The following is a 72,089-nucleotide window of genomic DNA, read 5'->3' as shown; positions in this document are numbered from 1 at the left end:
TTAATTTTTAATTTTTTTTTTATTATTATTTTTTTTACCTTTGAGCTACAGTGCACATCTAAAGATAGATGTGCACTGTAGCTAAGAATCTAAATTTTTTAGTTTTAGCTCTACTAATGCAACCCTTTTTTCTGTGTTTTGATGTAACTAAAATAGCTATTTAGCTATTTAGCTACACTATTGTGAGTGCTCTAATGCAATTATCATTTCTGTGTTCTAAAAATTAATTATATTTATATATATGATTTTTAATGTTACACGTACAAGAATGACCCAGTCCAGTCCAGTGCCAGCTTTACCTCGACCTAGCCATCATATACGGTGCATCACATATCATTCCAGGTCTCCTAGACCAGATGTGCGTTTAGTTCTAACTCTCAATGAGTTAATCTTGCAAATAATCACTAAACAGCTAGTTAATTAGCTAGCTTATGGGCAATTATTACATTTTAATATATAAGACTTGTACCCTTGGCTATAAGCGGTCTTTGTGGCTTTTTAATGATGTGATTACTATATTAATATCATTTTTTTGGACACTAGTCTTTAATTTAGATTCAAAGTCAATAGAATATTGCCTTCTAATCATCATGAATTCGAGTTAAATCAATCATCAAATTATTCTTCCTTGCTAATTTAATACGTAGTATATATTTTAACATTAAGTACAGTACGAGAATATTTAATTGGGACACGTCTTTTTTTAATTCATTAACGTGATTCCCGGTCAAACAAGGTTCTACATCTTCATATATAGATGACCAATTAATGGGATTCAATGCATGCCACATGCTTCTCTGCAACCCTTGTATGCGCTCCAATGGACCATTCTCAGTTGGCCAGTTGCTTAATTGCTAGTTTAGTAAGATGATAATCTGAATTTTTATAAATTAGCTAAAACCTCTTGATTTAACAAATGCTTTTACAGAATACTATTATTATTATTATTATACGAGGGATTCTATTTTTGTCATTAAAAAACTTTTTAAAATGTTTGAACTGATGCAAACATTACTTTAAAAGGATTTAATCTGAATAGAGAGTTTCAACCTAAGACATTTGCTCTTGATGATAGCTATTTATCATTAGACCAAGACACCAATCAGTTTTTTATATAGGCAAGGATTAAACCCTAGATCTTTTATACAACTATTATAAATTTTATCAATTGAACTAACTAGAACCCACAAAAAGAAATGAGTGCAACACGAGGACTTCCTGAGAAGTCACCCATCTTAGTACTACTCTCGCCCAAAAAGGATTATAAACCGAATAATATCCATTAAGCTTACGAGTTAATAATTATGTATTAAAAAACATTAACTTTCTAAATAAAATAATATATATATATATATATATATAGCAAAAACCACCGTTAACTACTTGTATCATACAGATTAATCTCTATGAATTTGGTGCACAGTTAACATCACAATTAAAAATCATGTCAATTTGCAATCAAATTTTTTGTAAAGAAATCTTTAATAGAAAATTGTGGTCTTATATAAAATTGACTCAACTAGTAAAAATTGTTGTTCTTAAAAAAGGATTTTGACTCTTAAGCAGGAGAGGAGAGGAGGATATTATAAAAAGGAATATTACTCAGTATTTTGGTTCTTTATCACCGTAATTTTTAAAGGTTCATATTTATAGGTCTAATTAAGTATCATATCAAGTACAAAATATCCCCTGCAAGCAATTAGCTTCTTAATTACTTGTCTTCCAAAGTATGATTTGCTTTACATAGGTTATACATGAGGCTGATATGAGTTGCTCAACATGTCACATGCATAGTATAAAATATGCACATTATATATGATGGGTTATAAATTGACTCTGGTCAATTAATTCAATTACCTAAGTTGATTAATTAGGTCAAATTATATGCAAATCGTGGAGGCACCAGCAAATCATCAAATAAACTAAGTGTAGCAGAAAATAAATAAATACGGTGATTTGTTGACGAATGAAGAAAACCTCTCACGAGGTAAAAACCCTATCGGGTGAATTTTAGATCACCAATCCCAAGAATCCACTAATCAAGAACAAGCGGTTACAAGTATAAGGAATCTTACCACTACCTTAAACTATCCCAAAATACCAACCTACAATTAAACCTTTACTCCAATCCCCAATTGGACTTGATCTTATAAAAAACTTCTTCCTTTGCGTGGATCCCAGTACATAACTAACTCCAAGCAATTGATTGATTGTTGTTGGTTACAAAGTTTTTCACTTCAAAGCACGCTAAAGATCTAGAAGCACTTGGTTACAAAACCTTAAGGCACACAATATGCAATAGCCTCTTACAAAGTGTATGAGTTCTCTAATTGAGTATTTGTGTCTTTGATGACTTTAAAATAAGCCTTTTATATAATGAAACCCTAGCAATCCAAGTCATCATGGGCCAAAATTTGGATCTGAGAATTCTAAAATTGCAGATCTCGATAAATCGAGCTTGTGCCGAGCTTCACCATTAAATCTTGATAAATGCTAGTGACAAGAACTACTGAAACTGTTTTTCTTCACTTGTTTCTTAAATCAATCTTCAATGATATCACTTAGGATGTAAATTTTACATACTTCTTGATACATTGAACCCAACTTAGACCTACCCAATTACAAGTCCGTTTTGTCAAAGGTTACGCCAATACTTAGAAAATATGACCCTAACATTGTGTGTGTGTGTGTGTGTGTGTTGGGGGGGGGGGGGGGGGGGGGGGTTGTAGTTTTTAAGAATACTAGTTTATATACAGCCTTGAAGGTGGTTGGAATGATTTGATGGTACATGAAGGCCACAGCACCATGTCTTTCGAAAGCTGCATTAGTTCTATTGAGGCTTTAGCAGTTAGCACATTCACCTATCCCATTCCCTTAACAAATGTCTCACTATAAAATGACTCTATATATGGGATTAATTATTCTGGTCCCTAGCTCTTGTGGCATAAAAGACAATCAGAAAACAATTCATACTCCTAGCAAGTTTTGATTGAATAAGGACTTCAAATTTATTTGGTTGTGACCATCCTAGAGGAAGACCTTAATAAAATGAACCACCCGTCGCTACAAAGTTTTAAATTTCTTTTCTCTCTCCCTCTCTCTCTCTCTCTCTCTCTCTCTCTCTCTCTCTTCGTAGAAAATTTGTTCGTCATTTTTTATGGGTGCAATTGCTTTCACCTTTATATCCAAAAGTTTTTATCAAGTAATGGCTTGTCATAATCGCATTACACGCTAGCTGAATAATTTAGCAGGGCTGAATATGCATATATAGGAGTGTAGTAGAGAAGGAATTTAAAGTTTACTTCTAACTGCCAAAAAATAATGTTGGAAGTTTTTTTTTTTTTTTTTTTTGAGGAAAAAAAAAAAAAAAAAAAAACTTTTGAGTGATTCGACTAGTTAAGTGATTAGGTTACTCGCTACAATATGTTACAGAGACTATAGTAACTTGTCAAAATGTTATTTAACCTGAAACAAATTAGCTTAATTTGTGAGTTAAAATAGAACAAAAAATTATTTTGGTAAAATAGGAGTCCATAAAATTCTTTTCGTTTTTACCTTTTTTTTAATTTAAAAATTCCCGATTTTTAATAATTAAATATACGAAGTTAGAATTGATATCAACAATTAACTTACATAAATTATACTGTTTTTGATTATTATGTTTTGTTGTATTTAAAATTCCTGTACAATGCATATGTTGGAGTTGATTCTTATTTGCTATTATTGAGCCACTAAGTTGGGAGCCTTATCGGTGTAGCAAAGTGAAATATTGGAGAAAAACTTAGTGGAACGGAGCGTTGTTGTAACCCTATTTTCTTATAGGTTGGGGATGCAAAGGCTAGGGATGGCAATTTTTGCCCGACCCGCGAGTACCCAGTTCGGTCCGACCCTAATGGGCCGGGTTTTACCCGTCCGATTAGGAACAGGTATGGGGTTTTTAAAAAAAACTCGAAGCGGATCCAGATTGGGTCCTGGTTTTATCAAAAAACCCGAGACCCAACCCGAAACCCGGCCCGAATAAAAACCCGGTACCTAAAATTACAAAAATACCCTATATATATATATATATATATATATATAATCTAACCCTAATCCCTCATTTCCCTTCCACAGCAACTGAACTCAGCAGCCTCCCTGCCTCAGTCCGGCGCTCCCTCTCCCTTATTTCAGCTCAGCCCCCATCAAGGCATCAACTGAAATTTACAGTAAGTTTGAAGCCAAATAGGCAGAAAAAAAAAACCCAGTCAAAGCAACACCAAAAAAACCCACAAACTTCTGAAATATCAAATACCCATACCCAAATCTAACCCAAAACAGATACCCACTGCCATGGGCATTTTCTTTCAAATCAACTTTCTTCCACTCCAATCTCTCAACAAAATCCCCAAAACCTAGCTTCTCAAATATCAAAACCTAACAAAATTTTCAGCTTCTGCGTTTTTTAGCTTCTCAAATATCAAAACCCAACTTCTGCCATTCTAGCAAACCCAAAAGCCAACAATTTTCCAACAAATCTTTACCCAAAAACATGTGATTTGAGACTACACCATGAGAAAGAGGGAAATCGGTGAGAGAGAGAGAGACTGAGATCGCGAGAAGAAAAAATCACAGCTGCGATGGTGGTGGCGAGTGAACCTAAAGGCTGGTCTCGCATACACTCTCCACCTAAAAAATCAAGCTCTCTCTCTCTGATCTCCAACTCAGGGCCAAGACTCTCTTCTCTCTCCATTTCTATTTTTATCTTCTTCTTTATATTTATTTTTTGTTTGATCCAAAATCTCCTCCGTTGGTTTGATTATTTCTAGGTTTGAGGATTGAAAATGGGATTTTTATTATTATTATTAATATTTGGGTGTTGCTATGGATGAAAGTTCAAAAACGTGTACAAAACACCTTTGAACGTTTAGACCCCCAAATACAAAATAACCAATTCAAGCTTTATGACAAACAACAAGTGTGCGGAAAATGAACATAAGCTATAAACAGAATTGGAAATCAATCTAAGCCAATTATAAATCACATCCACAGCAAAAAATAAAAGGCAAAGATAAAGGGAAGAGAGATGCAAACACAAGGACAACACACGATGTGTTATCAAAGAGGAAACCGAAGCCCTCGGGGTAAAACCTCTTCGCCGCCCTCCAAGCGGTCAATAATCCACTAGAAAATGTAGTTGGGATACATGAACAGCAATAGACCCTCCAAGCCTAATCTACCCGATGTACCTAAGCCCTCCAAGCTTCTTGCTTCAATGAGGTTGCGCCGAACCTTTTTCTTTTCTAGCTTCCCGGATTCCGCTACTTGACCATAGCATCAACCAATGTAGATTGGTTCCTTCCTAACTGCTTTCCAAAGCACCAAATAAACCTTCTCACAGATATGGGTATGGTGAGAAAAGGATTTGGCCAAGAACCTCTCAAGGATGTATCAATGGAGAGGAAGAGAGTAGAGGAATTTGAAGAGTCTCTTAGGTGAAGATTGTGGATGAATCAATCTTGTTTTTCTCTAGGGTTTCTCTCTCAAAATTCTCTCTGGAGGCTCTCTTTCAATCGTGGGTAAAAGGAGTATTTATACTGGAGTGGGAGAGGAATGTGAAACGTCAGGTTTTACAAAACAGGGGTGGCTCGCGGCTTGACCTCGCGGCTTGACTAAGTCGCGAGATCCAGTCGCGAGTTAACCGTATGGCCAGTTGTCCTGTTTTGTCCTGTAGTGCTCTAGCTAGCATGACTGTTCATCTTCCAGCATGCTTGGCACGTGTGCTGCTTCTAGCGGCTTGCAGCCGCGAGTCACTCGCGAGTCCCAGCCGCGAGTCTCTGTTTTCTTGCACACTCTTGAGCAATCTTCACTCTATCTCACTCACTACCCTTACAACAAACCCACCTAAATACAGGGTTACTAAATGCTGAATTACAAGCAAATTTGGCACGGAATAAAGCCAATTAGATGGTTGAATAAATTCAACCTTACAATGGAGATTTGAAAAGAAGGGATTTTTGGGATTGGTTGTTTGGCCGTGGGTTTGATGTTGAGTTTAGGGTTTGTTTCAAAAAAAGCTTCCTTTCTGGTTGGGCTTAACAGGGCCCGCAGGGCCTGCAAAGCTCGACGGGGGTAGGTCCGGGTCCCGTAAAAAAAATCCATTTAGTAAACGGATCGGATCTGGGCCGCGGGTCTTGGCCCGCGGGTCGGGTCCGGGTATGCAAAAACCCGACCCGAACCCGACCCGTTGCCATTCCTAGCAAAGGCCGATGCTCCCCATGGTATAGTACAGGGGTATTTTAGGAAATTTGTATCAGGTAGTGTTATAATTAGGAGAAAATTACATTTTACCTCCTAAATTTTACCTCATTTTACACTTATCCTCTTAAACTATCAAAATGCATACTTAAACCCTCCCTAAACTATTACTCGTATAACACGTGCACCCCAAAATTATGAGAATGTACACTTACCCTTTCAAACTATTACCCATGTAACATTTTGCACCCCATCCCTTGGATAATTGTTTAGAGAAGTCATATAAGTGTGTATTCTCATAGTTTAGCAAGGTAAGTGTAAAAAGTGTATGGTTTAAAGGGTAAGTGTAAAAGAGTATATAGTTTAGGGGGTAATTGTAAAAAAAGATATAGTTTAGTGGGGGTAAGTGTGCATTTAGATAGTTTCGGGAGTAAGTGGAAAATGATGTATAGTTTAGAGGGGGTAAAGTAGGAGAAAATTGGTCTTTGTCCTTTTCGCGCAAAAAATCCAGCATTTTGCTCCCTTTCCCAAACTAATTAGGGAAATGCCCCTATTTTGAAATTCGATTTTCTCAAAATCGAGTTTCGATGTAAAACTTGATTTGTAGAAAATCGAGTATGGAGCGATTAAACTTAGGAAAAAAAAAAAAAAAAAACTTGCATGGAACTCGAGTTCCATTTAAAATGTAACTATAGGGCTCCTTGAACGCACCTATAGGTATGGGGCGATCAAACTAAAAAAACACTTGCATGGAACTCAAGTTCATGGAGCTCGAGTTCTATTTAAAATGCCACTATAGGGCTCCCTAAACGCAACTATAGGTATGGGGCGATCAAACTAAAAAAAAAAAAAACTTGCATGGAACTTGAGTTCATGGAGCTCGAGTTCCATTTAAAATGCCATTATAGGACTCACTGAACGTAGCTATAGGTATGGGGCGATCTCCCTAAAAATTATATAAAAAAAAAAAAAAAAAAAAAAATTGCATGGAACTCGAGTTCCATTTAAAACACTACTATAGGGCTCCCTGAACACAGCTATATGTATGGGGCGATCAAACTTACAAAAAAAAAAATATATATATATATATATATACATATATATTGCATGGAACTCGAGTTCCATGCAATATATATATATTTTTTTTTGCTTTTTTGTTTTTGTTTTTTTTGTTTTGTTTTTTTTGTTTTTTTTTTTTTTTTTTTAATTTTCAGTTTGTTATAAATCGATTGTCCAAAAATCTAGTTTTAAATTGAAACTCGATTTTTAGAAAATCGAGTTTCAAAACAGGGGCATTTCCCTAATTAATTTGGGAAATGGGCAAAATGCTGGATTTTTTTTTTTTAAAAGGGCAAAAGCCCATTTTCTCCAGGTAAAGTATAATTGTCCTTATTATATATAAACATTGTTGTAATCCTATTTTCTTTTATATAGTGGATTATTAGTCACTCACTCCCATAGATGTAGATACGCTAGCTATCAAATCATGTAATTTTTCTGTGTTAATTTATCTCCTCTTTTCTTTAATCTTTGCATAAACAGATTATTCACAACATAATACAAACACTCTTTCAATCAAAAAAAAAAAAAGTAATGCTAGAGAATTATATTATATATATATTAACATGATATTTCATTATTTGAATAACACCATTTTTATCATATACCCGTAACAACATACTTTATCGATTGTAGTTGTGTGGCGTGCCTAGACTTATTGACAAAGAAAGAAATGCCATGCCTAACACTTAATCCTTCTCCATTCTTTGTGTCTAAATGGATGAATCATCCAATTCTTTCAGCTTGTCGATTCTTCGGCCATAAAAACCAATGTGCCTAGTTGGATTGTGATTTGTAAATTGTCCAGGACAATGTTTGTTACGTGTTACTCACCGAAGATGTCTTGTTAGCAATCATCAAATTAATGCGATATAATAATTGGGGCTTCTCAACGCCCTCCTTTAAAGTTTTTTTTTCAGCAGTTCATATGTCATTTATCGATCAGCCCTTAAGCTTCAATGAATTTAATTCCTAGCTAGTAGAGAAATAAGGCCCTCAATCCCCATGCTTCAGTTTCCATGTGGTCCATAAGAGAGATATATTCATGCGCTGGTTCAATTCAAGTTTCATTTCATCAAGGACTTCAATTTTCAAGGTTCTTGTCTCATTAATTTCGGCACTACTAGTACTAGTCCTTTTCAGTACGTAGATTCAAAGGTTCATTTAGGAAGAAGTTCAAGTTCGAATTAATGGGTTCTATTATATACCCAGTAAGCCTGAGCACGTGTAAGAAGTGCATTTGCTCAATGCATGAATATTCTTAGAGAAGATGGAATAGAGCTTGAAACTTGAAAGTTGAGACCCTTTTTGGCTTAATTAGTGGGTAAATGTTAACAAGGTTTGTTAGGTTCTAAAGTTTAGGACTTTATGTATTTAGAACTCTAATTTGTATTGTTTGCAAACCATGATCAAAACAATGTATTTAGAAGTGTTTAAAGCTAGCTCAAAGTTGTATGTCAATGTAAAGTTGGAATCGAGTTTAATGCAGGAAGCACTGTGGCTTTCGGCTTGGCTCGATCGATCGAAGCTTAGGCTCGACCGATCGAAGCTTAGGCTCGACCGATCGAAGCTCGGGCAGATCGTTTTCTGCAGAATTTTCCAACTCAGCCCTAGTTGTTTTAAAACGTTTTTAGGGTTTCTTATTTGTCCTAAGTATAAAAGGCAAACACTAGCCACGTTTTAGTGTTGCTCATATTGCGATTTGTGTAAATCTCTTGTGAGATCTAGAGGAGCTTTCCTTTACACAAACTTAGGGCTTTCAAGGAGGAGATATTTTCTACACCTTGATGATCAATTCAGTTGCTACCATTAAAGCTTAAAGAATACACAAGTGGGGGTGCTTGTAGCTGGTGGGAATCCAAGAAAGAAGGAGTCCGTGGATTTGGAGCTTGCACGTGGTCGTGTCAGTAAGTTCTACTGGTTGGTAGCATTAGGAAGTCAAGCGGGGGTGCTTGTAAGTCCTTTTGTATGAACTTCGATTCTTTCAAGATAGTGGATTCAAGTTTACCTTGAGGATAGCTAGGTCAAATCCTACCCAGGTTTTTACCGGTTTGGTTTCCTGGGTGATCATATCGTGTGTTATTTATTTTCCGCTGTTTTGCATGATTTGATCTTTATTATTGTGATAACCTAGACTTGTTTAATTAGACTAAGTAACAACTTGACTAATTACCTAGGTTTAATCAATTGTTTAAGGGGTCTAAAAACTGTCAAGGTTGTTGTAAGTGCGGAAGTTTTGACACCAATTTGTTGAGAATAGTGGAAGCGTAAATATCTATTTGTTGTATGTGAATTCAAATAACAATGAATTTATGCAAAATAGAAATAGAAAGACAAGAAATAATCACACAAGGAACACAAAGCTTTACGTAGTTTGGCCTAAGCTTACATCCACGGGTGGTGTCAAGGAGAAAATTCACTAACAAAGGAGGGAGATTACAATAGTAGCACTCTCACCAAATCCAAAACCCAAATACACCCAAAAAGCTATCTCACCCAAAGAATAGAGAACTATTCTGGAAGGCGCTCTCAAAGTTGCGGCACTTACACTCTGTATCTTTTAGTTGCCCCTGACAATAGTATATATATGAACCAAATAATGATTAGCTAGGGCTGTAGGTGAAATTCCCCATCCGAATAGGAATAGATGTTAGCAAGTAATGGGAATTAATCCCATGTGATGCACTCACACAATACTAAAATACATATCAAGCCACCAAGTCTACTTCTTATGAAGAGACTCAATCTCCTCACTCATAGCAATACTCCACTGAGCCAAATGCTCTCTAGAGACAACTTCACGATAATTAGAAGGTTCATGATACTCAATAGTCTCAGCCACAGACAAAAGCATAAGCAACCAAATTTGCATCAGCAAACCTCTGTGGTGGTCTAATCTGTCTCCTCTCTCTACCATTGGCTATATTGTACTGTTGTTGCTCTTGTGATACATTTACTTCGTCAGTAGAATCATGCACCTCATCTTGAATAGGCTGAACTGAAGTGCTATCATTCACTTTATCCAAAGCTTTAATCTCAAGCTCCACCTGCTTATTGACACTGCGGTCGTTTACTGCCCCAATAATTTCTTTTGTCTGGTCAAGGATAGCAAACTCATCAAATTTCACATCTCTACTGACAACCTGAGGGATTTTGAATCTCTACACCACAATCTATTACCTTTGGTCCCTGATGCATAGCCTAAGAATATGCATTTCTTTGCCCTTGGTTCAAGTTTACCATCATTCATATGAGCATAAGCAAGGCAACCAAATACTCTTAAATTAGAGTAATCAGTAGGTGTACTAGACCATACCTCAAAATGAGTCTTACATTCAATTGCAGTTGATGGAGACCTATTGACTAAATAGCAGGCTATATTAATTGCCTCAGCCCAAAAGTCCTTAGACAAACCAGAATTTGAGAGCATACAATGAGCCTTCTCCAAAAGAGTTCTGTACATATGTTTTGCAACCCCATTTTGTTATGGTGTTCCTCTAACAATGCAGTGTCCCACTATGCCTTCATTCTTGCAGAACTCATTAAATTCACCTGAGCAATACTCCAAACCTTTATCTATCCTAAAACGCTTAATCTTTTTACTAGCTTCTTGTAAGGTTGAATTTAATCAACCATTTTGTAGGCTTTATTCCATGCCAATTTGCTTGTAATTCAACACTTAGAAACCCAATATTTAGGTGGGAATCATGTAAGGGTAGTGTGTGAGAGAGTGTGAAGAAATGCTTAAGAATGTGCACTGAAGCAAGGACTCGCAACTGGATCTCGCAGGTGGCTCGCGATTGGCAAGCGGCCAGATAATGCACACGAGTGAAGCATGCAGAGAAGTTGAACTGTCATGCCAACTGTAGCACTACAGGACAAAAAGTCCAGACTGGCTATTCAATTAGCTCACGGCTTAGACTCGCGACTCAGTCAAGTCACAAGGCCAAGTCGCCAGTCCACTCTGTTTTGGAAAAATTGACTCTTTGCATTCCTTTCTCACTCCAATATAAATACCCCTTATACTCATGAAATATAGAGAGCTTCCAGAGAGAATTTTGAAAGAGAAACCATAGAGAAAAACAAGATTGACTTATCCATAATCTTTACATAGTGACTCTTTAAATTCCTCAACTCTCACCCTCTCCATTGTTACATCCTTAAGAGGTTCATTAGCCAAATCCTTTTCTTACCATACCCATATCTGTGAGAAGGCTTTTTGGTGCATAGGAAGCAGTTAGAAAGGGACCAATTGATATTGGTTGATGCTATGGGCAATAGCGGAATCCGGAAAGCTAGAGAAGACAAAGGTTCGACGTAACCTCGTTAGAGTAGGAGCTTGAAGGGCTTAGGTACACTGGGTAGATTAGGCTTGGAGGGTCTTCTGCTGTTCATGTATCCTAACTTGATTCTCTAGTGGATTATTTACCGCTTGGAGGGCGGCGAAGAGGTTTTACGCCGAGGACTTCGGTTTCCTCTTCGATAACACATTGCTGTGTTGTCTTTGTATTTGCATCTCTCTTCCCTTAATCTTTGCCATTTAATTTCTGTTGTGGTTGTGATTTTATTTGGTTTAGATTATGTTATCAATTCCATTTTAGCTTATTTACATTTTCTGCACGTACATTGTTTGTTGATAAGCTTGAATTGGTAATTTGTAATTTGGGGGTCTAAACGTTCAAGAGTGTTTTACACACATTTTGAACATTCACTTTTCAATAAGCATCTTCCATTGCTTGAAGGTGACAAAAACAACACTCTTATTTTTCAAAAAATACACCCAAACTTTCCTTAAATAGTCATGAATGAAAGTCAACAAATATCGATAACCACCCTTGGAACAGACAAGAGAAGGACCCCAAAGATCAGAATGGATATAATTCACTGTGCCCTTAGTCCTATGATTAGCTATATTGAACTTGACCTTGCACTACTTTCCAAAGATGCAATGTTCATAAAAGTCTAGCTTTCAAATTTTATGACCATTCAACAAACCTTTTCTGCCTAATATTGATATGTCTGCCTCACACATAAGCAAAAATTGCATATGCCATAAATAAGTATTATCTGAGTCTGAATCTGAGGATGAAGATATTGCTATAAAACCTACAATTGTGCTTCCTTGTAGCATATAGAGACCATTCACCATTTTTCCTTAAATGAAAACTAGAGCACCTTTACTGATTCTCAAAACTCCACCTTTATTGGCGTATTTATACCCTTGAGAATTAAATATACCCAAAGACAAAATATTTTTCTTCAGATCTGGCACATGACGAACATCAGACAAAGTCCTAACAATACCATCATACATTTTAATTCTCACAATTTCTATTCTCACTTTAGACACCGCATTTTATACCCCTTATGACTCGAGCCCCCATTCCCCAATGATGTTGGAATTCTGAAGCTCAGGGTTGGTTTAGGGCCCGATCAGGTTGAAATTGACTTGAGGAAAGTGTTTTCAGAAAAATATAACTTTTTTATGAATTAAATAAGCTATTTTTGGAAAAGAAAGGCCACGGAAACCTTAGGGCATGTGTACACATACACGCATATGCACACACATGCTCCAAATCTGCATGTGCATGCTTCATGCATGCATACGCATACACGGGCATGCGTATGCATGCTAGGGTTCTAGAAACTATGAAAGGCAAGTTTTTTTGCATTAAAGCTTGGTTTTGGAACAAATCTTGCATCGTCTGGGAGTCGTTCCAAACCCCTATTTTCTAACTATAAAAAGCCATACATGGTACCTTTTCAAAACACACAGAAAATCATAAGGGAAAACAAAAAATTCACTAGAAATTGTGAATCAAAGAAGGAGTTTGTCACAAAACATCCTCAAGTCAATATTTTTCTAATTGAGGCCTTTTTTGGCCATGATCTTCGAGTTCCAAGTTTACCAATCACTTCTTTATTTGATTGTGAATAGATTGATTGAGGGGAACGGTCAAAATCAAGTTAAGAAGCTTTGTGTTTTGAGGTATAATGTTCTAGCCCTTTTCTTTTTCTTTTCTCTTTTACATTCCAGTTTTCCTTCATTTTTTTTTAATGCTCTAATATGCTTGTTTAGTTTAGGTTTACCTTGCTTTTTTGTTTTATGCATGTTAGGTTGTTAGATTTAAGTTTTTTGTTCTTTTATGTGCTTGTGTTTCTGGCTTAGGGCTTTACGACATGTATGCGTACGCATGCAAGCCCTATGTGTGTGCACTGTGGGCACAATGAGGGGAGTACACCTGGGCCGAATGGACCGAGGTGGAGAAGGAAAATAGTGTCATCACCTAGATTAGGTCTAGGAATCATAAATATAGCACCTTTTGTGGAATGATTGATCTATTACCAGGGCATGTGTCCAAAACCCTAACATACATCTATCATGCATCTCATTATACCCAAGGCAGCAAACAAACAAGCATATATCACATCCAAGATAGAAACATAGACATATTAGGATCAAACAACATGTCATGGGCATCTAGACATCAAGAACTCATCATTTAACCAAGCATGTTCACATTTATCATCAAAAGCATATTCCAAACCGATGCATGTTCATATGAATGCGTGACTTACCTCACTTACCTTACTGCACCATAACACCTATGGGATTTATAAAAGAGAGCTCACCAGTGGGCTGAATTTGAAAAGAAGACAGTGTTAAGGAAGGTTTTGAGAGATGCAAGAAAAGAAAAGACAAGACAGGGATGAAAGATAGCTCACTGCTCATGTACCCTCTAGAAAGGGATAACCCATGATGTACGTTTTTAGACCCCTTAAAACACAATTAGATTAACCTAGTGAATTAGCCAAGTGATTACTTAGTCCAAATTTCAAATCTAAGCTAACACAATCATATAATCATATCAATGTAAAGTGTGGAATATAAAGAACACAAAGATATGATGACCCAAGAAACCACATCGGTAAAAACCTTGAGAGGATTTAACCTAACTATCCTTAAGGTAAACTTGAATCCACTATGAAATAATTGAAGTTTTATAATAGCGACTTAGACCACTAACATCCTATTGCTACCCACCAGTAGGAAACTTACTGACACGACCACGTGACAACTCCAAGACCACGGACTCCTTCTTTCTTGGATTCTCCAGCAAGTACAAGCACTCCTGCTTGTGTATCTTTAAGCTTTTATTGCAGCAGCTGAATGATCATCAAGCTCTCAATGAAATCTCCTTCTTGATAATCCTAAGCATGTGTGAAGGCAACCACCTCTCAGATCTCACAAGAGATTCACACACATACAGCAAATAGAGCAACCACAAAAAACGTGGCTAGGGTTTCTCTTTTATACCTAGGGTAAAACATAAAACCCTACATGTCATATGAGCTTAGGACTGAGTTGGCAATTCTGCAGAAAAAACATTCTACCTGACTTTCGATCGATCGAGCCTAATTCTTAATCGATCGAGCCAGACCGAATTGCACAATGAATTCTGCAGCAGCTTGATTCCAACTTTACATAAAACACATACTTTGAGCAAGTCTAAAACAAGACTAACAACTTGTTTTGATCATGGTTTCCCAACAATACAAATTAGAGTTCTAATACATTAGTTCCTAAGTACTTAGAACCTAACACATGACATTCGAGTTACATCCCACAAGATACTCCCGAGTAAAGTCATTGGGGCCATAAGCATAGACCGACCAATGTAGACGAGGAGGGGCAACAGGACCACCACTAATAGGACCAATCGCACCCTGACATAATCATCACAATTGAGTATCACCATGTGCAAGAAAATGCAAAAAAGATAAAGGAAAGTGAAAAAGAAAGAATACATACTTCCATAGAGAATGAGGGCAAGAGACAAGTCTGGTTGAACTCAGCATAGTCCAAATCATCCACGAGGTGCTAGGCATAGGGAATGCCATTCCTCCATAACTGGTACTTGACATCGGTCATAGAAAGTGGGGCAAGCATGAACTGTGGAGGATCCATCAGAACCAATGGTGCATCTACACCCACCAGCTAGCAGCTAACCCTCTCAGCTAAGTAAAGGACCCTCAGACCAACACCCTTTAAGGGCTGAGTGATCCCAGAAGTAACGAGGGTAGCCGCTTCCAAAGCAAGGTCCACAACAGGAGGAACACCGGCCCAAGGACTCCATATGACTTGTAACAACCCATAGGGTTAAAAGGAGGACCCTAGGAAACATGCAAAAGAAAGTAATAAGAGAAAGTAGGATCTTTACTAACCATATCAGAAGAAAGCCCATCGAAGTGAGCCCTAATCAAATAAGTGCTCCTTAAGTCGACCTCTACTTCACAAGCAATAAGTATTATTTCACGGCCCAAAGCTAAAAAGAGAAGGAACAATTTACAAGATGACAGGTTGCAGAATGACAGTTCACAAGATGACAATTTGCAAGATGATAGTTTGCAAGATGAAAGTTTGCGATATTACCGTTTGCAAGATGACAGTTAGCATGGAAATAGATGACAGTTGCAAGATGATAGTTTGCAAGATAAAGACATGAGCACAATTTGCAAAAGCATGAGGTGCAGCTTTGTAAACCTAGATAACATTGCAAAGGCACAAAGTACATGTTAGTAAGAAGCTAGAAAAGAAAAGGAAGAAAGAACTGACCTCAAGGAGCTTCCAAGGCTCCACTAGTTGACGTAGAGTCCCTTGGCTGAGTGTGTCCAAGGATGAGTATAGGTAGGCATGGCAAGCTTGGCCCCAGTTAGCCTCTCGAGCTCCTCCAAAGTCGCCGAAGAGAGCCAACCACCTCAAGGACACCGTCTACCCACCGTTGGTGAAGAGGAATGCCCCTAGTATGTATAGTAAGAACGCCCTAGCCATACAAGCACAATCCTTAGGCGTCTCCCGTGGAAGAGGTTTATGGTCCGTCTCAAGGTCAAAGTAACGAATTGTCTCTATCGTGTGCCTTCCCCCAGCAGATCTATACCCAACAATATACCTGACTCACCCTCTAGATTAATGAGCAATCCATCACATCGAAGGCTGGTTATCCGATGGAAATCATGGGGAGTCATTGTCATCTTCATCTCAGCAATATGGAAGGTGTGGATAGTGTCCCACCACCTCTCGGCCAATGATTGGATCAAGATGGCACTATAATGACTCTCTAGAAGCAATCGAAGGATGGGCTCAAAGTTGACTGCGCACACAAAGGCCTTTGTGTCGTAGGCCAAGGCCCTATACCATGAAGAAATATGGCTAGTACAACCCCTTCCCAAAAAAGGAGGCAAGACCTGCAAAAAAAAACATGAAAGGAGAACATGAGAATTGCCATTGGATAAGGAAATAGGAGAAAATGAGTCAAAATAATGAAAATTGTGGTTTCTGAGTGCCACCATGCGCACACAGGCTTGCGCATGCATGTGCAAGGTCTTTGCATGCATACGCATGTTGGAACACCGTTCGTATGAATTGATGAGCACAAACGTGTAAGTATGAATGGAACATGCGAAGGCATGAACACAAACAAATAGGTCTCTTTGACATTTTCTACCTACCATTGATCAAAACTCATCCTAAGGATGTTCCTACCCTTCCTAAGGCATCCGGTTTTCATCTAAACCCAAACATTTAAAAGTCTAAAAATAGATTAAAATGGAAGATCAGAGCAAAATTTGAAAATGAGAAAATTTTGAAAAACTTACCAGTTCGGCCCTTGCACCCTCTAAGAGATGATTTTATGGCCTGTATATCGGTAGAGGAGACTTATTTATCCTTGTAGCCCTATTCCAACTTATAAGATTGAAGACATCACTGGAAATCAGGTAGGAGGTTTTCTTTGTTTTGGACTTGGGTGCCATTGGAGAGGATGAGAGAGTTTGGGAGAGAAAGAGATGATCAGATTGTGAGGAATGAAGAAATGAGAGAGACAGAAGCTTTAGGAGAGAGAAAATGGAAGTTGAAGAGTAGAGAGAAAAATGAAGGGTTGAGGAAGATGAAAAAGAATAGGAAGAAAAAGAAACAATCGGTAACCATTAGAGAAAAATGAAGAGGCGGGAAGGTCTAATGACTAAACTACATGTAGTTTAGACCTCCCACTAAACTACATGTAGTTTAGCAAAAAAAAAAAAAAAACTTTCAAGATATCCCCAATGGATTACCAAAAGGTAGGAACTATAAAAAAAAAAAATTCAAGAAGGCATCCAAAAATGACAGAAATACCCTCAATAAGATAGAACACACAAGAACCCTCAAAGCATCTCCAATGGATTGAAAGGATCAAGAACGCCCCTCAACAGATTGGAAATCACTAATGAAACTCCCTCATGAGTTAAGACCATTAACCAAATCCCTGATAAGTTAAAAAATACACAATTTCTCCCAAGTATCATGGAGGACTCCCTCGAGGGTTCAAAACTCTCTCGTGAGTAGAATCAACACTAGTTCCCCAGTGAGTCATGAAGGAGAAGAAGAAAATTCTCCCCAATGGACTACACACCATCAAAGACTTTCTCGTAGGTCAAAATTACCAAGAAGGCCCCCCCGTGGGCCACTAACACATTCCTCGACAAGTCATTCTCTCCAGTGAATCATATACCAAGGACTTCCTCATAAGTCAGAACTATTATGGCCACTTGTTCACATTTCCCGCAAGAATTGAATATGCAGGCACACATCCTATACACATTAGAAGAAAAGAATACAGAACTTGTGCACATATCCCACAGGAATTGAATATGTAGGCACGATCCTATACAAAGCTAGAAGAAAAGAATACAAAACTTGTGCACGTATCCTACAGGAATTGAATATGCAGGCAGAGTAGAAGCTAAAGAGATAGAGATAGAGACAATAGTCACCCAGAGGCAAGAGCCTCACCAGAATAGAAGAGATAGGGATGGAGACAGAAGACCATTATTACCTAAAGGCACAAGCCACCCAGAGAAGATTGAGGCAAGAGCCCCAAATGGACACCACACACACACACTCACACACAAATATATATATATATATATATATATATTCTCCTAAGCCTGTAAGAGCACCTTACTTGTTTGGTTGATGGTTGCAGCTGTTGGCCATGTTTGTTTTTCTTTTTTTGGTGACTCACCTTTTGCTTGCAATTAGCAAAACAAGTTCTGGATAGTGAACTTGTTGTTACTCGTTTCCCGAGTAACAAAGGTGGGACTTTGAACATATGAATCCTACGCAACTTTGCGGAGTTGCACCCCGCCCCATGTATACGTGTTTTTTACCGTGTGCGTGGGTTGGGCTTAAGCCATACATCAAAAAAAAAAATTTATGTCTCTTATTCTTTTGATTCCGTTAGTGGAGCTCACGAATCAAAAAAGGGGCATTTGTAGACACCGCATTTTGTACCTATAAACACCTTATTTTATACCCAGTTAATAAACTTTAGTCCTCAATCCCAATGATGAGCTTGACATGTCTACAAAAGATAATTGAAGTTATTTTGATAGTTTAGAAGTAATCATAACTCAAAAGTGCTCAAATCACTTTGAAAACGATGCTAAAATTTGCTCACATTTTTTACCATAACTTTTTCTCCACAAAGAATATTTGAGTGAAATTTATTGTATTGGAAAGTAGACATCCTGGGTTTCAATTTTAACACAAATTTTGCCTACTTTGGATTTATATTGAGTGAGTTATGACCATTCGAAGCTAGGCCAACCTAGTAGTCAAAATTAGGGTTTTTTTTAGGATGCATGCACGCACGTGCATATGCACACTGCATTCCAAAACTTTATAACATCAGTTTTTAGGGCCCAAAGCCCATCTCATTTTTTTTTTCTTAGTTTTTATCACATGTTTAGGTCTTATTGAGTCTAGTTTTCACACGTTTAGCATTAGGGTTAGTAGAATAACATGTTTCACATGCTTTAATTGTTGATTTGATAATTAGGGTTTATGCTTTGATGAACCACATGAACATTCATGAGAACTTGAACATGCATTGATGCATAAGTGTTGTGGTGCAACGAGGTAAGTGAAGGTAAGTCCTGCATATGAATATGAACATGCATCTTTGAATATGATGATTGGTTTCCTTGATTGATGAATACCATGATGCTAGGTTTGAATGATTGAATATACTTGATTAAATGCCTTGTTGATGCTACTGTTTTGTGATGTACTTGCTACCCTTGGATATATATTTTGCTAGATAAATGGTAGGGTTTTATGCTATGGATGGGTATGGGACATATGCCATGTTTTGAATGTTAGATGCATGTTAGTGTGTGTAAGTTTAGAATAACATATTAGAGGACCCCGTGATGAGATTAGGATTTGGAAAACAATGAGTGGAGGCTGACCTATGGGTCGGGTTGGGTTTGGTGCCTAACACCTTCCCATCCCTATACCTAAACTCCAGACACGTGCTCTGTTTAAGATCACTCCTTTCACATAGGCGATATATTTATGGTGCCTAGACCTAATCTAGGTGGTGACTCCATTTTCATTTCTCCACCACGGCCCACTCGGCCAAGGCGTACTCCCCTTGTTGCACCCATAGTACCCCTTACGACTTAAGCCCCTATTCCCCAATGATGTTGGAATTCTAAAACCCAAGGTTGGTTTAGGGCCTGATCAGATTGAAATTGACTTAAGAAAAGTGTTTTTCAAAAAATATAACTATTTTATGAATTAAATAAGCTACTTTTGGAAAAGAAAGGCCACAGAAACCCTAGGGCATGCGTACGCATACATGCGAATGTGCACGCATTCTAAGGTTCCAGAAACTATAAAAGACAAGTTTTTCTACATTAATGGTTTTGGAATGAATCTCACATTGTCTAGGAGTTGTTCTAAACCCCCATTTTCTAACTATAAAAGGCCATACGTGGTAACTTTTCAAAACATATAGAAAATCCTAAGGGAAAACACAAAATTCATTATAAATAGTGAATCAAAGAGGGTTTCACGAACCATCCTCAAGTCAATATTTTTCTGATTAAAGCCTTTTCTAGTCTTGATCTTCGAGTTTCACGTTTACTAATCACATCTTTATTTGATTGTGAATAGATTGACTGGGGGGAATGATCCAAATCAAGCCAAGGAGCTTTGTGTTTTGAGGTATAATGTTCTAGCCCTTTTCTTTTTCTTTTCTCTTTTTGATTCCTATTTTCCTTTTTATTTTATTTATTTTTAAATTATGCTCTAATATTTTTGTTTAGTTTAGGTTTACCTTGCTTTTCCATTTTATGAATGTTAGGTTGTTAGATTTAAGTTTTCTGTTCTTCTGTGTACTTGTGTTTCTGGGTTAGGGCTTTAGGGTGTGTATTCGTATGCATACTTTCTGCATATGCACACATACTCAAAGTATGTGTACGCATACACTAATGACATAGTTAAGACATAGCTTATACTGTTACTATAAACTTACTAAAGTAACAACATAGACTAATGACATAGTTATTTTATATTATATTATTTTTTTGGGGCTAACCAGATACTTATTAGACTATATAATATAATAGTCTTTCTAGCAGTTTACAGTCCACTATTAAAGCCTTATATAAAAATCAGTAAATCACACCCTTAATCAAATAGCCAACCTTAATATTATATATGTAAGCATCCGTGTATAATATATAATATTATATATGTATATGTAAGCAACTACAAACACTCAAATAGCCAACCTTACATTGTGTATTATATATAATATATAATATAATATTATATTACTTGGAGTTGGACATGTTTACACTGTGTATCTAGTTTCGTGTATGATACAGTGGAAGTGTAAGCAGCTCACATTAGTCCAACTTGGGCCCCCCACAAAATAGAAAAACACAACATAGACATATTCACACTCACACAAGCTTTGCTTTGAGAGACACAGTCACATAGTCACACAGCAATGGCAATAAAATCATTCTTGCTTTCAGCTTTCCCAAACAAATGAAAATGAAAAAACAGTAAAACACGAAGACAAACAAAACTGAAAACACGAAGAAGCTTATGGCTTACCATTGTTCTGCATCAGGCGAGACTCGAGTAGGGAGGCGAAAGCGAGAGAGAGAGTTAAAAGATACTGAGAGAAACATACGAACTTATATACCCCTGAGAATTTGAAAACCTAGCATAAAACGCACCGTTTTGCTTTTTTTTTTTTTTTAATAACACCCATACATACGACGTCGTTTATCAGCTTCATTAAAAATTTATATTAAAAAAAAAAAAAAAACAGAATGACAGAACAAATCCTGTATCGGTTCAGTTCAGCCACAACTCGGTATCGGATTTCTCAATCCGGTGATTTCACCGCATTGGCATCAGAATGGAGGGCGAAGTCCAAACGTCGGCCTCGGCTCATTCGGTCAGCGTAATAGTCGGGACGGTGTGGTCGGCGCCGGTCAGTTGGGTCGGTTCCGGTGAAGTTTTGCACACCCCTATTTTGATATGCCATGAACATGCATATGATATGACCATGCATTGATGCATAGGTGTTATGGTGCCAAAAGGCAAGTGAGGTGAGTCATGCATTCACATGGACATGCACATGGTTTTACTTTGAGGATGAGTGTGAACATGCTTGGTTGAACGATGTGTTCTTGAAGTCTGGATGCCTATAACATGGTGTTTGATCTTAATATGTCTATATTATGTCTTGGATGTGATATATTCTTATTTGTTTGCTACCTTCAGTATGATGAGATGCATGATAGATGTTAGGGTTTGGGATGAAAAATGCCATGTTGATTGCTAGATGTATGCTAGTGTGTGTGAGTCTAGAATGATTAGTGTTGAATGTACCTTTAATGAGATTAAAATGTAAGATACAATGAGTGGAAGCCGACCCATGGGTTGGGTGGGGTTGGGGACACATGCTCTGGTAGTAGATCAGTCCCTCCATGAAGGACGCTATATTTATGGTTCCAAGACTTGATCTAGGTGGTGACTCCATTTTCCTTCTTCGCTCTAGTCCACTCGACCGAGGTGTACTCCCCCTCTCGTTGCTCCCACACCCACAACCTTACTAGTTACATTATTTCCCATCAGAACTTCACCACCACTAATTGACTAAGAGGTAGCAAACCAATCTCTTTTGGGAGTCATATGATAGGAGCAAGCTGAATCAAGAACTTAAGTGTCACCAGAGCGACTAGTAGATATTGATAGAACTACATCTTCACCTTCACAATTAACTTCTACAACACTAGTTGTATCATTAGTATTAGTGGTAGGGAATATGCGAGACATGAATGCGAGAAAGTTAGCCCCGACCTAGGAAGGACCTTATAGAGTTATCACCATTACCAGCGCAGAAGCGTACTATTTGGAAGACTTAGATGAAAGACCACTTCCTCGGCGATGGAATGCTCACAATTTGAAGAAATTTTAACACTGATCATCGGTATGTAGGGGTATGGATCGAGTGTAATGCTATATGTACATAATATTAATTAATGTAAAGGTGATGTTTATCCATGCTGGTGTATTTATCATTATCAATTTGTTGACCCTGGTTAGCGAACGTGAAGAAAGTTAAATCAAATTATTCTAAGGACTGAAGCTTGCTCTTGGTTCGATCCTAATTATTGAGCAGGTGGAAACCTTACCTCAAATTATTCAAAGGACTGAAGCCAGTCCCCATTCGATCCTAATAACCAAGCAGGTGGAAACCTTACCTCAAATTATTCAAAGGACTAAAGCCTGCTCTCGGTTCAATCCTAATCACTGAGCAGGTGGAAACCTTACCTTAAACTATTCTAAGGATTGAATCTTGCTCTCGGTTCAATCTTAATCACTGAACAGGTGGAAACCTTACCTCAAATTATTATGATTGAAGCTTGCTCTCAGTTCGATCCTAAGCACCTAGCAGGTGGAAACCTTACCTCAAATTATCCAAAGGGCTAAAGCCTACTCTCGATTCGATCCTAATCACTGAATAGGTGGAAACCTTATTTGAAAACTATTCTAAGGCCTAAGACCTACTCTCGGTTCAACCTTAATCACCAAGCAGATTGAAGCCTTACGTTAAAATTACTCTAACGGCTAAGACCTACTCTCGGTTCGATCCTAATCACCGAGCAGGTTGATACTAATTTTTCCTAGATGTAGTTAACCTCCTTTAGTCTAGCCTTGGGCACTGGACAGATAAAGATCTAACCTACCTTTTTGAGGACAAGTGAGGGAGTAGTCTTTATTACCAGACAAAGACAAGTCTAGGTTAGGCTACCTGGTCATTAGGAAAGAAAAGGTAAAGCATGGCAAAATAATAATAAAATGAAATAAAATAAAATAGAGTAGAATAGTAACGTAGATAAAAACAACAAGTAACAATATGATAAATGTAGCTAAAGCAAATGTTCGGTCACCGCATTCGGGTGACTAATTAAATAAAGTAAACAGAAATAAAAGTCTAACTATTGTTCCATCACCACAACCCGGTGACTGTAGGCAGAAGAATTCAACAAACAAAGGGGAAAAATTAAACACAAGGACAAAAGCAAGCTAAAATTTATGCATCAAATAGGAGGATCGGTGGGCAGTAATTGGGAGGTGTCCTCAACCGGACGTTTTGGTTCATCCTCGGTTGGTGGATCAATAGGAGGGGTCTGAACTTGTATGTGCTCAGTAGCATTGAGATTGCTGGTGACCTTGAAATCGACCATCTACACATGGGTGTCAATCGCGCACACTAACTCCCTCATGCTGGGGTTGTCCTCTTCATTAGTGACATCAGCTTGACTCTGGACCCAAGGGGGGGGGGGAGCTGGGTAGGGAATTTGCTCAAGGTACCTTAGCGGGGAATCCTCTGCTACTCCCATTGCCTACAAGGCTACCAGCCACCCCTCCCCGAACCCATGATGCCGGGCTTGATGCACAATGGGCTTCACAAAGTTTTCAGCATCTGTGAAACCTTCATTGTACCATTTTTCCTCACAGGCATCAAGGGTCGCTTTAAGGTCAGTGACCTCATCAACTTGAGCCAAGTTTAGGCTTTCTGCCTCCACCAATTTTAGCCCCGCACTCCCTAGCTTGACCTCCACCTTGATCAGCTTCTTCTCTGCCACTAACTGAGCTTTCTCGGTAGACTGTGCCTTCTTCTCGGCAGTCTCAGCATCCTTGCCCTTTTCCTTCGCCATGGCAGCCGCCACGTCCTTAAGGGCCTTCTCCCGTTCAACATCCTCGGCAAGCTCCTTCAGCCTCTTGTCAAGAATGTGGGTTAGTTGCACGGCCTGATAATGTAGTAATGATTAGTATGAAGGCAAAGGGAATACACATGCACCAAAATAAATGGGAAAGTGAGAGATAGAAAGTTACCACTATTGTGTGCCACTGTAACCGCCTAGCCAGTGATTCCTTGGTCCCGTCCAAGAAAAATTGAACATCCTCGAGTAGTAGGAGGCCGTGCACCAAGCTCTAGGCCATCCGCCACCCTTAGCCCTAGGCCTAGGCCGTTATGCTAGTGGACGCTGGCAGAGGCCTATCGCCAAATTTGAAAATGGGTTGCCAACTCACCTCGGGCCGAGACAAAGATGCCATGTCGATGGTGACCTGGGCAGTTGGCTGGGAATCACCTGTCAGCTCCTAAATCGTAATCCTACCCGATACCTAGGGAAGGGTTTTCGAAGGAGCGTCACTTGGAACCTTGGGCGGTTGATCGGCTATGTGCTGCTTCTTTTTGGCATGGCTGGCTGGGGGAGGAGGAGGAGTCTGGTCCTTGCCTTGAGACTGTTGAGGTTGAACCATAGGACGAGTGCCGAGGAAGAACCGGTCAACAGTCATTTTTCGCTTGGTCACCATCTCTACGTCTTGGTCGGCCTCAGCTGCTTCTGGCTCGGCTGTTCGAGCTTAAGCTTCAGGCTCTTCAACAGGTACGTGGACTTTACAGTTTTGAGAAACAAGATCAGCCGAGTTGTCCCTTATTAGTGCAAGATCGTCCACGGTAATGTATCAGGGGCCAAGGTCTCCAGCTTCACCTACCATTAGAGGGGGGAGCAAGTTAGCGTGCCGTATGTTTATGTACGACAATAGGGGCTATCCACTAATAGATAAAATAAGCAAAGGAGAAATGCTAGACCTAATGCAAATAAAAATGGGCAAGGGAGCTCATTGGCAAGTTAATTGTCGCTCACCTAAACAAATTCTCCCGCTGAATTTCTATTGGAGTCGGGAAGACATGATATGAGCCGTACCCGTACATCCCTAGCTTTAAAATAGTAATCAGACCTAATGTTACCACATAAACTATACATGAAGTTTATGTCATGATGGACTAATTGCAGCCCGTATAGTTGGTTCAATCTACTAACACAACTTACGATTCGAAAGAAACTGGGGGGAAACTGGTCAGGACACAAGCCGTAAAACCTAAGGGTGTCGAGTATGAGAAGGTCAACGGGAAATCTAACCCCACCCTCTAAAATGGTCATGAAAGGGAAAAATACCACGTTTGGGTTAGAGCACCTTTGGAGAGCAATATCACCCTCATGATAGTAAGCAATATCAACATCTCAAGGGACGCCATTGGGCGCTCTGAAGTTAGCCAAGGCGACCTTAGATGCAAGAAGGTGAAAGTATCCCATACCTAAAACCTAGAGTGAAGATAAATTGAAAGAAGAAGAAAGAGTAAAGAAAACCTACTTTGAGCTCTAAGAAATGATGATCTGGAGTGGAGTGTTTACACATAGGAAAAGTATGCTTGGCAAAGAGGAAGTTGAAGGAGAGAGGATGTAAAGAGTGAAATGAAAAACTTGGAGGAACTATTTATAGAGCCAGAACATTTAATGAACCAGAAGGCGGGAAAGTCCCTTAGGCTTCACTTCACAACCCTCCACACGCGTGGGCACGAATCATGAATCGTTAGGTTATGATGATGGTTAAATGTGACTACCTAGCATAATGCTTTTTTTGAGAAAGTATTGATGGCTATCTCGTCCACTCAATAGCCGATGGTTGGGCTTCCTGAGGAACCACTAACGCCACTCATTGTCCTTGATTCGCTCCTGTAGCTGGGCATGAATCAAGGGGGGGACATTGTACGAGCCTGGGGACCTGGCCTAACAGCCCAGTATGCCACCCCATCCCTTTTTCGGACCTATAACCTCAATCCAGACACCTTAGGGCCCAATCCGGGCCAATAGCTGAAATGAGATTGCGTTGTCTCGGGTACCTTAAGCAAGCCCCTCCCAAACGTCTTTAACCTGGTCGGGGGGATTATAGCTTGGAGACTCCCTGAACTCAGCTGCTTGGAAGTGCCTTAGGGAATATTGCTGTCGAGCAGTCTTTTGAAGGTGGGAATCAATTCCAATGCAATTATCACCTTTCCTGATGGGACATACACTTTGAAATGATAAGATTAGACCCCCCTTCCGCATGAGTGAAGAAGTAATCATGACACCTCCACTTGCCTTAAGCTATAAATAGGAGAATGGATTGAGAAGAGGCGGTTGGCAACTCCAGAGAAAAATACAGAGAATAAGAGTGACTATATCAGGAGAAAAAGAGAGTTTACAAAAACAAGTGCGCAACTGGGTCTCCAAGCAAAGGATTACCCATGATAGAAAACACGAAGCCCATGATATAAATAGATTGTGAGCCCAAATATAGGTTGAGCCCGTTAGCCATACCTTGGGTGCACACAAGTTATTTGCTGTGGTTATGTTAAAGTTTAGTTTGGGTTGTAATATGCATGTGTATTACTGTGGGATTGTTTTGAGATTTTATTTTGGCTGTGTTTGTTTTGGGTGAAAATCACTTCCGAAAATGCTTTTCCGTAAATGCGGGTGTTTGGTTGCACATGGAAAATAAATTTTTCAGAAATGCTTTTCAGTTGACCGTGTGTTGGGGTGTAAAATGATTTCCGTTTTTATTTTACCTTCAAATATCATTTTCCAGAAAACAGAAAGAGAGCTAAGTGAAAGTGAGATCACGCCCGCACGCAGAGAGAGAGAGAGAGGAAAGAGAGACCGAACCCAGAAACTGACTCCAACGAACCCAGAAAACCCAAGACTAAGCTCGTTCGTCGAGCAATGCCAAAACCCATTCGTCAAACCCAGAAAACCCATTCAATCGCACCATCTCAAACCCTCATTGCGCCGATCGCACCACCGGCGAGATCGATCGTACCAACTATACCCTCATTGTGCCAATCATACCACCGGCGAGATCATCGCACCCCAGCACCAATCCACCCAAAACCGATCGTTCTCGTCGCACCCCAAAACCGATCGTGCTCGTGCTATTTTTGTTGGGTATTGAGAATTTGGGTTTTGTTTCTTTTGGGTTTTGATGAATTTGGGTTTTGTCCTCAACCCAGCTTCGTCATCCTTGACCCAGATTCGTCGTCCCCGACCCAGCTTCGTCGTCCCCATTCATCGAACCTAGTCGCCTCTCTCTCTCTCTCTTTCTCTCAATTTGACCGGATTTGATGAATTTTTTTTGTTGGGATTTGTTTCTTTTGTGTTTATTTATTGAGAAATGATATTAATATTTGTTTGGAAGCTGAGAAAATTTGAGAAACATGATAAAAATGGGTTTTCTAGAGCATTTTCAAGAATACAACCAAACACTAGAAAATATTTTCCAAAATAATTTTTTGGAATGCAACCAAACACTTGAAAATATTTTCCTTTCCCGAAAATAGCATTTCTGGAAAATATTTTACGGGAACAAAACACAGCCTTTGTTTTGATTTTGGTTAAAGTTGTGTTTTTGTAGCTATTGTGTCAACTGTTGAAAGAACATGGTGCAAATGTGCGATTTTTTTTTTTTTTTTTGGGTGTAATGAGAGGTTTTTAGCAATGTTTTTAAAACATAGAAAGCCGCTCTAGGTCAAACATCATTATTTTATTTACATGATATTTGTTTATTAAAAAAAATTCATAAGGTTTAATGAGTGTAATTTTATAATAATGCAAATGATGTTTTATGTTTATTGCTGAAGCTATTGCACTAGTGTACTTATAAAGTTGTTGTGATAATATTAAATTAGCTTTTGTAGGGGAAACATTATTGCATGTGATAATTTTGAATTTCTATGAATATGTCAGATCATATATTGGGCATAGTAAGTACTTTCTACTCAATGGAATAGTTTTTTAGACTAAGCAAAAAGATGTTAAATTTGTGCTTTGTGGTGGGTTGTAGACTTGGTGTAAACGGGTGGCTTGCATGGTGATGTAAGCTAGTTTTCATTGGATATTAGGAGTGCTAGTTGTGTATTGTGTATACCTACATTGAATTAGTAATATATGTTACATTAATTTAACTTAGTGGCAATTTCTTACTTTTTGTATGTAATAGATTTAAAATAAATAAAAACTTGGTGGTTCTATTGTGTTTATTAGAGAGCTTAAGTGGGGTATTTGTATTGTGCGTTATTGGGACATAATTTGGTATTCGTTTGTGGGATAATTTGTTACCCACTGTGTGTTTTGTGCAGCTATGATAAGTTTGGCTTTCTTCTATATACAATGATATGTTCAATTTCTGCATTGTCGTGGGTTGTTGACTTGGTGCAAGCAGGTGGCTTGCGTGGTGATATAAGGTGGTTTTCATTGTATATTGGGAGAGTTGATTACGAATTGTGTATATCTAGATGGTTATTATCCATGATGTTGTCAATGTCATTATTAGTTGATTCTTGAGCATTATAGAATGACATATTTTAGTTTTTTCTGAAATTTGTAAAGTTGTTCATTTTTGTTTAATATTTTGTTTATTTGTTGTTATTTGGTGCAATCTTGTTGTAGTTTGGGCCATTTTTGTTGTTATTTGAACTTTTATAATTTTTGTTTAAGGGGTAAAAGATTATGTTTTGGATTAATGTGGCAGGTGGTCTAGTGGCCAGGCCTTATCAAACCTTAGGCCAACAAAACTTCGGTCTTGGGTTCAAGTTTCCCTAATCCCCACCACCACTACAAGAAATATGGGTTTTGGCAGCATTTGTTTTAGCAAAGTTTTTAAATTTGCCACTACAAGTGGTATACTGTGAAGTTTTTGAAAAACGTCGCTAAAGAGTGAGCCTTTCGCGACTTTTTTACAATAGCAGCGTTTCTTAAAATGCCACAACAAGTATAGTTTTAGCAGTTTTTTTTTCTAGTTTATAAAATGTCGCTGTAGTTATTAAAGAAAACTTCCCCAACATAGTGCAAAAAAAAAAAAAAAAAAAAAAATTTATAGCGATGTTTTGAAAATGTCGCTATATGTTCCCTCATCTTTAATTTCCCGCACAAACTTTCGCCAACATTTCATTTCTCACATTTTTTTCCCTCTGTTTTTTTCTTCCTTTTCTTTTGTTCACTTCGTGTCCCAAACTCCCACTTCTCTAGTCTTCTCTAATTCTCTTCTGCCACTTCTCTAGTCCAGGCCACCACACCTCTTCTCCCTCATGCCACTACACCTCCTCTCCCCTCATGCCACCACCCCTCATGCCACCGCCCACGCCACCACCATAGCAACCCCAAGCCACCACCGACCCACCAAGGTCATCTACTCCATAGCCACCACCCATTACCATCGCCATAGCCACCATGGCCATCGTCGACCTCCAATATCATTGTAAGTTTATGTACAAGTTTGTAAATATTTTTTTTCCTAGTTTATTTTTCTATAGTTTGTAGATTTTAAATTTTTTTGTTATTGGTTTTGTGGTTTAGCTAGCTTGAGATTAATTTTTTTAAAAGAGCCCACTGCCCACTAATGTCAACAAGGAGATTCTTCCACTTGATGAGGATTTCTGCTTAAAAATTATATCCTCAATGTGTTATCATTATTCAACATATATATATGTGTGTGTGTGTGTGTGTGTGTGTGTGTGTGTGTGTGTGTGTGTGTGTGTGTGTGTGTGCTTGCTTTAGTTTTGATTTTTTAATTGAATGCAGTAAAAGGCTGTTTGTGATTGAATATGGAGTTAATGAAATGCTTGAGCTTTATTGGGTTTAGGTAAAGTTGGAATTTGGCAGGCACAAGGGGTATGAGTTTAACTAGAATAAGAAATATAGAATGACAAAGGAATCGTAGAACTAAAAAATGATAGAGTGAGAGAATCAAAAAATTATGTGTGTGTGAGTGTAAGAGAAAAAGATAGAGGGAGGTGGTACTTTGAGGGAGAATGTGTAAACTTGTGCATATATTGGATGGCCTGCAAAACCACTTCGGTAAATAGAAATGGATGCAAAAAAATGTTAGTTACTATTCCCCAAATGTGTCAATCTTTCCGTTAAAAATGAAAGTATTTTTTTTTTCTTCTTCTTCTTATAGGATTTGGCCTAAGCCTTGCATACACGCTAGATTGAAGTTTCTTCTGTTAAAGAAATCAGATCATATGGAGCATTTATTTCAGTTGAGACATTTAGGTATAATGGGTAAGTTTCCTTATGTGTACCATATGACAAAGTTTGGATACAATTAGAATTCAAATATTATTTGCAAAGTGGTCCTTAATTTTTCTGTCTAATTGTACCAAGTCCCAACTCATTAAATTTTTTTGCAATGGCACCCTTATTTGCCTTCCACATCATTTAAGTGTCCTTTTTTATTTTGAAGGTTAACCACTCATTTATTGTGATAACTTTGGATTTTTTTTGGAAAGGTGCGTGCTTGACTTGAGCATAGTAAGTAATTTTTGCTTAAAACTTTATACTTGAGATGTTGATAATTATGTTAGGGTGGATTGTTAAGTTGGACCAAGCGGGTGGCTTGCATGGTGCTATTAAGCGGTTTACATTCATATTGTGAGTGTTTATTATTTTATGAAAATTTGGATGGATATTGTTGAGTTATATTTGTTGATTACTTTTTGTACTTCAATACTTGTAAGTACTCTATATTTGTGATTATGATAATTGTATTGGGTGGATTGTTGTGTAGCAAGCGGTGGCTTGTATGGTGTTATAAGGTCATTGCAATTGATACTGTGAGTGTTTATTAAATTTGGAAATTTGGATGGATATGGTTGAGTTATATTTGTTGATTATTTTTTGGACTTCAATACTTGTAAGCATTCTATATTTGTGATTATGATAATTGTATTGGGTTGATTGCTGTATTGGAGCAAGTGGGTGGCTTGCATGATGTTATAAGGTCGTTGGATTTCAATACTTATAAGCATTCTATATTTATGATTATGATAATTGTGTTGGGGTGGGGTGGATTGTTGAGTTCAAGCAAGCGGGTGGCTTGCATGGTGTTATAAGGCGGTTTACATTCATATTGGAAGTTTTTATTATTTTTTGAAAATTTGGATGGATATTTTTGAGTTATATTTGTTGATTATTTTTTGGACTTCAATACTTGTAAGCATTCTATATTTGTGATTAAGATAATTATATTGGGAGGATTGTTGTGTTGGAGCAAGCGGGTGGCTTGCATGGTGTTATAAGGCGGTTTACATTTATATTGGGAATGTTTATTATTTTTTGAAAATTTGGATTTAGTTGAGTTATGTTTGTTGATTACCTTTTGGACTTCGATACTTGTAAGCATTCTATATTGATAATTGTTTTGTGGTGGATTGTTGAGTTGGAGCAAGCGGGTGGTTTGTATTAATAATTGTTTTGCAATGGATTGTTGCTTGATTATTTCTTTTCTTTCACATGTTGAACATGCAAACTAAATGACAATTATCAAGAGATATTGATTAATTACCAAATGTATTAATAAATTACTTATGAATTTAGACTCCTTACGCCTACGCTTAGGACCTTGGTATGACTTGCAAGTCATTTTCTCAAATTTGGAAATTTTACCTTGTTTTCTCAGAAGCATAGGTTTGTTTTGTTAGAGTAATTGAAATATGGACTAATTGTTGGTTTATGCTTTCATGAAACTATGTGGTTTTGAATATGTTGTGCACTATATTTAAGGCTGTGTTTGTTTTGACTTCAAACTAATTTCAGAAATGCTTTTCCGTAAAATAGGCTGCTTGGTTGGTCTGGAAAATTGGGTCAAACTAAAAATGTTTTCAGTGTTGACCGTAAAACAAGAGTAATGGGGCGGAAAATATTTTTTGTCATTATTTTCACTTCAAACCATTTCTAGAGACGCACAAAGAAAGAAGGGACTCATAAATGCACAGATGCGCAAACACAGAGAGAGAGAGAGCTCGAGCACGAGCACACCCACAAAACCCAGATCATGCCTCACCTTAGCTAAGCTCCGGCCAGCCCAGCCAAGCTCTGATCATGCCAGCCCACTGCCCAGATCTCGTGCCGGCCAAACACCCAAGACCCACAAACACCGGTCCACCCAAATCTCAGCGCACCCCTCCCTCATCACCGATCCACCTCTCTGATCGCCAGCCATGCACCGACAAGCTCCGATCTTGACAATCAACTGCAGGCCATGCTCAGGCTTTCCAACGCACTGGCCGCCACCACCAATCGCCGATCTGGCTGCCACTGACTACCAGCCCACTCCACTCCACCCCCAAACCCACCTGATCTGACCGCCGCCGCCTCCATCCACTCCGATTCTCTCTTTCCCTCAATCTCTCACTCTTTCTTCCCCCTCTCACTGAGTTTGTGAATAAAGGATGTTTTTGTTTTGATTTTTGTTTCTTGTGTTGTTTATATATTTTGATTCTATGTAATAATATTTGTTTGGATCTTAAGAAAATGTGAGAAACATGATAAAAATGGGTTTTCTAGGGCATTTTCAGCAAAACAACCAAACACTTGAAAATATTTTCCTCTCCCGAAAATAGCATTTCCAGAAAATATTTATTTTCCGGAAAATATTTTACATGAACCAAACACAGCCTAAGTGTGTGTGTAATTCTGCTTCCATGATTTTTTGCTCAAGTTTGTAAAGCTTTAAGACATAGTCCATTTGTGTGAATGAGGATATAGATAGACTTGATATGGTTTGTTTATTATATTTAAGATTATGTGTAATCATATTTGCATGTTTATGAAACTATGTGGCTTTGAATATGTTGTGCATTATATTTAGGTGTATGTGTAATTTTACTTCCATAGTTTTTGCTTAAGTTTTTAACTTTAAGACTTGGTCCATTTGTGTAAATGAGGATATTGATAGATTTGATATGGATTGTTTAGTATATTTAAGATTATGTGTAATCCTATTTGCATTTTTATGAAACTATATGGTTTTGATTATGTTGTACACTATATTTAAGTGTATGTGTTATTCTACTTCCATGGTTTTTGCTTAAGTTTGTAGAGCTTTAAGACTTAGTACATTTGTGTGAATGACGATATTGATAGACTTGATATGGTTTGTTTAGTATATTTAAGATTATGAGTAATCCTATTTGCATGTTTATGAAACTTTGTGGTTTTGAATATGTTGTGCACAATATTTAATTGTATGTGTAATTCTACTTCCATGATTTTTGCTTAAATTTGTAGAGCTTTAAGACTTAGTCCATTTGTGTGAATGAGGATATTGATAGACATGATATGGTTTGTTTGATATACTTAAGATGATGTGTAATCCTATTTGCATGTTTATGAAACTATGTTGCTTTGAATATGTTGTTCATTATATTTAAGTATATGTTTAATTCTACTTCCATGGTTTTTGCTTAAGTTTGTAAAGATTCAAGACTTAGTCCATTTGTGTCAATGAGGATATTTTTTTTGAGAATCGTGTGAATGAGGATATAGATAGACTTGATATGGTTTGTTTATTATATTTAAAATAATGTGTAATCTTATTTGCATGTTTATGAAACTAAGTGGTTTTGAATTTGTTGTGTGAATGAAGATATGGATATAAATGGATATAAATCTTCTTTATTTATTTTAGTTCTTGAAGGTATAAATGAAAATGAGAGGTTTAGTTATATGTGACGTTTTGGTAAGGTCGTCACAAAAAGCCTCTAATGAAGATGTGGATCATGATTCACAACAAGAAGTTGTCCAATCATCCATAGTTAATCCATCAAATGCACCAAATGCAGGTATTTGATATAATTAAAGATCATGTATGTGATTATGGTTAATATTGCTTGACAAATATCCCATATTGCATGACAATGGCTTTGATTGTTTTATTCTCATTACAGTTGAAGAATCAAGTGGCTCTTTTGAAGAAGAAAGTGAATCGTTATGATAACTTGGAGGAGCGAGTGACCCAATTGATGCAACTAATACAAAATTAGTAAAATCATTCTTTAGAAGCTAGTCGGGTATTAAATTTTAATGTTTTAAAAATGTATTTGGTGTTTAAATTTTTAAGTATAGCTACTATTATTTTGTTACTCAAAATGATTTCTTTATGAACTTATTAGATTCTCTTAATTTGTATTTAGGGTGGTTTCGGTTTAGATCATCAATCTCCAACTCCTCATAGATCGCAAGCTTCATCCCATCAAGAAACTAGCATATAGCAGTAAATGAATGTTTCAAGGACTCCATGGGCTATTATATAGTTGTTTTGAACAACCACATTTATTTTGGAAGTATTGTACTTTGTTAATAATATTGTCATAGTTTAGGTGGCTGGTTTTTTTTTTTTTTTTTTTTTTTTTTTTTTTTTTTTTTTTTTTTTTTTTTTTTTTGTAGGTAGACAAGTGTTTTGTTCAATTCAAGATGATACATGTACTGGTATTAAACATATATATATGTATTGGACATTTGTTGTTGTGGATTATTGATGATTAATAGGTATATTTGATCTATTACAAGTTTATGTTAGTTACTGTTGAATTTTGAGTAGGTTTATATAGCAGTTTTAATATTTAAAAATAAATAAATGAGCAAGTTTTGGCAATGTTTTAAAAACGTCGCTAAAAAGCAAGAGGACAAATTCTTTTACGATGGGTCAATAGGTTCGATTATTTGTAGTGTTTTAAAAACTTCACTAAATGTATTTTCCTACCTTATATACAAAAATGTTATATTATTTAGTGATGTTTTAGAAACGTCACAATAGATCAATAGCAACCGCCCAAAAACGTCGCAAAAAAAGAAAGTCGTTGTAGACCATTTGTGTCTATAGCAACTTTTTGGGTTTTTAGTGATGTTTTACAAACATCGCCTAAACCCAAATTTCTTGTAGTGCTAATGAGTTTGTTGGTACTTATCTCCTGTTGTGCTGTCCTAGGCGTGTGTAAGGTTTTGCCATCCTCCCCCTCTAATGCATTTTTTCTCCCAAAAAAAATAAATTAAAATAAAGATTATGTTTAAGGGGTCAATAAATTTTTTTTTTCATTAAACCTAAATTATTGTGATTCTCAAATTAATCAAGGTATTCAATATATATATATATATATATATATAATATTTAATTAAACACAATAATTATGGGTTCCAGTTAGCTCAACTAGTAAAATCTCTGATGGTTGAATAAGAGATCTAGGGTTCAATTATCGCCTACACCAAAAACTAAATGGTGTCTTGGTCTAATGATAAAGAACTATCATCAGGAGCGGCTGCCATAAGTTGAAACTCTCTCAAAAAAAAAAAAATAAACACAATAATTAATTACGTATAAAATCTTTTTCTTCAAGTCAATATAATGTGTGGGTTTGGATAGTAATTAATCTGGCGTCTGCGTTTTCAAAGCGCGTTTTCTCTTTTTTTTTTTTTTTTTTTTTTTTTTTTTTTTTTTCATTTGTTGACTTTGAGAGACAACATTTACTGTTATAAACAGTGTATGCACTGTTTACGTACTGTGCATACACTGTTCACACATTAAAAAATATTAAAAATGAGTTCCACGACACTATTCATACATTTAAAAATTATTTTGCTACACAGTGTTTTCAGTTTCAGCAAAAATAAGCTCAATCCAAACAGACCCAAAGTAACATCTTGACTAATATCATATAAACCCGACCCTGCCACGACGTAATTGAAGGGAATAGTCAATAACAAAAATAAGTTTCTGAAAGTGTGTTTGGTTTGTATGCAGCTCTCTCATATATATTAAAAAAAAAAAAAATTGTGGAAAAAAAAGGGGAAAAGTACAACTCTTTTATTTAGTTGAGTTGGTCAGTTACTATTTGATTTTCAAGAAATATATTGTTCTTGTTTAGAAGTAGAGTTTATTTTTATATTAAACTAAAAATAAAATAAAGTGAGCAAAAGTACAGTACATTTGTTTCTATATATATATATATATATATATATATATTTAAAAGAAAAAATTTCTCTCTAAACTAGTTTGGTGAGAAACTCCTCATACTCCTCCTATATCTTTTAATTGAATGTAAATTTTGAAAATCTAAGAGTTGGATTACATGTTCTTATTATATCCTCTATACTTGCAAAATTTCAAGATGATCAATAATCAACAACTATATCATTAATGGCATGTTTAAATTTCAATTATTTTTATTAAAAAATTATGCATAAAAAATAAGTTTATTGATCAAATAGTAAATAACCCTTGATATGAACAAAATTTGACTTGTATGTTAAGAACGTAAAGAACATTCAACCAAATTGTTAGATTTTCAAATTTCAAATTTAATAAAAATATATAGGAGTTTGGAGAGTTTCCATATTTAAATATTTGCACACGAACCAGATAAATAAATAAACTGAAAATAAGTAGTTTCAAACAAGCCTTGGAGACTCGTATGTCTTTTCCTGACATATAAAACAAGAACAAGCTTTTTCCCATAATAACACAATGCAAAAGGAAAATATATTTCTGAAGTTTTAAATTTTAACATGAATTTCCCAACATTTGAAAGCACATCTACATAGAAGAAAATCGGCATGTAGATGTTTTGGCTAGTCATACAACCTCGATTCTATCGAAGTGTGATGCAAACAAAGACTACAACTCAACTCAGTACTGTATGCCCTTGTATATTATAGCTTTCCCTTCTTGATAAGATAGAATAGAATTTCATCAAAGTGAAAGGTGAAAAAGAAAAATATATTGGTTAAAAGAACGTAAAAATGGGAAAATAAAACCATGGTTTCTGAATTCGGACTCTTTCATATCTTCCGATATAGGAGAGAATAGAATAGAATACAAGACCTATATATTTTTATGTATATTATAGAGTCTGTGGCCCACCTCAAGACAAAAACAGTGAAACCTTGTTCCAGAACGGATACAGTATATTTCTCTTTTCCTAATTCTAATCATGCCATTTTGTTTTAAACAATTTCAGCATGCCAACCAATTAAAATATATTATATAATATAATATAAAATAAAAAAGTAATATATATATATATATTGGCACAAATGTTGCATGTTGTTAAAATTATTGCATTTTTCTAACTTTAAGTGAGTCGTTTGAGTGTTAACAAAAATTTAGAATCCATACATGTATTTAAACATATATTTTTAATTTTTAAATAACATTACACAAATTTCTAAAAATTATTATTTAAACACACATTATTTAACCCTTAATAACTTAATTCCTTTTAGAGCTCCAGTCGTTTTGCGTGCCAACTTCATTCAGGAAGAAATTAGTTTAGATTTGACTCGTGTACGTCACTCTTCTTTATTACACTTTAATCTAACTCTCACTTTGATTTGTTGGTAGCCTTTGTTGTCTTGCTAGTGAGTAGTAGTGGCCCAGTGTGAGTGAGTGTCTACTTAACATTAATTATCATTGCTATCTAGAGTTTTTTTGGCTGTCTCCCTTTACTATTAAACCCTACTTTTTCGACCATTAAATCAAACTTTCTGGATAATATCTCGCACAGCCAGCCTTTTTTTTTTTTTTTAAAGCCAAATTGTGTGACTACTTTATTGACGATGTTGTAAAGTAACTAAAAAGAAATTAAGTAGGACATTTAACAAGGGAACAATTGTTCTTTTTTTTCCTTTTTTTTTTTGGTAGTTGAAAAAATCTGAGAGAAATCTAAATAGAATAGAGAGAATTTCATTGATCAAAATGTAATACACGAAGTTAATGAATAAAATACACTATGCTCTGTTTATATACACAGTGAGCATAACTAACTATCAAATGTGGCGCCAAAATCAGTTAGTTAAACTTCTAGAATCATACACGTGTCAATTGTGACTAACTACTTCCTAGAATCACGGGAATCAAATCCTCAGCGCTCTTGAATGAAGAACTCGTGATGTGGGACTGCTTCAATTGCTTCCCAGACTTCAGTGCCACTCTGGTCAGACATTGATGCATCCTGTGTGGCTTGGTCCCTGCACTGCCTATCAGCTAGTGCTGCACTCCCTATGACCCCCGTGGCTTGGTTAATGCTCTTCACCTCAGCAACAACTGCACTAGCCATCACACTTGTATCTTGTCTCATGCTACTCTTCATGCTACTCTGCCCTGCACTATGCCCTGCAGTATGCCCTGCAATTTTAACACTCCCCCTCAAGAGCACAGCTCTTGCCTTCTGACTTGACTTAGGTGGGGAAGGATACTCCACTACATGAGCAAAGATATTGATTACACCCAATCTCGTGATCAATCTCAAATAGTTTTCAACTCCTAAGGCTTTTGTAAAAACATCCGCCAACTGATTTTTGGTTGAGACATAGAAGGTCTTAAGAGTACCATCAAGAATCCTATTTCGCACAACATGACAATCAGCTTCAATGTGCTTGGACCTTTCATGAAACACTGGGTTTGCTGCTATGTGAAGTGCTGCCTGGTTATCACAGTACAACAAAACAGGTCTATCATGTTTAACATGCAAATCCTCTAATAAATGTAATATCCAAGTCAACTCACATGTGGTTGTGGCCATTGCCCTGTATTCTGCTTCAGCACTTGATCTAGACACTATACTTTGTTTCTTAGATCTCCAAGACACCAAGGCATCACCCAAAAACACACAATAGCCTGTCAAGGACTTCCTTGTGTCAGGGCATCCAGCCCAATCTGCATCACAGTATGCTTTTAAATGCAAATCAGAATCTGAGGGGAAGAAAACACCTTGTCCAGGTGTGCCTTTAATGTATTGAAGTATTCTGGTAGCAGCCTTCATATGTGGTACTCTAGGTTGTGCCAAGAACTGACTAAGCCTATGTACTGCATATGTGATATCTGGTCTGCTCAAAGTCAGGTACATTAGCTTCCCAATAAGCCTCCTATACTGGCCAGGATTAGAAATCAAGTCCCCACCACCTTTGGATAACTTCAATTGCTGCTCCATTGGTGTTTGAGTTGGTTTGCAACCTGTCATTCCAGTTTCTTCAAGCACTTCAAGAGCATATTTCCTTTGTGTTAAGCTGATGCCAGTCTTGTTCCTTGCAATTTCCAAGCCTAAGAAAAACTTGAGTGATCCCAAGTCCTTGATCCCAAACTTCTGATCTAGGACTGACTTCAGAGAAGTAACACAATCAAGATCATTACCTGTAATGATCATATCATCTACATAGACCAGTATTGCAGTGAACAAAGATCCTTTGCTATGGACAAACAGGGAATGGTCTGCTTGGGACTGGACAAAACCAAGCTGTGTAATTGTTGCTGACAACTTTGTGTACCATTGCCGAGAAGCTTGTCTCAAGCCATAAAGGGATTTCACCAGCTTACACACTTTAGGAGCAGATGCTGCCTTAGGAACTGAAGAAGAAGAAGAAACTGAACACTCCCCCTTACTGTGAAAACCAGGAGGCAAGGCCATGTAAACCTCCTCATCCAAATCCCCATGAAGAAAGGCATTATTAATGTCTAATTGATGTAAAGGCCAAGACTTAGCAGCAGCCAAAGCAATCAAGACCCTTACTGAAACAGTCTTGGCAACTGGAGAGAAAGTCTCTAGAAAATCAAGGCCTTCTCTTTGGGTATAACCTTTAGCTACCAATCTTGCTTTATACCTTTCAACACTTCCATCAGGATTGAGCTTGACTTTATAAACCCATTTGCAGCCAATGGGAAGTTTACCAGGAGGTAAAGTAGTCACATCCCAAGTGTGATTGTTCTCAAGAGCTTGAACTTCCTTGTCCATGGCAGCTCTCCAAAGAGGATCTTGAACTGCCTGAGAGAAGCTTTGAGGTTCTTGAGGACTAGAACCAACTGTCATGAGGTAAGTTTGGTAACCAGGTTCCAAGTGAGAGTAAGTGATGCACTCAGCCAGATCATAAGCAGCACCAGGAGCAAATGCAGTACAAGCATAATCCTGCAAGTATGCAGGAGGTCTAGTGTCTCTAGTTGATTTCCTGATAGGCACTGGAGAGGCTGGTACACCTGGTGGAGAAGAAGGTGCAGCTGGAAAAGGAACCTGACTAGAACTAGGTGAAACATCAGTAGACATTATGGAAGAAGTAATGTCATTGTGTATAACAGGATCAGTAGAAACAGAAGAAGGGAATAAGGCATTGTCAATATCATTTGGAACAAAATCAGGAACACTAATGGGAGTGACAAAGGAATCATTACCTGCTGAAGAAGAGGGAGCAACAACATCATCACAAGAAGGAATGGAATCTGAAACACTAACAGAAACAGAAGCAAAGGGAAAGGAATGTTCATGAAAAACAACATCCCTAGAGAGAAACACACTTTGAGTGGCCAAGTCAAGAACCTTATAACCTTTTACCCCAAAAGGATACCCTAAGAAGACACATTTCTTTGCTCTAGGAGCAAACTTTGTTCTATGATTAGAAAGGGTAGAAGCAAAACACAAACAGCCAAAGACTCTCAAATGGGAATAGGATGGTGGAGAACCAAACAAAATTTCAAAAGGAGTTTGATTGGATAAGACTGAAGATGGAGTTCTGTTTATCAAGTAAACGGCTGCAAGGACAGCATGTCCCCAAAGGTGTAAAGGCAGGTGTGATTGAAACATGAGAGCTCTAGCTACATTTAGGATGTGTTGATGTTTCCTCTCAACAACACCATTTTGTTGAGGGGTTTCAACACAGCTCAATTGATGACAAATGCCTTGCTTAGCAAAGAAATCCCTCATGAAAAATTCTGTACCATTGTCAGTCCTAATGGTCTTGATCTGTTTAGAAAATTGAGTTTCTACCATGGTACAAAAACCTTCTAAAACAGATTGGGTTTGAGACTTATGTTTTAAGAGATAAACCCAAGTACACCTTGAGCAATCATCCACAATAGTTAAGAAATATTTGCAACTATCAATGGTAGATACTGAAAAGGGACCCCATAAGTCACAATGTATCAAATCAAAACAGGAAGCAGAAATTTGAGAACTTTTATTGAAGGGTAAACGTTTTTGTTTTGCAAGGGGGCAGATTTCACAAGTAAGATTTTCAACAGAAGTACAAAGTGGTTCACCATTATTCCTAATTGAAACTAATTTGGCATTAGACAGATGTCCTAATCTAGAATGCCATACAGGAGTGTTAAAAACAGAAGGTATTGCAGCAGAAATGGAAGCAGCAGAAATGGAAGCAGATAGTGAAGTGGAGTTGCTCCTTTCCAGCAGGTAGAGCCCATTGCATTCCTTACCCAGACCAAGTGTGCTCCAATGAGCAAGGTCCTGGATAAAGCACAATGTCCCAAAGAAGATAAGACAACAAGAAATAGATTTGGCCAACTGACTGACAGAGATGAGGTTAAAACTGAATGATGGAACACATAACACATTGTAAAGAGTAAATTTGTCTGAGATCCTCACAGTGCCAATGTGTGTGACTAGAGCTATCTCACCATTTGGCAAATTAACATGAGTATTTAGGACAGTGGTGATAGAAGTAAAGCAAGTGACTGAATGTACCATATGGTCAGTGGCACCTGTGTCTATGACCCAATCAGTGGAATGAAAAGACTCTTTATCAACTATTTTAGCAGAGAATATAGAGTGCTTCAAAGTAGGTTTGAAAGAAAGGCTGGAAGCAGTACCTGACATAGTGTCAATGAAGTTGGAATTGTTAAGGGCTGATGAGAGAGGCACACCAGTTGCAGCAGCCACACCATGAGCTTCAGTAGTCAAACCAGAGACACTTCCACTTGTACTGACAGATGCAGCATGATGTTTTTGACCTTGATCAAAGCCTGGTTTGAAAAGAGCAAGGAGCTGCTCACACTGTGCCTTAGTAATAGGACATGGAGCAGATGTGTTCTCAGCATCAGTTCCTTGTGGAAAGGAAACCTGATTAACATTGAACTTCCCCTTTTGCTTATAACCTGGTGGATAGCCATGGAGTTTGTAACATTTGTCCACAGTGTGTCCAAGCATGTTACAGTGGGTGCACAAGGGTCTTTCCTTCTTAGGTCCAGCCTTGTTACCATAATTCCCTTTGGCATTAACATACATGGCCACCGAATCAGGTTTAGGAATGTATGCAGCACCATTACCATGACCAATTCCTTTATGTGCCTCCTCTTGAAGAATCAAGGAGTACACCTTGCTCATTGGTGGAAATGGCTCAAGCATGAGAATGTGACTCCTCACAGTCTCAAAATTTTCATTGAGCCCCATTAGAAACCTCATCACATAGGATTTCTCATGAGCAATGCTGAGTGTCTTCATCGCACCACAAGTACATGCTGGCAAGGGTTCATAATGAAGTAGTTGATCCCAAAGTTTCTTGAACTTAGAGTAATACTCAGTCACTGACAATTGACTCTGAGTTATCTGTGAAATTTCTTGTTGAAGGTTATAAATCTTTGGTCCATTTCCTTGAGAAAACACACGTTGCAACTCAAGCCACATCTCCCTCGCAGTCTCACAGTACATAATACCACTTGACACATCAAAATGCATTGAATTGATCAACCAAGAAAGCACCATTGTGTTACAGCTTTCCCAATCTTCATACAATGGAGAATCATCTTCAGGTTTCTCAATCTTTCCATTTACGAAGCCTATCTTCTTCTTGGCAGTGAGTGCTAGAACCATAGCCCTAGACCAAGATTGATAGTTCCTCATTCCCAACAATGGCTGTGTGACCAAGATATTTCCTGGATTCTCACTTGCACTTAGCAGAAAAGGATTGGATGAATTGGTCTGTGTATTAGAACTTGAAACTGGTCGCATGGATTGAGGTTGTGTTGAATCAGAGTGATCATTTCCTTCAACAGAAGCCATGAATGATCTTCAAAGCTTGAATAACAAAAGAAACTTCAATGAAAAGAAGAAACAGAAAGAAATTCTCGAACGATTTCTCAGCAAAAGAAAAACAAGGAAATTTTCTTGAGAAAAATTTCTGTTTGGAACGAAAGAAAATCTTCTGGAACCAAACTAAAAGCTAGGAAATCAGTGTAAACTGTGCTAGCTGCTCTGATACCATGAAAAAATCTGAGAGAAATCTAAATAGAATAGAGAGAATTTCATTGATCAAAATGTAATACACGAAGTTAATGAATAAAATACACTATGCTCTGTTTATATACACAGTGAGCATAACTAACTATCAAATGTGGCGCCAAAATCAGTTAGTTAAACTTCTAGAATCATACACGTGTCAATTGCGACTAACTACTTCCTAGAATCACGGGAATCAAATCCTCAGCGCTCTTGAATGAAGAACTCGTGATGTGGGACTGCTTCAATTGCTTCCCAGACTTCAGTGCCACTCTGGTCAGACATTGATGCATCCTGTGTGGCTTGGTCCCTGCACTGCCTATCAGCTAGTGCTGCACTCCCTATGACCCCCGTGGCTTGGTTAATGCTCTTCACCTCAGCAACAACTGCACTAGCCATCACACTTGTATCTTGTCTCATGCTACTCTTCATGCTACTCTGCCCTGCACTATGCCCTGCAGTATGCCCTGCAATTTTAACAGTAGTGCATGATTTAAATAGGATAATAACAGCTGTCTTCCCAGGGTGAATGCAGGTTTTACAATGTCCAAATTCTTCTCAAAAAGAATAGCGAGGGATAGAGAAGAAGAGAGGGAGAAAGGCAAAAAAAAAAAAAATAGTGCTTGGATTCTTTTCTTTCCGACGCATTAGAGAGATCATTGAATTGTGTGTGTCCACGTCCATTGTATTAGAAAATGGTTTCACTCTTCTCACCCAAAACTTTGCACTCTGCGGTGTTTTGTATTAGAGTTTGAATACTGTGTTTCACGTACGAAAGCAACAAATCCATTATTAATGGGTTTGTCATTTTTCTTTTTCTTTTAAATAAATAGTTGATTTGTATATAATTACATATTTTTTAAACCTCTTCTTCTTTTTTCTTTTTTTAAAATCATAATACAACTATACTCTAACTAATATTCTGCAAATTAGCAATCAGCATTCAGCAGTTAACAAAAAAAAGTACATCCAAAAACATAAACATATGAAACATTAAAGTGCATTTAAATTCATATATGAGCAACCATGCACCATTGAAGTGAACATCATTACTTTACTTGTTTAGTCCGTGATTTTTTATTATTGTTACTATTATCTCTGTCAGATAATGATTCTTTAGAATTAAAATTCTTAAAATAACTCCTCACGTCATTTTTAAAATCATATCTATCGATTTTGAAAAATATAGATTGGATTTTAACACAGTATCAATACAATGGTAATCAACATTTCTTAAAAGCAAGTAGTGATGTTGTAAAATTTAATCTACCCATTTCAAAATAAAATAGATAAGATTTTGGAAAATTAATGGTAGAATTAACATAAAAACTCTAAAAGATTAAGATCCATTTCCACAATATCTAATTCTCACTAAATGTAACAGTATTTTTCTAATAGACAATTCTAAAGATAGTAATAACTTCACCATCAAATTAAGACAATTGTATGCTTAAATATTCTTAACCTATTCTTGACGCTCGTATGTTTGTAATATGAATTGTTCTGTATGTCACATTCAATTAAAGTTCATCCTCAGCGTGTTGTCTCAAGTGTTATTGTTAAAAATTGTTAGGTTCTAAGACTTTAGGAACTAAATGTATTAAAACTTTAATGTGTAATGTGTTGGCAAACCATGATTAAAACTTAGAATTTAGATTTAGGCTGCTCAAAGTGTATTTATGTGTAAAGTTGGAATCGAATGATTGCAGAATTTACTGGACTAAATCTACAAGGCTCAATCGATCGAAAATTAGACTCAATCGATCGAACCTCGTGCAGATTATTTTTTCTGTAGAATTTCCAACTCAGCTCAAGCCCATATAACGTGTAGGGTTTTATGTTTTGCTTCAAGTATAAAAGGAAAAACCCTAGCCACATTTTAGATGTTGTTAATATACTGTGTGTGTGAAACTCTTGTGAGATCTAAAGGTGTTTACCTTCATACACATTTAGGGTTATCAAGATCAAGATTAATGTTGAAAACTTGGTGATCTCTTCAATTGCTATTTCAAGAGCTTAAAGAAACCTTTGAGTGGAGTCTCAAAGTCACAAGTGAGAGAACTTGTGGTTGCTGTGGATCAAGGAAAGAAATAGTCCGTAGACTCGGAGCTGTCACGTGGTCATGGTAATAAGTTTTCTACTCGACATAACAATAGGATGTTAGTGGTGTAAGTCTTATTGTAAAACTTCAATTCTTTCATAGTGGATATGTTTTACCTTGAGTATAGTTAGATTAAATCCTCCTCAAGTTTTTTACCAGTTTAGTTTTCCTGTGTTATCATATCGTTGTGTTCTTTATATTTCCGCATTATTTACATGATATGATTTACTTGTGTTAACCTAGATCTGTATAATTTATTTAAGTAATCATTTGGCTAAATAACTAAGTTAAACAACTTGTATTTTAAGGGATTTAAAAATGTACAAAAATTAAATTAAATTAACATGGAAAGATATTGAAATAAGGGAATTTTGACTGATATGATTTTGGATGCATTATATTACCAATATAGCATTTATTGAATACTAAAATATAGCATTAATAGATTCCTAGGTCACTTGGTCATCATAAATAGTAGACTTAAAAGTCTCTATTCTCAAAAGCTTGATCCGTCGACCAAAGTCGGGCCTGGAGTTCATGAGTTTCACTAAATCTCGATCGATTAGCATTTGATGAAACAGAACTTCAAATTCTTGAGTTGTTTTCTTGTGTTTCAACGTAGACTTCAAGTACGCTCTATGACACTAACACTATTCAAATATATAAAAACAAGGTTTTTGAAATGCAATTGCCAACACAAGATACAATACACCCTAACAAAGGTCACGTTGACCCGTGTAGAACGAAAACTAACAAAATTACAAAAAGAACGTAGTTCAACTTCATACCAAAACTATGTTCATTTATCATAAAAAGAGATTTAGCCTCGCTTGCAATGTAGATTTTTTCTTTTCCGTTAATGTAAGTATGTTAATTCCAAATTTCCAACGCTTTAATTTCTTATTCCCCATAATTTCATGCCTAGTGACTTTTCATTCGAAATAGTCTAGTTTGGCATTTAGTTTCACTTAATTTGGACACGTTTGATTACATTTAAAAATGCATGTGTGATCAGGTCATGGTTATGTCAAATTGAGAACCCTGAATCCTTGAACGTTTAAATCAAGGGAATCAATCTCGTACTGGAGGCTATACCTGTTTGACCAGTGTGAAATGATATATTTCGGTACTAATCAATACCAGTGTACCGTTTCAGGTTTGCCGTTATTTTATATATGTATGTGTGTGTGTATTATAATAAATATAAAAATTTTCCATAAAATATTACCTTAATTCAGAACAAATTATTCATGGTTTTAGACTTTAGCATAAAAAAAAAAAAAAAAAACACACACACACACACACACACACAATATAAAAAATAGAAAGTTTAATTGTTCATTGCATACTAAAAAAACAAATAATACTAATAAGTTAATGTAAATAAGTTACCATTCTACTCTTACAAAAATTCAAAAATTACAAAGCTAAAAAAAAAAAAAAAAAAAAAAAAGCTTTTTGTGTTCCGGCTGGTATGTCCGGTATTGTCCGAAATTGACCAATATGACCGGTACATGGCCGGTACAGCCAGTATTTAAACCAGTACGAAAAGTTGGCTTTTTGACATGGTATACATACCGGTACAATACATACTGACCAATATGGCCAGTACCGGTACGGTATCAACTACCTTAGTTTAAATTGAGAACACCTTATCTACGATCAATTCAAAATTATTCAATCGAATGAATAATAATATTATTTCAGCTAAATTACAAACTACAATTTTTAACTTTGCTTAAAATTCAATTCAGTCCTAAAATTTCACTTTCATTCAATTCAATCTTGTAACTTTCAATTTTATTTAATTCAATTGTTTCGCTATTTTTTTGTTAGAATTGTATCGTTAGTATCTTTTGAATAAATATATATACACCGTTAGTAACCCAAAAATGACGTCATTTTGGGGACACTAAATGACAATCCTCTAACAGAAAAGGATAGGATAACTAAATTGAAAAAAATAATAATAATGAAATTACATAACAGAATTGAATTTTAAATAAAGCTAGAGGGTGAAATTGTTATTTAGCCTTTTTTTATTTTTGTTAATATGATCATTGTTTTCTTCTAACTCATTTACTGTGCCTTAGTTGTGAAATTTTATCAATTCATTAATGAAATTGAATGGTATATAGATTGCAGGGTTTAAATTGTGTCCAGTGCATCAATTGCACTAAATCCATTAGGATATGGATACTGAACACGTGTCTGTATTCCAACGTATCCAATGCATTAATGCATTGAGCACAAGTCGTGTTCAAGATTGCCATTGGTACATATTATTTGGAGAAATGTGCCATAAAATGATTCACGTGGTGAGTTGTGAGCGGTGAAAATAAAATTATAGGTTCATATTTCCACCACTCATAACTCATCACGTGGGTAAATTGTGGTAAAAATTGTGAATTATTTTGTGACACTAACATTTCTCTATTGCATGAAACACGAAAGAGTGAACCATTGGGTATGAACTTGTCAACAATGTAATGCATTAAACAAAAACTTATTCTTTTAGCTAAAAAAAAAAACAAACAAACAGACAAAAACTTATTCAAGAAGTCATTAAGTAAGAAATGCACAGACAAACATCTGATTTATTTATTTATTTATTTATTTTTGTCTCTTTTTAGTCATTTGACCTTTTAAGTGTACTATGTACCGTTGGTCTGCAATCATTTTTCAGGATTAATGGAGTGCAGATCAGATCACATAAGTCAAATAAGATTGTGGGACAGCAGCTTAAATAGAAGCTTAATCATAACAGAAGTTAAAACTGGTCCATTTAACTCATCAAGTAAAACAAGAAAATTCCTTATATGGTCATGTTAACAAGGGTTGTTACACTATTAAAAATAAACCATTTTAAGAAAATTTTAATACATTTTTATGAGAAATATTAAAAATAATCAAAAAAATTAAAATTTGTCTTTTTCATAAAGTTTTAAAAAAATATAATATAAATCAATGATTTTAGGATAACCATTAAAATTTTCCTTATCATATAATAATGAAAGTAGTCTAAACAAAATCATGAGGCATTTTGAGACTCACAAGTATATTGAATTTTTTAAAATAAAGTATATTGACCAATTTCCTGGATTTAAATTTTTATAATTTTATTACCCTACACACACATATATATATATATACAATTTTTAGTGCTATGTAATTTTTAGTGCTATTTACTACATATGATTGCATCCTTCATTTTTCATGAAATAGTGAGAACTACTGGAAAAATAATAAATATATGTGACAAGAACTTAGAGAGAGAGAGAGAGTGAGAGAGAGAGAGAGAGAGGGAGAGAGAATTTGTTTCAAGGTAACTGGTGTCCAAACCGAAGAACTTGCCTTCTCCAAGCTACTATAGACGAAAAACAACTCTAATCTTAATTTGCTTACCACAAACGTAACTTAGCCATCTAATTTACTTTTCACAAATTTATCTTGTTATTTTTTTTCAATTTATGATTGAGCAATCAAATGTGGTTCAAGTAGTAGTTCAATAGTAATGGAATGAATAGAACTCCACCTCCCCTTCCTCATTATCTACTTATCTCCCCCACAAAAAGGGGAAAAAAAGTAGCCATTGTTGATTCTTAGAATAGAATCCCACTGTTACTAAAAATGAAAGTGAGTGAGTTCCTTATGAAAATTTTAGAGTTGAATTATTAATAATATTAGGTTCAATAGATTGAATGTTGGCAAAACCATGATTATAAGTTTGAGTCTCTTTAAGCCTATGATATGTATTTTCTAGTTTGAGATGAAGACTGTTAGAAATATTGAATGAATAGTATTGTATTTCACACGTTATAAAATATACATGAGTGTCTTTATATAGGAGGCAGAGTGTGTAATACAAGTATGTATGTTATATAAGTAAACAAAGTGGGCCTAAGACCCACAGCTTGTTACACGTTAACAGCCCCCTTCAAACTAAAAGTGGGTGTGATACGAACTTGAGATTGTCAACCAAAGCACGAAGGCATCCCTTAGGATGTGACTTGGTGAGGATATCTGCAAGTTGATCTTTAAAGGAGACTGAAAACAACTTGAGAGCACCATGGACAAGATTGTAACGGATAAAATGACAATCGATCTTGATGTGTTTAATCCGTTCATGGAAGACATCATTGTGAGTAATATGAATGGCACTCTGGTTGTCACAATAAAGAGGAGTAGCAAATGATGTAGACACGCCTAAATCCTTAAGAGAAGCCAAATGAGCTAGATGTGGTATCAGTAAGGACACAATATTCTGCTTCAGTACTAGAGTGGGCCACAACGGTTTGTTTTTTACTTCGCCAAGATATCAGATAAAAACCAAGAAGAAAGCAATAACTAGTTGTTGACCTTTGATCAATGGGATTTCCTACCCAATCGGCATCAAAGAATGCACAGAGAACAAGTGGAGACTAAGTAGAGTAGAAAATACCATGAAAGAGAGTGACCTTCAAGTATCGAAGAATGCGTAGAACATAGCATAATGAGTCAATCGTAGAGCACAGATACTAGCTCACTTGGTGAATAGCATAGGAAATTTCTGGATGAGTGACAATGAGATAAACTAGGCTGCCAACCAATCGTCTATAAAGAAAGGGATTAGACAATTGTTTCCCCCCTGAGGGAGTCAAATGTGCATTAAGTTTAACTAGAGTTTCAACAGTCTTACTATTAGTGAATCCAACTCAAGACATAATTTCAAAAGCATACTTTGCTTGAGTAATATAAAGTCCATCTGTGGAATGAGTGATTTCAAGACCCAAGAAGTAGCTGAGATGTCCAAGATCTTTCATCTCAAACTGCTAACTGAGAAAATCCTTGAGTTTTTGAATACCACTATGGTTATCTCCAATTATGATCATATCATCCATATATAGGAGAAGCAAAATAGTGTCTTTGTCAGTGGGACGAAGAAATAAGGCAGAATTATAATGACTGGCAATGTAACCAAAGCGAGAGATGGTAGAACTGAAATTGGTAAACCAAGCTCGTGGAGCTTATTTAAGACCATAAAGTGCACGTCGAAGGTGACAAACCTTGTTCGATTCAATAGAGAGACCAGGAAGAGGTTGCATATAAACTTCTTCACTTAAATTTCCATTAAAGAAGGCATTTTTGACATCCATATGAAAAATGTCTCATTTACTAGCAATGGCCATAGCTAAAAAGGGCACAAATAGATGAGATTCGAGAACCCGGAACAAAAATCTCTTCATAATCAATCTCTTACTCCTATGTAAAACATTTTGCAACAAGACAAGCTTTATAGCGCTCAATGGATCCATCAGAACGAGTCTTGATCTTGTAGATCCACTTACAACCAACCACAAATTTCCCAGGGGGGAGAGTCACCAAATCCCAAGTATGGTTTTTAGATAATGCATCAAGTTCCTCTTTCATTGCAATCTGTCATAAAGGGCCAGTAGAGACGCGTAGATGAAGATGCAGAAACTTCAGGCGACATGTGAGGGAAGGTGGAGCTTCCATTAACACCAATTCTTTTCCGATGAGGTAGATCGGAGAAAGACGATTCTGATGGTAGCGGTGGCGTCAAGATCGGAACAACATTTATGGCGTGTGAGGAATTTTGCTGAAACTTTAACCGGCGCGTGACGACATGTGAATGGTCAAATGGGGCTGATTCCGGTAACGTTGAGTAGATCAGTTTAGGATCTACAGAATGATATTTCTGGTGTCATAATCGGAGATCACAATGGACAGACCCGAGAAGGTAGTGGTCTTTAGCGGCGACAAAGAGTGCTTCTAGCGGTGGAGATTCAACCTTGAGGACCTCTGATAGCGGCGAAGCAGTCAGGAGAAACACAAAAAGCTTACTTACCAGAGAAGTTGAGGCAGTGAAGAATACCAACAAAGACCAAACTGCAAGACACAAGAAAAGTTTAGAGCAATGGCTCTAATACCATATTAGAAATACTAAATGAATAGTATTGTATTTCACACGTAATAAAATATACATGAGTGTCTTTATATAAGAGGCAGAGTGTGTAGTACAAGTATATGTGTAATACGAATATGTGTGATATACAAGTAAATAAGGTAGGCCTAAGGCCCACAACCTATTACACGTTAACAAAGACCAAAGATTAGTTTAATAAAAGCAAGTTTTTGGAATCTTGACAATAACCTAGATTGATCGAGACATATTGGATACCAGCCGATCGATTAAGAATTGCAAAATTAATATTGATCTAACATGATTCTTTTTAAGTCAACTATATGAGTGGGTTTTTGTAACCACAATAGAAAGCCTACATAGAAGCCTATTAAACACGACTTCACAAAAATGGGAGAAGCAGAAAAGCTTATGCTATTCAGAGAGAAAACTCTAACCTCCACTTATTCAACCTATGATTTAGAAGTAAATAGATAATTGTCTTCCACGGTGTTGATGTTTTCATATAATTAGTGCAAATCAAGTTTGAAGCCATAGAGTCATCCCAAAGTTTTCTACTGAGATCATATCTTCAAGAGCTCCTTGAAGTCACGAGCAAGAAGTTCGTGTGATAAAATCTAGAGTAAAAGAGTCTATTAGGTTCTAATCATTTAGGATTAAATATTTAGGAACTAAATTTATTGTATGTTGGCAAGCCAATACAAAACCTAGTCTAGTATAAGATCTTAGTGTCTTTGAAAAGGTTTAGGCATTGCTCAAGTTGATACAATTCAAGATTCAAGAATGTATAAGTAAAAAAGGAATTTTAGACACTAAAGAGCTTGACTGATCGAGAGAGTCCTTCAACCGATCAAACTGCGATCTGCAGAATTATAAAGAAGACCCAAAAGCCCGCGAAACGTTTAGAGTTTGAGTCCAACACTGCCAGGTATAAAAGCAAAACTCTAATACATGTTTTTCAAGACTTATGAGTTACTCCTGTGAGATCTATGAGGTTTTGTAACCTTCTAACTCGACAAGCATTTACCGGAGATCAAATCAATACTACTAGTACCAATGGAGAAAAGTTGTTGAAATCAAATCAACCATAGTTGATGATCTAAATCTTTGAGTGGAGTTCTCAAAGTCACAAATTGGAGCATTTGTGTGCAATAGATTCATAATAGAAGAGTCCGTGGATTCGAAATTACGCGTGGTCGCTTGAGTAAGTACTACATGAGGTAGTAGTAGATTTAGGGTTAAGTCCATTGTAAAAACTTTCATTCTATTAGTGAATTGTTGCCTTGTTGACTGCTTAGGTTAAATCCTCCTTAGATTTTTTACCTTGAAACTAGATTGTTTCATTGGTTCTTCTAGGTCATCATAGTTGTGTTCTTAGCTTTTCTGTTGTTTATAATATGATTGATACTTGTTTAACCTAGATCTATTTAAATACCTAAGTAATAATTTGGATAATGTATTAGGTTAAACAATCTGTGTTTATAGGGATCTAAAACTTAATAGAGTCCATGGATTTGGAGTTACATGTGTTCATTTTAATAAATATCTATTAGAGGTAGCAATAGAATTTAGGGTTATTTTCTATTTTAGACACTACAATTTTACTAGTGGACTTTATTTCCTTGGGGTTGGTGGATAATCCTTGGTGTGTTTTTTCATTAATTGTTGTAGTTGGTTTTTCACATTGTAACCATATTGTTGTGTTATTTATTTTCTGCACTTGTTTATTTTACTATTATTGGCAATATTTTTAGTGTGCTTTGATTATCCCTAAACAGAATTTTGTTGCATATTGGTTAATTAATCAACTCTACTTTGATTCTGTGGTAATCAATATCGGGGCCTAAATTTCCCTAACATATGATATAATTGAGAAATGAAGAACTTAATTGGTAAATTTTTTTTTTTTTTTTAAATACATCAAATGACAGTACCCTTAATAACTCTAAAAATACACACATAGAAAAACGATAAAGTAAAAGTAAGGAACAGAAAGGAAAAGTTCATAATACAGAGCAACGTAAAGTGTTCAAAAGGAAAGACAAAAGATCATACGTGCACCATAAGTTGTTCTTCAAAGCTAGACAATATTTTGGGTAGGGTAATCAGTAATGACAGATTTGAAAAGAACCGCGTCTCATCTGAGATGTTGTCATTGACATTGTTCCTTTCTTGGGTTGATGTAATTTTGGATTTTCAAATTAAAGTGGTAAATTTAATAGTTGGATCAAGTATGTCGCAATGTAATTAAGGATTGCATGTATGTTACCAATTAAATTGCAAGTAATCATATATGTGCTTTTCCCTCTCACTCTTTCTAAAAATTGATTTTAACCTGGCTGTTATGGTTTTATTTTATGTGTATATATATATTGGCTAGGTCACATGTGATGATGCATATATACACACACATTAACGAACATAGATAGCAAAAGAAAGAAAGAAAATAAATGCACATGCATGCAATCTCAATTGCCAAAGCATGAAGGAGTGGCCGCAGTGTCGGCCGGGAGGGGGGGCCTATCACAGCGAGCATAGGGGCGGAGCTACATGTTAAGGTGGGGGGCCATGGCGCCCCCCAAATTTTTGAAATTTTTTTTTTACTATATAGAAATATTTAATATTTTAATAATTAGCCCTCAAAAATGGGACTTGCCCCCCCCCCCCCCCAACTATTTGAGTTGGTCTAATAATGTTCTTAAAAAAAATTGTTCAATTTGTCTAGTAGTTATAGAGAATGTATTGTTTCTCAAATTCATTTTTTATGATAAAATGCGTTCTCGTATTTTCTAAAGTTTTGAATCATTTATGTCTTTGAACACTTCATTAATTTAATTGAAATTTTTTTTACTCACAACGGTAGACAATTTGGTTACTTATATTGAAAATAAAAACTATAAGGATTTCACTATGGAAGATGATAAAAGATTAATTTAATTCTATGAAACATTTAATTTTAAGGATTTATTATGAAAAATGCTAATTTTTTGTATGTGTATAAATATATGTGTTTGTGTATATGTATAAAAGTTTGTATAGACTAATAAATTAGCAACACAAATCGACCTTCCAAACAAAAATTTCTGTCTCTGCCCTGAGCGAGCAAAGCAATGGTGATGAGGAACACACACCAAGTAAATACCGACTGTCGGCAATGCATATATTGCACGTGCATTAAATTTCTCAAGAACCTGTCAACGCTACCTAGCTTTTTCACTTGCTGGATATTATACACACTCCACTCCATAAAAATGCTGATCCTCTCAATCTATATATATAAGCGCTAGCTAGGCAGGCAGCTGAGAAAAAAAAAAAAAAAAAAAAAAGGTCTCCGGGTGGTCCCACTTAATTAGTTTTTTTTTTTTCGCTGAATAATCCCACTTAATTAGTTAATAATGACAAATCTCTGTTTTCAATATTTGCGGTTGTGTGATGTAATATTTGTACTAGTTTAGCGTATGTTCGGATAAGTTGAAAATTTTAGTTTATTTGTGATTTTATTTTATATTTATTATTATTTATAAATTTTATCATTTTTTTTATATTATTTATAAGTTTCATTATATTATTTATCTAATTTTTATCTTTATTTACACTATTTTTAATAAAAAAAATTCAATTTTAACTAAATAAACTATTTACAGACAGCTGGGCTTTGAATTTTAACCCGTAATTCTCTTAATAATTAATTCGATTAAATGATAGTAATTGTAAGGATTGATTGCCCTGGGTTCTACTTGTCGATCGAGTTGGCTTTAACAGTCAGTCCTTCAAAAAGCTCACTATATATGGACCCACAAAACGTACGTAATCATCAAGTTTATAATCAAAGAGGAAAACTATTTTCCATCTAATCCAAGTAAGTGTTAGTTTCCCTGATGGGAAAGGACTAGAAGACTAGACATTAGTTTTATATATTGGAATCACAGCAAAACATGCTTACGTGGACAATTAATAGAGCAATCCATTAGATTATGCTCGAACAATTTTCTTATATAACTTTACACACGACAGATGACGTGCTTCATCTAATTGAATCGATATTATTCATTGATTTCTTCACTTCAATCTAATTGAATCAGTACAATTCATTGATTTGTTCATTTTTAATTTGATGGTGTAAAGGAGGTATTTAATTTGTTGTCTTTTTTTTTTTTTTTTTTTTAACCATATTAATTTGGACATAAAAACAAAAGATGGAATAAGAAAAATAACACTTAAACCTCGCTCACACACATACATTTTTTTTTATGAAAAAGAAATGGATAAAGAGGTACAACCTAAGTTAACGTTTTTCACTTAAATATGATTATAGTGATACTCTATCCATTAAACCTAAACTTGAAGAAGCAAGGAATCCAAATAAGCGTTTGCTATTTTATTTGAAAATGGTTATTAATATATAATCGTACACACATGTTCATATGTAATTATGAACGTGTTCACCATTTTGTTTTAAAATGTGAGTAAACCATTTTCGTACTTTCTAGAGATGACTAAACTAATACCACAGAGTTTTTTTATTCAATTTCTTTCTTAGATTTTTTAAATATATAATTTCTTTCATATAAAATTGAATAAGTCATATATTATTTAGTAAATGAAAGATTTCTAAATTTTATAGAAAAGTTTGAAATTAAACTCGGTACTTATGTGTGGAATCTATAATATATGTTTTGCTTTACATGTCATGAGATAATTTTTTCTCCATTTTAAGTTTTGAACCTTTGAATTTTACTTCAAAAAGTAACTTCATTCACCAAGCACATTACAAACTCATAGAATACACCATATACCTAGGATATATAGCAATTATTTGACCAAAAATAACAAAGTTATACGCCAATCAAGAATCATTTTAAGAAATTATCATTTCAATTAATATCTTTAAAAACTTGATCATTCTCTCAATAGACATCTTTTGGGGCCTTGCACTCTTTCTTATCCCGTAAATCAACAAAATACTAGAAAACAAGAAATAAATTGAGTACTCAAAAAACAAATATACAAAAACTACGCATATCAATCACATAAGTCAAAACCTAAAACTTCTTAAACCACAATTTATTATTTATACCAAATAAGTGTTTTATTTAACAATAATTGTTTTTTAGCCATATAAAAGGACCACTTAAGAACTCTCATGTATTATTAAGTTTTTTATTAAAGAAAAAAATTTGAATACACTTTTATAGAATATGTATAATATATTTGTAATCTTATTATCTTCAAAAAAAAAAAAAAAAATACTACTAGATCTTGTAAAATTCTTTTTAAGTTCCTTAAAAGTCTTTCTTTTCTTTCTTCGGGGAAAGAACTCAAAAAAAAAATATATATATATATATATATATTGAGGGAGTTAAACTCATAGACATTTTAATTTTGATAAATAATCCATATAGGTCATTAAACATTTTATTAGAAATTTTTGGGGAGCTACCGGGAGCCGGGGTGGGAGATGCCAAAGTTAATCATAGCGTTATCCTGATAGAGATTATTTTCTGATATAAACTGAGTCATGATGAAGCATATATGTGAATGAATTGAAGTTCTTGCCTTTGATACATGCAAATTGGACCCACGAAGCACTAAGTGATGATGCAGACATATTGCACTTTGTCTGTTAAGCAAAAGTAGGTATGGCAAACTTTCACTTTGTTTACCAGTAATAATTCGTTATTTCATTTTCAACTTGAAAGGAAATATGAGAGACAGGTCACGTTATTAATTTAACTTTTAGTTTAGTTGGCAATTGATCCTATCATTTTCAGTATGTATCTGAAATAGAAATAAATAAATAAATCGACAACTAAAGATTGTCGTTTTATAGGTTTTCAAGGGAGAGAAAGTGGACAGTTGAGTTGAAATTCTATTTAATTAATAAGGCCTTTTCCAGTTGGTGTCAACTAGTTTCTCCAAAAAAAAAAAAAAAAAAGTCGGTGTCAACTAGCTAAGATATTTGTGGAAGATAGTACCTTGCGTTCGAGTTCAAGTATGATAAGCCTGAAATTTGAAAATATTGTCTTACCTCCTTGCTTAATAGTATTACTCACAACAAAAGATTGTGTTAGGTCCAACGAACTTGGTGTTTGCAACCCATGACAAAAGAAATTGAGTTTTGTTGAGTTCTTAATATAAATTTGTAAGTCCAAAATTTGTTTAAGAAATCCTAGAATCTTAAGTTTGACCAATCGAGATGAGTTCAATTGATTGAGAAACGCAAATTCAGCTTTTCATATATGATGTGATTTATTAAGTTAACTGTATATGTGGGTTTTTGTAACTCTAATGAAAAGTCTATATAAAAGCCCATTATACACAACTTATTAAGAGGTTAGAAAGGTAGAAACCCTAAAATTTTCAAAGCATAGATCTAAGTTTCTACCTATTCAACCCATGAGAATTCAAGAGCAAATAGAGAAAAATCAACATGGTGTTGTTGGTGCCATAGTGCAGATCTTGTTTGAAGTTATAGAGCAATCCAGTCTACGTAAAAGTTTCTAGTCTAAACCTTTAAGAGGTTTTCTTGGAGTCACAAACGAAGAGTTTGTGTGGTCACATTAGTAAATACCACATAAGGTAACAGTAGATTTATGATTAAATCTATTGTATAAACTTCAATTTTATACTAGTGAATCTGTTTACCTTGGGATTGATAGATTAAATTTTTATACGTTTTTATTGTGAAACAGTTTGTTACATAGATTTTCTTAGGTCATCATATTATTTTCTTTTGATATTTCTATTGAATTCATTATTTTATTGCTTTATTGGTGACATATTTAATTTATGACAATTAACTTGAAAACTAATATGAATTTATAATGGAAAATTATTTGAAGTTGAGTTAATTTCGCTATAAAATCAGCCAATGGGTCTAAACCCCCCCCCCCCCCCCAACATATAGCAATCATGATCTTCTTTAAGGTAAATATAACTCCTATGGATGAATATGCTTTAGGTTCAAAATTTATCACATTCAAATGAATAAATAAATAAAATTAAGTTCACCCAAAAAATCAAGAGAAAGAAAATGAATAGGCAAAAAAAAGTAGGTTTGTGAAAATGATTGTACAAGGTTGGAATCACACATCGGATAAAGTGAAAATTTCTCAATTCCAGCATGTGTCTTATATGGGTCCATGTTAAAATTTCTGTCTACAATACACGGGTAGGGGTGGCAAAATAAGCCCAAACCCATTTGCCCACACAAACTCACCCACTCTAATTGAACCCAAACCTACCCAATTATTAGTTGGGTTAAATGGGCATCAACCCAATTAGACCCAATAATTATTGGGTTTTAACTAAAAACCCATTAGGCCCCATTTAACCCAAAAATAATATCCCCAAATTCAATCCAACACTTCCCAATTAAAAAAAAAAAAAACCATTTAACCCAAAAATAATATACCCAAATTCAACCCAACCCTTCCCAATTAAAAAATAAATAAAAATAAAAAAACTCAGACTTTTCAGTGTTTCAGTGTTTCATTTTCCCTCACTCTTCTTCGTCAAATTCTCTCCGGCGGCGATCTCCGGCGTTTCTACGGCGACAATCTCCAGCGGCGATCTCCGGTGTTTCTACGGTGGAGTCGGAGCCACTAGTTTCAGTCTCAGCAACTGCCGCCGTCGCTGTTCGCTGCTCCATTCTCATCAGCTCAGGGAACTGCGGCTGCGGAGACAGCGAGTGAGGAACAACGAGTCGATAGCAATGCGAAGAGCCGAGTCAACCCCAACAGAGACCGAGTCATCACGCCTTGGTCACAGGACTTCAACGCTTGGTACACCTCATAACAAAATCAAATTCGTTCTTCGGTGCTGCGTTCACCGCCTCCTGCACCATCTTACAAGACCCACTTTCGTCCTTACTCACCGTCATGTCCACCTTCAAGTCCGTCGGAACCCCACCTTTAAACCCGCCACCGAACTTCCCCATCGGCTCCCAAAACCCATCACGCTCGGTCTTTACTGGAACCCACGAAGCGGTGTTGTTTCCAAAATTATCGTACGAAAACAACAGGCTTAGCGCGTTGCTCGTTAAGTGGGTTAACGAGTCCAAAAACGACATCGTCTCGTTCGTCAAGCTCGTGTCGTTTGCGTACTTGAAAGTTGACCAGCAATCGTATTGGGAGAGAAGAGAAGAGCTCATCCAAGCTCTAGTGTTTTTGAGCTTGAAATGACATTTCTTCATATTTGTTGCACTGTTCGGTTGCCAAGAAAGTGAGAGAAAATAGAAAAGAAAAGAAAATATTTTTTTATTTAGATTTTTAATATAATTGCTGATGTGGAATTTTTTAATCCCAAGAATAGAGACTAGAGAGAGTGAAAAAGGGAATCCAAGAAAATGTTGGAGTTTTTCATTTTAGGAGCATTTTGGTAATTTTGATAATTGGGTGGGTTGGGGTTTACCCATAATAATTGGGTTGGGTTGGGTTTGGGTTATAAGCAATTAGTTAAATGGGTTTTAATTGGGTAAATGAGTTTTATATACCCAACCCAATTATGCCCACCCCAAACCTATCCAAAGCCACCCATTTGACACCCCTATGTAACACAGGTGACTTGGGCTTATTCAAAAGTGTGGGAGTTCACAAATCACATGATATTTCAAGTTAAAATAATTTGAAAAACGATAAAGTTATTATCAATTAAGTTCACTATAAAATATGGGAAATGCTCCAATTAAAGAAGGTTTTTATGGGGGGAAAAAAAAACAATTAAAGTTTTGACAGCTTTTTTCTTTTCCCATAAAAATGATGTCAAAACTTTCTTTAATTAGATTCTTAACTAGTGCCCTAAGGGCACTCGTTAGCATGACCCATAAAATATTACTTACCAACTAACATGACACAATTATAATTAATTTCACATAAACTATATATTAAATAGATCTTTTAATTAGAATTTTCCCTTGTGTTTGATATAATAAATTTCTAAAAGTCCTAACATCACTCAAATATGTTTAGGGTTGTAGTAGTCATTGTGTGGTTTTCAAGATGAGTGAACTGACATTGATCACATAATTAAACGTAGACGTGACAAAATTGGGGCTAGGTCTAGGCGGGTCGAAAATGAACTCGGGCAAAAACAAAAGGTCATTTTAAGCAGGTTAAAAACGGGTCAAATCAATCAGGTTGCGGGTTAGGTTGACCCTTATTTTTTACATGAATTAAAAAAAAAAAATCATGTATTTGCCACTTGGTAAGTCATGCAACAAATTACTTGCTCATTTATTTGAATTCACCGCCCATATCAAAAAAGAGTTCAACTCAACAAATTGATATTTGTTCAATAATTATAAAACAAATAGCACAAACACAAAAGAGTCTAGTCTACCATTTGAAAATCTAATTAAAACAAACAAACAAGTTTCACTTCTACATAATATCAACATCTCAAAATATTTATATATAAAAAATAAAAATAAAAATAAAAATTACAAATGCCCTATTGGATAGCTAATTTGGCAAAGTATAAAAACATATGAGAAATTTATGATCTTAAAAACTAATTTCATGATCTAATATCTTGAAAAATAGTCTAATAGTTGTGTTTAATTTTAGATGCAATGTGGTTGCCACCCTACTTCAATTTGAGAATATACTTCACAATTTGATTGTTTATTTATATATAATCTCTTTTATGAATATCATGTCATTGTTAAACAACAAATACTCTGTGAAATATCATCTTTTATTTTGAAAATCCGTTTATTTTAACTTTGGACTATCAGAAAATAGGCTTAAGCATCCATAATTTACGCCAATTTCATTTATATACTTCAACTTCACTCTTTTTACACTTATGAATTCTTCTTATATATGTCTATAATTTCAAAAATGTGTTTTTAACTCTACTGCAACTAAATTATCTTAGCATGTACTTTGTCATTTGATATCTAAAATTTTTTACTTATCAAGTTATTCAAACATGAATAATGCCACAATCATTTATCTTTTAATTTTTTTGCATTCCATAAGATTAATTTCTCAATTATTTTTCTTTAGTTCATTGTATTTGAATGATGTTAAAAATATATATTAATAGCTTTATCCAAAAAAAGTTTAAAATTTTTATGTTTTTTTAAATAATATCAATCACATGCATTATATTTGTCAATTGAATTTGAGTTGTGCATTGTTAAGCCCACAACAAACAAGTAAACCAACCATTTCTTAATTTTATTTTTTTATTTTACCCAAAAAAAGGAATTTTAATGGGTCAAGTCACGGGTTAACCAGGTCAGGTTAGGTTGACCTACAAGAAAATGGGTTAGGTCATGGATCAACTCGTTTTTACTTTGAGTCAAAAAATCTGGGGTCAAGTCAAGTCAACGAATCCTAACTTCTTTTGCTATGTCTAATTTAAAGTCTAAAGTGTGCTAATCAAAGAGGGTTTGGAGTTAGAAGTAAGAGAATAGGCATGATGATGTTAGATTGGTCTTTTTCAATACAAAGATCGAACTACTCAATATTTACACAAAAATTAAAGACAATTTTTTTTTCACTGCATTTTATATAATTGTTAAAGTGAGCTATGAATGTTGGAAAAAAAAAAAAAAAAAAAAAAAAAAAAAAAAAAAAAAAAAAAAAAAAACCGTCATGGGTCTATGTAAAAAGTTGTGTCAACTACACACACTCAATCACTTCAATAAACTTGAAAAATATTGTGGAAAATAAGACAATTTAGGATGTTTTTGATAAATAAGTGTTACACACAAAACATTCCAAAAGCCTATGTGTTACTTAGGCATATTTGTAGCTATGTTTGGGAAAGAGATAATTAGATGTGGACCCTTTTGATAATGCATTAATAATTATAATTAATCCCTGCCTACACCAAAAACTGATTAGTGTCTTGATTTGATGATAAAGAGTTATCATCAGGAGCGGACACCATAAATTGAAACTCTCTCAAAAAAATTGAAAAAAATATTGATTCCTACAAGAGAGAATTTAATTAACAATGACCAAATAACTCACAGAATAACACAACTAATAACAAAAAAATATTTGTATACTAGCCAAAAACAAAACAAAACAAAACATTGGTAAGCATAAATATGTCACGTGCACAATTTTATAACACATGACAAACTCATGGAAAAATATTATAAAGCATGGTCACAAGTTCCATATATATTCAATTTCAATCATGTTGGGTTATAGATTGACCACGGTTAATTAATTCAAAAATTACCTAAGTTGATTAATTGGATCAAATTACATGCAAATAATGTGGAGGCATAAACAAATCACCAAAAAATCTAGAGTGCTGCAAAAAGTAAATTTGACATAATGGTTTGATAACGAATAGGGAAAACCTTCGTAGGAAAAACCTCACCGGTGAATTTTAAGTCACCACTCCCGAAGAATCCACTAATCAAGAATCAAGTAGTTACAAGTATAAAAAACCTTGCCATAACTCGGCTTATCCCAAAATACCAACCTACAGTTGAACATCTGCTCCAATCCTCAATTAGACTTGATCTTGTAGAGACTTCTTTCCTTTGCACAGATCCCAATACGTGACTAACACTAGCAACTTGAGAGTTGTTGTTGGGTATAAAGTTCTTCAATCCATGCTTGTGGATTTGAAAGCAGTTTGGTGCATAACCCTAAGACGCACAAAAGTTGCAACAGCTTCACAAAAGCATGTATCACAGTATATGTCTTTGTATCTGTCTCTCTATATGATGACGCTATAAAATAAGTCTTTTATAAATTTGAAGACCTTAGGCAAAAAATTCTAGAAGGCTTTGATCATCATGGGCCTAAAATAGATCTAAACAGTTGAAACTTGATTTTCTTGATAGATCGAGAAACATTGAGGCAGGGATTGCGATTCATTAATTCTCAATAAATCTAGAGGTGTCAAGTTAGGTATCAAGACTTTCTGTTTTGTCTTTTCTGCATTGAAGTTTGAGTAATCTTCATATCTTCAATCATACCACTTGATATATAAGTCTTATTGGTGTGCTGTCGCAGGCAACCAAAAATAAAACCTATACTCATAAAAATATATGTAGTAGTGCAAGTAAGGATAGTTCCCACAGAGAGTATCTAGCCTAGTTTTATGCTACGTGAACAAGGAGGGGGGGTGGGTTGAGTATAATGAAAACAGTTTTCAGAAAAACAACTAAGGAACAATTCAAATTAAAGTATCGAATTCAATCAAAAGAACAAACCTTGGTCTAAGTCAACATCCACCACCGGAATTTTACAACTGATCATGATGCAAGTATATATCAATTCACACTTTGAATATTCACCATTGGAACTATTTTCCTATCTCTCCTTAGTCAAAATTGATTAGAAAACAAGCGATCTAATAAACCCTTACTACTAAACAACCTAAGACAAGCGCTAAAGGTTTAATCTAGTAGCAGCCTTAAGAATTAGAGAGATCAATGAAACTAAACAACACAAGCACAAGTGGTTGCATTTAATTTAGTCAAGCGCTCTTCCTAAGATCGAATAATTTCAGACGTAGCAAATCATTAAATCTTGGTTGCTTCACAAGTTAGAGAGATCAAACAATCACGGATTTGATATCTAACCTAGCAGTAGATTGCAACGAATAATAAACTAGTAAGCCTCCTAGTAATTAAACGAGACAATCATGAAAATAGGCACAGAAGAACATCTGATACTCAAAACATAAAATTGAACAGTAAAAGCAAATTAGATCTCATAATTTTATTGATTCAGAGGCTTCCGTTTCCTTCAACCAAGTATAAAAGTTTAGCCAAGTAAGGTCATGATGAAAACTCAAAGGAGAAGCTAGAGAAGAGGGGAGAGAGAGACGTGTGTGTCCAATCTGATTTCTCCTCCCAACTTTTACACGTTGATTCCCCCTTTCCCAAGCCTACAAAATCTCCTAAAAATATTCTAAATAATAATATCCAAATCTAAATAATTAAGGAAAAATATTATAGATAAAACAAAGTCCTAATATAACTAGGAAAGTGGTGTTTTCCAGCTGGAATTTTCGTGCACCAGATCTGGAAGCTTCTGAAAATAAACCGCATCAGCAGTGCAGGTGCAGCAATTTCAAGCCCAATTTCGACCTTGATGCATCCAGTATCTCTCAAAACTCAAAGCATAAAAGTTGTAGAGCTTTGTCTTGGCATTCCATAGCATCTTGAACCATCTCAATCAGAGCTTTGATGAGAGAGTTATTCCCAGATTACGAAGCGATGTCGAAACTGTCCAAAATCGCCCAATTAGCTAGGTTTTGCACTTAATGCCTCCATTTGCATCCAAAATCGAAATATAAGAATAATGAGTACATTTAGGCATCAAATAAGTATAAAAGACTAAACATTAAGGGAGAAAAATATGACAATTTGCATTCGCATCACTTATGGTCTACTTGAACCCACTTAGAACTACCTAAATACAAGTACACATGCAATGCATTTTATCATAAGATATACCGATATAACCTTTACATATCAAACTTGGACCTAGCCACCATGATATGCTAAACAAAGATGAATGACATAGCATCATGCAGCACGTTATTTTTGTAAAAATAAATTGTCTCATTTGATAACGTATCCATTTGATACTTCATATATGTTATTGTTTAATAAGAAGTTACATGTCCTTAAAACATTGGTTAATGGAGAAGTAAGTTTCCTAAGTAACTCCAACTTTGATGGGCAAGTGGAGGTTATAAATACAAGGAATTTGGTCCTCTCTCTACCTATAAAAGAGACATTTAGCTACCCCATCATATACATTGTATAGTTAAAGAGAAAAGAAGGTCAAGAGAGAGAAACCATTTCTATAAGAATTAAGTGCCTTTTATCCTAAAACTTGATCTTAAGAAAAATTTCAGCAATGGATAAAGGTAAGCTTTATAATTAATTTGTGTAGATGTGAAATCATGATAATTTAGAATCCTAGAATATTATATTATGGTCGTTTATAATCTAACAACATAAAGAAAACATTAAAATGTGATATCAGAGCTTGTGTTTTAGAATTATTGTGTTTTTCCATTAAAAACAATTATAAACAATTACAGTTTCCATTATCATGATTGTGATTTTGGATTCGTGAAAGAAATTAACGTTTTTTATGTGATCATGGATCAAGTTTGGATAATATGAACTTTGTTTTTCCATTAGTTAATAACTTTGGGGCATTACAAATATCTACTATATTTGGTTCCAATTTATTTAATTATTTCTTTAAAGATTAACAACTTTAATGTTTACTATTAAAAATTCAAATCTTAAAATTGAGAATATAATATCATCTGACACTCATGAATAGTTATGATATGAACTCTTTTATACTTTGAGATTGTCAGTTAATGTTCATTATTAATTTTTCCACCTTATGTTCACTTTTCACATGCAATGAAAGTTGAATTGCTGAATTTAGTCTATTTAATGTTGTAATAAACTACTAATATTATCAAGACTATAACTTACTGTTCTATCAAGTATTTTATTGATGTCTTTTATGAAAGAATGAATTGATTTGTTTCAATGTAAACATGTATAGCACAAACTTTTATATCTGTATTGCTATAATGTATCCCATTAATTTAATGTTTATGCAAGGCCATTAATTTTGATTTGGAGTTTGTATTATGATACATATTAGTAGTCACCAAAGTGGCCCAATCAAAAAGATGCATAGATAACAAGTTAAAATTTTATTCCCTAGTGTTAAAAAATTAGTGACTTCATCATAATTTGTTAATCACAAGAATATTAGGTTGGCCCAAAGGTGCACCACTTTCAAGTGATTAATAAATTGGAATAGGATAATTGATGAATATTCATGGTTAAGATTGGAATGGATACCCAAAGGTAATGGACCAACTTAATTATGAATATTTTATTAATTAGTCATATTAGGTGAAAGGGAATCACCATAACTATTTAATAGTTACCATAAGAATAGCCCAAAGGTGATCACGGTAATACTATTTATCATTGTTTAAACACGTGTTTCATTTTGGTTCATTGTTCCTTAATCGATAACTCTTAGCACTAATGTAGTGAGCATATATTATTATTTTGTTTGCAATATCAGTTCATGTTTCACTACATTCACATACTTCATCTATTCCCATGCTAAATGGAACAAATTTCTTAGATTGAAAGGAACAGGTTCAGTTTCATCTCGGTGTACTGGATCTTGATATAGCACTTGGATCTGAGAAACCACCTACTCTTATTGATACAAGTAGTGCGGAAGAAAAAGGTTTTCTACAAAGCATGGGAAAAATCAAATAGACTAAGTATTATGTTTATGCAAATGACCATTGCAAACAATATCAAGACAACACTTCCTAAAATTGATAGTGCAAAAGAATTCCTTTCAAATGTGGAAGATCGTTTCAAAACAGCTAATAAGTCCCTTGCAAGGACATTAATGGCAAAACTTACCACCATGAAATTTGATGGTAAGTGTGGGATACAAGAGCATGCCATTGAAATGACAAATTTGGCTGCTCAATTAAAGGCTCTAGGGATGAATGTGGATGAGTTTTTCTCGTTCAATTTATATTGAATTCCTTGCCTCCTCAATATGGGCCATTTCAAATTAATTACAACACTGTGAAAGATAAGTGGAATGTAAATCAATTGGCCATTATGCTTAATCAAGAAGAGGCAAGACTTAAGCAACTTGAGCAACATTCAGTTCATCTCATAAATCAAGAAGTTAAAAGAAAATGGAGGAAGCCTAAAAAAGGCTTAAAGCATCGATCACGAAAAGCAAGTGATCTTAATCCAACTAGTTAGCCTCAAAAGAAGGAAAATGACGATTATAAATGCCACTTCTGTTAAAAGCTTGGACATTTTAAGAAAGATTGCCTAAAACGTAGGCAATGGTTTGAAAGAAAAGGTAAATATTTAATTAAAGGTTATATTTCTATATGTTTCGAATCAAACCTAACTAAAGTTCCTTCTAATACTTGGTAACTCGATTCTAGGGCTACTACTCATATTTCAAATACAATGCAGGGATTTCTTTCAATCCAAACCATAAATCTAAATGAGAATTTTGTATTGATGGGAAATCGAGTGAAAGCACCAATTGAAGCCATTGGTGCTTATCGTTTATTTCTAAATACCAATAAACACATAGATTTGTTTCAAACATTTTATGTTTCTTCTCTTTCTAGGAATTTAGTCTCTTTGCCTAAACTTGATCTTGATGGAGATTTCATAAACTTTGGGAATAAAAGTTTTACTTTATTTAAGAATACCTATTTTGTTGGTTTCGATATTTTTTCTGATGGTTTGTACAAATTTAACCTTCATGATGAATTTGCTAAAACCCTTCTCACCTTGCATCGTAGTATTGGTACTAAACGTAGCCTAACTAATGAGAATTCCTCAAATTTGTGGCATAAAAGGCTGGGACACATTTCCAGAGAAAGGTTAGAGAGATTAGTAAAAGATGGGATTTACCTGAACCTAGATTTTACTAATCTCAGTGTGTGCGTGGATTGTATTAAGGGTAAATAAACCAAACACACTAAGAAAGGTGCCACAAGAAGTATAAAGCTTCTTTAAATTATCCATACAGACATTTGTGGGCCTTTTGATGCTCTATCTTTCGATAAAGAAAAATATGTTATCACCTTTGTAGATGATTTTTCACGTTATACTTATATTTATTTATTGCATGAAAAATCTCAAGCAGTGGAAGCCCTTGCAGTGTAAATTACTGAGGTAAAAAGGCAATAAGAAAGAAATGTGAAAATCGTTAAATCAAATAGAAGTGGTGAATATTATGGAAAGTATGATGAATCAAGGCAATGCCCAAGCCCATTTGCTAGACTCCTTGAAAAATATGGCATTTGTACACAATGCACTATGCCAGAAACACCATAGCAAAATGGTGTAGCTAAAAGATGCAATCGTACTCTAATGGATATGGTTAGGAGTATGTTAAGTAATTCTACATTACCCTTATCATTGTGGATGTATGCTCTTAAGACCGATATATATTTATTAAATTGGGTTCCTAGTAAGGCAGTTTCAAAAACCCCTTTTGAACTGTGGATAGGAAGGAAATCGAGTTTAAGACACCTGCATGTTTGGGGTTGTCTAGCAGAGGCTAGAATTTATAACCCATGTGAAAAGAAACTAGACTCTAGACTCAAGAACAATCAATGGTTACTTTATAGGCTACCTTGAAAACCGGTAACATTCATTGAAAATGGTGAAATCAATGGGAGTGATAATGTACGAAATGTGGATGTTCAAGAAGTGAGGGTACTAGTTCCACTACCTATAACTTCAAATGAAATTGTTGTTCTAACAATTTTTGAACAGCCAAACAATGTTGAAAAACAAATTATAGAACCATTACCCCATAATGAGATGTTCACCAATGAACGTGTGGTAGAAGAACCACAAGAAGTAGCTGTAAGAAGATCCCTACAAGAAAGAGAGTCTGTAATTTCTGATGATTATATGGTTTATCTATATGAATCTGATTTTGATATAGGAATAAGTAAGGATCCGGTTTCATTTTCATTAGCCATAAGAAGTGTTGATCCTATTAAATGAATGAATGCCATGAAAGATGAAATGAAATTAATGAACCAAAATAAAGTCTAGGATCTCATTGAATTGCCTAGAGGATACAAGAAAGTATGTAGTAAGTGGGTCTTTAAGACCAAGCATGACTCTAAGGGCAATATCGAACAATTTAAAGCTAGACTTGTGGCCAAAGGTTTCACTCAAAAAGAAGGCATTGATTACCAAGAGACCTTCTCCCCTATATCCAAGAATGACTCACTTAGAATCATTTTGGCATTGGTAGCTAATTATGATTTGGAGTTGCACCAACTGGATGTGAAAACTGCTTTCCTAAATGGGAGTTTAGAAGAGGATGTATATATGGATCAACATGAAGGTTTCTCCATTAAAAGTAAGGAACACTTAGCTTGCAAACTTAAGAAATCAATATACGGACTTAAACAAGCTTCCCGACAATGGTATCTTAAGTTTAATGATACCATTACATCTTTTGGATTTAAGGAAAACACTATTGATCGGTGTATTTATCTGAAGGTTAATGGGAGTAAGTTTATATTTTTAATTTTGTATGTTGATGATATTTTTCTTGCTAGTAGTGATCTTGGCTTATTACATGAAACCAAGTAGTTTTTCTCTAAGAAATTTGAAATGAAAGATATGGGTGGGGCAACTTATGTGATAGGAATTGAAATATTATGAGATAGATCAGTTGGACTACTAGGGTTGTCTCAAAAAGCATATATTGAAAGAGTTCTAGAGAGATTCAATATGGAGAAATGTTCTGCTGTGGTTGCCCCAATTTAAAAAGGGGACAAATTCAGCCTTATGCAATGCCCACAAAATGAATGGGAACGAAAAAAATGGAAGGAATTCCTTATGCTTCTGCAGTAGGAAGTTTAATGTATGTCCAAACATGCACAAGGCCCAACATCAGCTTTGCAGTTGGTATGCTAGGAAGATACCAAAGCAATCCAAGATTGGATGATTAGAACGCTACAAAGAAAGTGATGGGGTACTTGCAACATGCTCACATTTAAGAGATCTGATAATCTAGAGGTCATTGGTTACTCAGATTCAGATTTTGCTGGATGTGTTGATAACAGAAAGTCCACTTTTGGTTATTTGTTCATGTTAGCTGGAGGAGCAATATCATGGAAAGGCAAACTATCAATGCTACATCCACTATGAGAGTTGAATTTGCAGAATTTTATCTTAGGACCTGGAATTGTTAACTCTATTTCCAAGCCACTGAGAATTTATTGTGATAATTTTGCAGCTGTGTTTTTCTCTAAAAACAATAAGTATTCTAATGGTGCGAAACACATTGAATTGAAATACCTTAATATTAAGGAAGAAGTTCAGAAACAACGAGCGTCAATAGAACACATAAGCACACAACTTATGCTTGCAGATCCATTGACAAAGGGGTTACCTCCTAAAACATTTAAGGATCGAATGAGTCTTGAACGTAGAATATGATGGCTGTTATTTTAATGTTACTCTATGCTTTTGACACTTGGAGATCTCATTAAATGTATTTCTAATTATTCCTATTTTATTTTATGTATGTACATATATGATAATGAATAAATAATAACAGGAATAATCTCTAACAAAAGAGATATTATTGTTGGAACTTTTGAGTCAATTCTCATTGATAGGCTATATTAAGCAGGTTGCTAATGTAGTTGTACATGGAATGAACTATGTCATATAATTGATATGAAACTGCCATGACTCGCATTAGTGGGTTATTTAATTATAGCTTTATGATGACCAATTTAAAGTAAGAGGATATGTACCATTGTGCACCTAATAGTTAATCTTATTAAGCCTTGACGTAAGTGATCATATGGGCTAATGAGAAGTTACATGTCCTTAAAACATTGGTTAATGGAAAAGTAGGTTTCCTAAGTAACTCCAACTTTGATGGGCAAGTGGAGGTTATAGATACAAGGAATTTGGTCCTCTCTCTACCTATAAAAGAGACATTTAGTTACCCCATCACATACACTATATAGTTAAATAGAAAAAAGGGTCAAGAGAGAGAAACCAATTCTATAAGAATTAAGTGCCTTTTATATTAAGACTTGATCTTAAGAAAAAGTTCAGCAATGGATCAAGGTAAGCTTTATAATTAATTTGTGTACTTGTAAAATCATGATAATTCAAGATCCTAGTATATTATATTATGGTTGTTTATAATCTAACAACATAAAGAAAACATTTACAATTTTCACCCACGAGGAAAAATAATGGCGATACCATGCATGGAACTATGATTAACATAAACGAATTCCGCAACAATAAATAGAAGCAAGAATTTAAAGCAAAATTTTGTCAACAAGGTGCTATTGTCACTAACTAGAAAGTGGCATAGTTTTACTCTTAGAGACAAAGAAAAGATGATACATTAATAGAAAGAGGAGTAATTGAAAGTCATATTGAAAAAATTAATCCTTGCATGAGAACCACACTTATGAGTTGGTGAAACTATTTAAAGGCAAGAAAACTATTTGTTCATTTAGACCCCTTAAACCATATTGTTTAACCTAGCTAATTAATTAACCAAGTTTATTATTAGGTTTATTATTCAGATCTAGGTTAAACAAGCATATATCATATCATGCATAAAAGCGGAAAAGTAAATAACACCACAATATGATGACCCAGGAAAATCGATGAAATGAACTGTTTCAAGGTAAAAACCTAGAGAGGATTTGACCTAACTATCCTTAAGGTAAAGTGAATCCACTATAAGAGAATTGAAGTTTTTTACAATTAGATTTAACCCTAAATCTATTGCTACCTCCAGTAGTTACTTACTGACACGACCACGTGAAACCTCCGAATCCACGGACTCCTTTTCTCCCTGGATTTACACCAACACAAGCAGCCTTGCTTGTGACTTTAAGATCCCACTCAAAGGTTTAGTAACACAAACTCTCCAATTTGTGACTCCAAGACCACTCTTGAAAGTTTAGATCATCAATAGTTGTTGATCTTGTTGCAGCAACTTCAGATCTACCAGTTCTAATAATATAAGAATGATTTTCGGTAGTGACTTTGAAAGAGGAAGGCACAATACCTTTTAGATCTCACAAGAGTACCTCCAAAGTCTCTAAAAAGCTCTGAAAATGTAGTTAGGATTTTCCTTTATATACTAGAAGTGTTTCACTTGAA

The sequence above is a fragment of the Quercus robur genome, chromosome 2 (assembly GCF_932294415.1).
Source record: "Quercus robur chromosome 2, dhQueRobu3.1, whole genome shotgun sequence".
Classification (NCBI taxonomy): domain Eukaryota; kingdom Viridiplantae; phylum Streptophyta; class Magnoliopsida; order Fagales; family Fagaceae; genus Quercus; species Quercus robur.
Note: the sequence above shows the minus strand (reverse complement) of the source record.